The sequence below is a fragment of the Aphelocoma coerulescens genome, chromosome 3 (assembly GCF_041296385.1).
Source record: "Aphelocoma coerulescens isolate FSJ_1873_10779 chromosome 3, UR_Acoe_1.0, whole genome shotgun sequence".
NCBI lineage: Eukaryota > Metazoa > Chordata > Aves > Passeriformes > Corvidae > Aphelocoma > Aphelocoma coerulescens.
This window is the reverse complement of record NC_091016.1, coordinates 59,921,753-59,993,157: the sequence shown is the minus strand read 5'-3', so window position 1 is coordinate 59,993,157 and position 71,405 is coordinate 59,921,753. Positions and strand designations below refer to the sequence as shown.

Below are 71,405 nucleotides of genomic sequence, written 5' to 3'. Positions count from 1 at the left end.
GTCAAGGATAAATATCCACGTCCTCCAGTGCCTGTCTAGAATATTTGCCACTGACAACTCTTTAGCATGAGACGGTCTTTCCCTCCGAACTTCACAGCGATGGAATTGCCGTATTTATCCCTTTCCTTCTTTTGGGGGGGGGGCTTGGCGTCCCCTGGCGGTGGCGGCGCGCCCGGCTTTTCTGCGAGGCAGACGTGAAGGGAAAAAATAGAAATAAACGTGATTCCTTCTCCCCCGCCCCAGTTTCCCAGTTGTGTGCTGTCGTGTAATTTTTAACACTTCACTTTAAAAGTTCTTAAATACAGCATCAGACATCTCTGCTGTGCATTCTCCAGGTGAAATAAAATACAGTCTCCCTGTCCTGGTTTCAGCTGGAATAGAGGTAATTTTTTTTTCCTGTGCTGGCACAGTGTTGTGTTTTGGATTTAGGATGAGACTGCTGATAACACACTGTTGTTGCTGAGCAGTGCTTACTCTAAGTCAAGGACTGCTCGGTTTCCCATGGTCTGCCACTAAGGAAGGGAACAAGAAGTTGGGGGTGAGCATGGCCGGGACAGCTGATGGAAACTGGCCAGAGGGACATTCCATACCAAGGAACATCACGGCCAGCATAAAAACTGTGGGAAAATGGCTGGGAGGGACCAACTGCTGCTCGGGGACGGGCAAGTCATTGGCTGGTGGGTGGTGAGCAACTGTATTGTGTTTCTTGGGATTTATAGCTCTTTGTCGTCTTCTTCTTATTACTGTTATTATCATTATCATCATCATTATTAAAATGCTTTACTTTGTTTCAATTATTAAACTGTCTTAACCTAGGATTTTTACTTTTTTCCCCCCTGATTTTCCTGCCCATCCCACTGAGGGGCAGGGGGAGTGAGTGAGCAGCTGTGTGGGACTTAGTTAGTGGGACCAGTGTACTGGGGTTAAACCACATCACTCCTGTTGGCAGATATTTTAATTGCATGAGTGTGTCTAGGTTCAAAATAGCCTTAGAGAGGGTATTTTTCTCTTTATTCTTTTCACAGAGAGGATTCTGTGACAAATGTCCTCGCATCAGCAAGATTTTGGAAATGTGTAGGGAGAAATCTCAGGCCTTTCTAGGGTGTCAGCACCTTGTGCTGAGTGAAAAGATATGAAACTCCTACAGTCAGTATCCTGAGCCCTGAAATAACACCTTTTGAAAACAGGTATTCAAGGCAAGAAAGGCTCAGTCTTCTCTCGAGCAGGATCACTAGGTGGTAATGGTATCACCAGTATGTTTGAAAGGTTGGATCATTCATCCCAGAAGAGGGTCACAGAAATTAACCTCTTCCTCTGCCCAAGGAGGGATCCAAATCCATGTCAATTTGAATATCCCCCACACCAGGAGCTTTTGAGGCTGTATAGCAATTCAAGAAGGAAGACATTCCACCTCTCTTGAAGAACATGAGAGGAAGCAATTGTGTCTTTTCTTGTTAGCAATGGGAAGCCATTTTTTCTTGTCTCTGCTCTCAGTCCTGGTTATCTAATTTATTCACAAACGCAAATGCTACCTACAGTGGAGAAAATGACACCTCCTCTTGATGTCCTGTAGGAGAACATTGCTTCCAGCATAAAATTTGTGGAGAGATCAGACTTGTTGGTGTATATGAGACATTCTCAGCATAGACAAATTGATAAAGCCCTTAGGGGGATTTAGGGGGAAAAAAATAGTTTCTGGGTCTTAGTCAGACTGAGACATAATTGAGGTATATCTCCTGCCAAGACTCAGATGTTGCCAAATCTGAATTTATCTTTTTCATCATTTAAATAACCCAGTTCCACACACCCCATACCTCCAGATATTGAAGAACTCTTTTCACCAAAGTGTTATTTTTTCTTTTAAGAAAGGACTAGGAAGCATAGAAGACAAAGATGTTCCACAATAAAAGTTGTACAACAATGTTAAAAACCCCTCCATACTATTACAGTCTGAGAGAGTAGAAGCACTTAAAAAAACCAAGCATAAACTCAGGGCTAATCCAAGGATGGTAGCAAACCTTTGCTTCAGCTGTTACCAGTGAAGATGATGTAGAACAGGATGAGCAGGTGGACATAATGTCTCAGGAACATGGATATGCTAAACGGTAAACGGCTATTCCATGATTTGGGAACAGAGAATTTAATTACTGAAAAAGAGAAAAAAAAAAACCCCAACAACTAGAAATGAGAATAAAGTTTCTCATAATTGGAGAGTTGAAGCTCTGAAAGTCTCTTCAATACCAGCAAAGGCCCAAACCTGGCCATTTATAGGAGCTTAATAAATTAGTGAAGGGGATTAAGGACTGGACTGAAATAACCCAAGATATTCTTAGTAGTTCCAGGTTCATCTTTTTAAACCAGGGAACAGAGAGTCAACAAAGTCCCTCAGGGGCTAATCACAATGACCTTTCTGTGGAACCAAAAATACTGCTAGAATAGAAAAAATTTTCAGCCAGATCAAATGATAAGGCAGACAAAGCCAAATTTTGCTTCCAGTTCTTCAGATTTCACATTACATATGGGTGAAGTTCCCAGTCTTGGCTGTAGTCTATAATTAATATGTTTCAAGCAAATTTTGGACCATCTCCTTATTTCCTGCATGGTCACATAGAGGCACAAGTCCTCAAAATGAGTGGGAACATTTTGTTACATCTGACTCAGAAATGGATGCTGACAGCAATCCTCCATGCCCCGTCCTGCCACTCTTACAGTGAGAAGCCCGTAGTGCCAGACTGTGAGGCTGCAAAGCCAGGGAAGCAGTAAAGTCTCACCTGCAGTGATGAGAATGATGCCTCTTCTGCAATGAGTGCTTCTCCTTTCTGCCAAAGCAATGCCACAAAAATGCATTTGAAACAGAAGTTTCCTTGCACTAGCACTTGGGCACGTAGCCAAAATGCAGTTCTCTTAGTTTCTGTCCTGGTGCATCAGGAAAAGTGAATTATGGTGCTTGCATCTTTTTTTTCTCCATAGAGCTGCTGGAAAATATGGGCTCTGTTGCTGGAAGGGCAAGTGTTCTGAAAGATAAAGCTGGTACTGCTCAAGCTCCCTGGAACACTTTCAGGTCACTGTAACAACCTGATCTTACTTTGAATTGTTTGCTCAAGATTAGTAACATTTCAGCAGGTAGGAACACCATAGGTAGAATGACCATGTGAACCTGGTAGCAGTCCTGCAGGGATAATGATACCAGAAATTTGTATTTTGCTTTGAGGTTGTTTTCTTTTAAAAAATTATTTCAATAAAAGAAAACCCTTTTACAGGGAAACCAAAATAATCAAGAGATCTGTCAAGGCTTCTTGATTTTCTCTCTTTGAAGATAAATAATCTGCTTTTATGGTCATATACAGTCTTCTCCTAGGTAACTTCCACCTATTGGAGACACTGACAGTCTCTGAAAACAGCCAAAGGGACAGGAGGCCAGCTTTAATCATTTGCAAGTAATACATTGTACAACATAGAGAGAGTGGGGAGAATAATTCTACATGAGAAGGAAAAAGTACTGTATTCCTTACAATTACCCATCTTCAAAGGAAATAAAGGCTTTGGTGGTATAAAAAAAATGAGTGGTGCTGTAGTTATGCCATATTTGCTGTATCCTGTGTGAATTAATTTCATTCAAGTATGAACTGTGCTTGTCGGTTTCTAATTTACGTTATGTCTCTGAACTATTTTCTGTAACGCCTTTTGAGAAGATCTTGGGGTTTTAGACAAATTGAATATTGTTTTCTCTTTCATAGAGATCATCCGGAGCCAGTCAATGATGCAGTTTTTTATAGCCCTTTTAAAATTTCATTTTATTTTTAGAGTGTAGAACTTTTTTTTTGATTAGTTGGAGCCTCTTCTTTTGCAGAGACGCATTGTTTGAGAAATTACAAGTGGTTTCACATAAACACTCAGGAAGGATCAGAGACTGGGAAAACTGTAGAGGCTGTAGGAAAATCTGAGGCTGGAGCATAGCACTGTAATGCAATGCAATAGATCACAGCACATATCAGATTAAGTGGAAGAGCTACTTGCTGTTCAATATATCACACGCCTTTGCCATGCTTGCGGCTTTGGGAAGGGAAGGGGAGAGCTGGGAGCTGCATTTGCAGCAGAACACAGCAGCAACAGCAAGCAACAAATTTGCTGTGCTCAGCCATGACAGAGCAATGCTGCTGCTTCCCTGGGCAGAGGACAACTGTCTGCTGCCTTTCACAAAATGCAAGCCCTCCCATGTGGGCTCCAACACCAAGCTTCAAATTGCCAAACTCTCTAACTCTAAGGACCGGGAAATAGAAGCCTGAAGCCTGCCACCACTGAGGGTTTTTCCCTCTCTCATGGACATCCTCAGACTGAGGACCACAGAGAGAGTCTCTGCAGAAGACAAACTTCATTTGTTTGTTGCAACTTTCTGATGGTCACTATCCACCACTCTCCATCTACAGCGTATGGTTCTCGCATCCGTTTTCTCTCTCTTCTGGAGGCTACATTGTTCCCTGCTGTAGAAAAAGTTGTCTGTGACAAGGACAGCAAGTATGCTGTCATAGGTGCCTGACTAGTTACTTCTATAGGTCTCATAGTGTGCTCTCTGGTATCAGGAATAGTAGATAGCCTGGTTCAAAAAAAAAAATTATGGAGGCACAGAAAGCTGCCTCGCTGGGGCTTTTGAGGCCAGGTGTGTGAGTTGGGCAGCTCAGGAGCAGTGCAGCTCTGTTCACATGGTGCTATATGCATGTAAATCAATCCAAGTAATCCAGTGCCATCACACAGATCTACCTTAGATGTCTCTTCACCTAAGGCAAGCTGTACCTTTGATAATCTTCCCAAAACCAATAAGGAGCTATTGAGAGTAACTCATACAGTAATCCGCAAAGCAGACCAACCCAGGGGTGTCACAACCCAGTTTGTGGAGGAGGAACAAGAACTTCAAAGTCCTGCAGAAGGCTTTGGGCAAGGCAGTACCTGGTTTCAAGGCTCCCTGTTGCCTGGTGGAACCCTCTGCCCTGAGGAGGGATGCAGGCATGCTGGTGGCTCAGGAGAGCAATGGATGCCAAAGTGCAGGAGTTGGAGACTCCGGCTGCCATCAGGACCTGCTAACACAGTAAATGCTAATCAAGGCAGTGTATCTGAAGATGCTGTTAGCAAAGTATTTCAGTTCTTTTGTTCATTTGGTGCCCGTAGTAATTTGTCTAAAGCTTGAAGTTTGCCATATAGTAATTTTTGCATAGCTAACGAGAACTAACCCAAGTCCTCTATGTCCTGTAGCTCTCTTTCTGTGGTTAGTTACCCCAGAAACACTATCTTCCAAATGTAGTTACTAGACAGCCTCCAAAACACAGGAGATTCACAGTACACAAGTACAGCATAGACTAATACTTACTAGTGGAATGAGTTAAAACATTTTTATCACAGTATGGAATTCACCAGATTTCTTCAAATAACCACTCATTGTTGGTCTGTTTGGTCCCATTGGAGTAATCTGTGAAACTCCCATTACCTAAAAAAGGAGCACATAAAAAAAGCTGTTTACCACTCGCACTCCACTTACCTTCTGAAGGAAGTGATGCTCATACATGCTCAAGTCTATGTGATCAGTATCTCCACAAGCAGGAGTCTTTTCTCTGAAGCAAGTGTGTTAAAAAACCCCCACACTTTACTCACTCTTACTTGGTTTACAGTCAGAGGCAGATTTGCAGATCTTTTTTCTTCTATCAAAGAGTAAAAAGAGCTGTCAGAAGTAGCAGCACCATTTTCCATCTGCAATATATATGCTCACTTCATTGCTGCAGAACCCCAGATAGTAGCAACCTAAGCCATAGCTCAGCTGAGCCTTTCACTGCAAACAATACACCGTGGGCTGGGGGGACTTTTCTGCACAGAGGAAAAGAGGATCTGGTGGCTGCTTTACAGGAGGACCACTGCACCTTCTTTATCACACTTCTACACCTGTGACCTCTCTTCATTACTTCATCTTCCTCTCTTCAGATACAAGTTATTATGAATTGTTAAGGAATATTGCGTAATGTCTTCTACTAATAAGAATTTACCCACAGATGGAACCCGGTATTAGATGAGGCAATGCTATCTATCTGCTCTGACGGGTTTGTTAACTGTGAGCGATTTCATTATGCACTTGATGCAGTTTTATCTTCTAGTAGCACATACAGTTGCAGAGGATCGCTCAACATCATATTTTGATTGCAAAATCTTTGGGCTGAGACCATCTCTTTTATAAGCAGAGCCTAATGCACTAGGGAGCTCTTTTAGTCTGTGTCCTCCAGATACTTTTGGAGGATGGAAATTCTAAATCCACAAGGCTGAATTTTTCCTGAGACCTTCCACTCCATAAAGTTGGTATAATCCACTTGGTGTTGTGCCAATTGCTTTACAAAGTTAAATCTTTGTACTTTTACTACAAAAGCTGAAGGAAAAATTAAAGCTACATGTCCAAGGAGAAACACAAACAAACAGACACATATCCAGGCGTTTACAGAAATACTGAGCTGAGAAAACTCAGCTGCTGCCTGTCTCTGAAGTCCACAGTCATGGAATCTTCTGTTGTCAGACCACCAACCACCTACAGCACTCCAGTCCTACTACCAGTTTCCGTCAGTGCATCCAACCATTGCCAGCTGGGTGCAGACCAGGTTCCCCCATCGCCTCACTCTTAGGTGATCTCTGCAGTGGCAGGCACAGAGAGATGAAGAGATGAACCAGTGAGGTCCTCGGCTCCAGGAAAGGAACCAGAATGAAGAATCACAGTAGGAAGAGGTACTTCAGCTGCTGAAACAACATAATATCCTGCACCAAAGGAGCATGGCTTGTTCTCATGTGGGCTCTTACTGCAGTGGTCTCCTTACTGCAGCAGTTAGAAATTTTCCATGTCTCAGTTCTCTTCAAGGCACAGGAGACAAGTGTTGAGCTCTGAGCTGGCTGCGTAGCCAGAGGGGGCAGGATTCAGCTCCTGAGACCAAGCCACAGATGTAACACATCACTGCTCCCATCCTACTTTTCACAGCCCTGTTGGCTACACAGCTCATGAAAATCTGCACCTCAACTACTCAGAACAGATACTCCTTTGGCTCCCGGGAGGGGTTGGTCACCTTAATGTAGGGGTGGAGAGCTCCACAACTGGAGGAACAACTAAAATCAGGTTTTGCCATCTGTGGCTACATGTCTTTGTACCACTGTTTGTTTTATGCCTTTGGAGAGTTCAGCCCCACCTCTGTTCAGCTGTTAGTGCTTTAACGGATCTTCCAGCCCTGTGAATCAGATTGTCATTGAATCTAGTAATTTCAAATCAGATCAAGCATGAGTCTTGAAATTAAAATATATACAATCAATAGAAGTATTTTACTATTGTGCTCTTGGGATTATTTCAGAGATGCAGTTACTGATTTCCATCAGCTGAGGCTGACTGGATTTACTAAAGAATTTTGTTGCTTTAAAACTGTTGCCACACATAAGATCCAGCTAAACAATCCTCCAGATCATAATTTTTATCAACTTGGGAGTATTTTTTGTGCCACACCCTGAAGCACATCTACCATTCTGCAATGCAAAGGGCTGGTGCTGGTGCCATGATGATTTTTTTTGCCTTTTCTTTTTATATACCTTTTATGTATTCTCAGGACCCTTAGCATGCATACTTGTAATTCTTTAAGTGTGATATCTTAGCATAGTCCTGGTATTCCACTAGGCCAGAAGGCCAAACATCCTAAAGGCCTCACAGCTGGGGGCCAGAAAGCCGTCCGCTATCTTGAGAAAGCAAGGCTCCTCTAGAACAGATCCTGTAAACTAAGATTAGTTTCCCATTGGGGGGGAGTACTTTGGGATGGGGAGATGTTACACTATTCATTCAAGCCTCTCATTGGGACATCTCTGTTAGATATGCTAATTGGCGATCCACCAGGGGTGTGCCTTTCGGCGTATTCCGCCTTGACCAATTGTTGCACCATGAGGATCCTTATTAAATACCTAGGTAAAAACCCTTTATCCCTTAAGCGTGTCTGGCTCTTGATTCTAGGACCAGGGAGAAGGCATCAGTGCTTACAAAGGTTGTGGAAGCAGTAAGCAACTGGTGGATACAACAAAGGGGAAGCATATGAGACCTCCTATAGCTGCAAGCATCTCTTAAGAGTGTTGCACAGCAAAACACCAGCCCAATTCCATTCAAGTTTTGTAGACCTGATGGATAACAGTAGTCAAATGGGGGTTTTGGTGACTATCTATTGACACAGCTTTGTGTTGGGCTTGTAAACTGGGGATTGTCTAGTAGCTCCTTGAGAGAGCTGGAGCAGGTATATGATTCACTTACAGGGAACACTTGCTCACTCTTAGGGACATGGTGTAAGTGGGCAGTGCCTGTAACAATGACAGATGTGATATGTCCCTTTGTGATTACTGTGGTGTTTTATAGCTGAGGAGGTGAGGGAATCTGGCAGGGCGTACACTCAAAAGCAGTCTGTACTGGTGAACTTTTTCAGCAGAACTCTAAGGCCTTTGCAAGGACCTTTCTTTGTTTCTAACCACACTGAGTCACTATTTTGGTAGAGGAGAGGAAAAAACCAAGCCAGAGAGCGCAACAAAGAAATTGACAGCAGGTAAGCACAGTTTTTAAAACAATGATTGGTGGCAGAGTAAGAAAGAGTAAGTAAATTGCTGAAGGACAGGATTTATAAGACCTTTGAAGATGGAGTGTATCTTGAAGAAACCTAATTCTTCCTAGTGAATGCACTAAAGAAAACATACAAATGGCCATACTGGCTCAAACCAAAGGTCTGACTTGCCTGGTATCCCATTCTCAGCAGCACCATGAACAGGTTCTCAGGATGAGAGCAGGAGGCTGTGCATGGTACATCCTCTGAATACTCTCCCAGACTCAACTTATTTCAATCTCAAAGAACATCCTGATTTATATGAAATTTTCTATATTTATTAACCCTCAGGTACATGGAGTACATGGAGTACATGGAGTACATGGAGTACATGGGTGTATGGATTTCTCTTCCATGACCCTGTGACATAAAGGAAAGTTTCAGCTTCCTTCAGCAGCAAGTGACACAAGTCTAATGCTTCCTGTGTCAAGGACATTTCTATTTGCTTTGAACCCAGAGCTACATCACAATCCTCCCATTACATCAGATAATTCTACTTGGGGAAAAAAAAAGTGTAATGAAAATGACAGTTATACCTGAGACCCAAAGAAAATTCAGGGCAAACATGGAAGATGCCAGTCTGCCCTAGAAGCACTGAGTAGTCATGGTAATTCTGCACCACTTGCAGTGTAAATATGGCTGGAAGGGCCAGCAGTACAAGACCAGCCAAAGATCTGACAGTGTGAAATGCAGCGGAAGGGTGAAGAATAAAAAAATATAGCTTTTAGCTAAAATAAAGATTAATCATTTTAGATCCTGCTACAAGGAAGCTGGTGACTGAGATGAGGAGCCTGGCAATGAGCAGTCAGAAGGAGAAGGGCAGTTATTTCCTCAAGTGGATCTACCGCTGACTGAGGAAGTTTTTATCCCTCACTGAGTTCATCCATTCTCCATTTCCTGCAATGGACATTCTGGCCCCTGACTTTTGCCGAGTAGCAGACTCACAACTTGCAGACTGCATCTGAACTCAAGAGGCAAGGATCTCCCACCATGGTGTTTGTGGTTGGACAAAGGGAGTGGGGTGAAAACCTTAACTAATGACAAAATGACAGCAAACTGTGTAGTACCAAGACAAAAAACAGTCAGAAAAAGCTCTCCATTTTTGACACCCCTAAATGCAGGTAGATAATTCCCACAAGGAACTGTTCCACAACATTGGGAATTGTAACAAGTAAGGCAAAAATCCTGAGCTGCACCTCAGCAGACCCTGTGACAGGTATATAAAATCACACTCCCCTTACAGGAGCTTTTTTATGCTTCTCTCTGCTGCCACAGCAGAGAACTTTGCAGTTTTATGTCCATCATTTCCTGATCGGGAGAGATGCTTATAGCTCATGAGGGACCTATTTGTCCTGAAACAGCTTTTTGCCAATCAATTTCATTGGCATTTGGGACCATGTCAGTGTAGTGGAAGCTAGCCAGCTCTCTGCTTGTTTTGAAGCACATTGATCTCACCAAACCGACAGAATTAACCCACAGTCCAAAATCAATGGATGAAACCCCCAAATACTCATTGTCCTCTTACAAAAGTGAGTGGCAGCAGAATTTCAGAGGGAATGCAATTCTGTTTACAGTTGAAAAGATCCCAGCAACGAAAGACCTGGCTATAGTCCAAGTCTAATGGACTTTATTTAAACATAGACACTAGCCCTGGGACACAGCATCTCCTGTCACAACTGGTGTAACAAAAATGTCAATTTTGGTGGATAGTCTAATCTTTCTCATGTATCAGATAGGCCAAAAGCGAATAGAGTAGTTCATCTAAACCTTCACTTTCAAGAAAGCAAGTTAGCAGGAAAAAAAAAAAAAGATTACTAAATTAATCTGGAGGGTGTGGTGTATATATATAATTCCACACCTCTGGCTTTCTTTTTTCCTTTTCTGGAAATACTGTAATATAAATGCCAGTTGAGACATTTTCACGAAAAATATATGGGTGGGGAGAGATTTGTCCCTGAAGGAAAACAGGAAGCAAATGAAAAGGTTGTGAAGTTTTAAATTTCATCTGGGTATACAACGGCAAAACAAGGCAGCAGATGTATTTACTTCCAGCTTCCCAGATTCCAGCATGCTGTGGATCAGGACTTCTCCAGCCTTGAAAGTACTGTGGTGTACTGGGATGCCCATGGCTCAGATCCTGGTGGCTTCTGCTGAAGAACCTTATGGGCTCCCTGCGCCTGCATTTGGGTCAGATAGTGGCACTGGATTTAAAAACATCCAAATTATCTATGTCCTTCTTGTTAATACTCAAATGTTTATTCATTATTCTGACTGAAAAATGAAGAGCAACAGCACTGTAAGTCTTTGGAAATGTCTGTGGGACTCTAGTTTTTTTGCTTCCTTTGGCTTTCCTTCTTCACTGATAGCTTATAATACTTTTATATCACTACTCAAGCTTAGTATTCTAGTTAAAATGAGAGCAGTTTTTTGCATGAATCTGTGAAATTGATCCCGTGTATCTCTCCTGGCAGCCACTCACAATCAACCTTATGCACCTTAATGCTGGAAATGCACTTACCTAATTAGATATCCCATTGCAGCAGAGCTCACCGATAGCGGGGCAGATCTGCCCTGCCTGCAGCCTGGGAATAAGCTGGCTACTCCTTATCTTGCAGGAGACTGAATCTGTGACATTTTTATTCTAAGGCTCAACTTTAAGATGCCAGAATTGTTTATCAAGTCAGCTTCAAGAATAATGGCAAATCCCTGACATTCTCAAATGGGTTTGAAGGTTCGCTGTAGCAAAGCTGCTTTACAGAGCTCGTTCTTTATTACAGTCCTTACCTTTACATCTTAGTTTTCCCAGCCACTTCGAAGGCAATGAAAATAAGGCAGCCACCAACCTAATCCATTCCATACACTGAATGATTCTGCAAGCTCAGCAGGTGTTGTATTGCCTGCAGGAACTCTCTTCTGAAATAAATCTTTTCTTCTAAAGAAACTATCAGTGCATTTGCAAATTTCCTTTCAGAAACATAGAGGGAGCTATGCCTGGTAGAAAAAAAAGTAATAAAGGAAGAATTTTGCTGCAGTAATAGCCTATCTGGACAGCACAGGTTAAATTTGTGCTGTTCCTTTCCCTTGCCATGATGCCACTTTGCACCTGAGCTGACCTGTTTTACCCAGCATGGAGAGGGACTGAGTTGTGATGAGCCAGATCCCTCTAAGGAGCTCTTGAAAAGGGTCAAACCCCTGACCCCACAGGAGAACACCCACCCCCACAGCTTTAGTGTCCAGAGTTACTCTCTAACAGCCTCTGCAGCCACAGCTCTGCTTGTTCGGAGGTGCCGGCGTGGCCTGGCAGCTGGTGGCCCTTCACTGGTGTCATGGGGCTACACAGTGCCATGGAACACACCAAATCGACAGAAACTCCTTTCTCCTGCATCAGCTGTATTGCCACAGCAATGTCACTAAATAGATTTGGGTCAGAGGGGCTGTTTCTTTGGCTTCGCATTGCTGGAATTCTGAGTGTCAGCTTAGATCTCTGCTTAGTGGGATAGAAAATAATCCTGAAACCCACTGCTAACACTCTCCTTGGCTTGGGGAAGTGGAACACCAGACACTACTGAGCCCATAATGTAGAAAAATGCTTCCATTTAGGCCCGTGTCTAACTAAATGAAGCGTTGATCAAGGCACAAAACGCGTAAATGTCTTAGTGCAACGAATTAGAGCATTCCTGATGGCAGCTGGGGAGGGCTGTGGTGACTGCTCTATCCTGCCACCTAGGAATCTGTGCTCACTTGGCAGCCTGAGTCTTCAAAGTTTGCCAGTTTCTGTGCCCACACGTTGGATCCATACAAAACACAAAGGGGAGCCCCACTAAGAAATAATCTCTGTTTTCACACCATGCTTTAAATGCAGAGATGCAGCGAAGCCTTTTTGGCTCTGAAGGTCTCACTCACTGTGCTTTTCATGATGAGTATGAATCTGCATAAATCTGTAATGAAGCTCAAGTGCAGAGCAGTGTGTCCTTATTTTTGATCCTGAGAGTGGCAGCTGATGTTTTTTGTCTGCTGGTTGTTGGTGTGGGCCAGGTGCAAGACTCTGGGTGTTGTGCCCTACCTGAGCAGCGACAGGGAGACAGGCAGAGGTGAAGTTTTCAGAAAGAAAATTATAAAAAAATGGTTCCAAATCAACACCAAAGCTCAGTCAAGACCAAAATTTTCAGATTTTGAGGAAAGGCACTGAAGTAGGTAAAGATGGGGAAAGCCTAAAACTTGGGTAGTGAATAGCCCAAACTTCTGGAAAATCTTCTATTGAAAAGGCAGCTCTGGCTGTCATTTTAATCCTCTACATCAGCCAGTTGTTGCTTAGCATCTTTCCTGAACTGTAGCATTGAATATTTGGAGCAGCTATAAAAGACCTTTATGAGTATACAAGCATACTTAATCACTGTTAAGTCGATTTTCCAGACAGAAAAATAAATTGTGCTGCTTGTGTTGGATGACAGAGCTGGATGCAGCATGAAGGGTACTGGTTTGATCAAGCCACTGCAACATCCAAATGGTCAAGAAGAGTTCAGCATTCAGAAGGTACCCCAGGACATGACCAGATATTACAGATGATTCTGCTCATTCATACCTTCAATTAATAAAAAATAAAATAACAAAACAACAACAACCAAAAAAACCAATAAAACCAACAACAACAAAAAAACCACTAAAAACAACAACAAAAAACCCAACCAAACAAAAAAAAAAAAAAAAACCAAACAAAAACCCCCGCAAAAAAACAAAAAAAAAACACAAAAAAACAACCCCCCCCAAAACCAAACAAACAAACCAACCTCAAAATGAAACAAAAAAAACCCACAAAAAAGTGATGAGCAATTTTGAAAGTCCAGCTCTGTCTCAGAGCTGTATCCTTGTAATGTGCTGCTGGCTTGATAATGATCCTTCTTTGAAGAGAAGCTCCTCACAGAGACCTGCACCCCAGCTTTAAGAAGTTTAGCAATTTCTTCCATGGTGCAAGGTAAATGCACCCCAGTCTCTCTTTTTTTTAGAAAATATTGTAAATCCCAGGGCCAAAACTGTGTGGCTGTGCACTCAGTTGTGGTGTGTTTTGTGTGCCTCGGCCTTTTGATGTTCATTGAAGATTCAGACTCAGTAGCCTCTCAGCCACTATGCTTAAGGAAAAGTAATTTTTTTTCCTGTAAAATTGTGGTAAGGAAATATTTAGTTGGTTTCCTTATGTTTGCAATAACATATGTTGTTGGACGTTTTATCTGTGCTCCTGAATGTTCACTCACTCAAGAAGATGCATTGACAAAGGGAACCTCTCTACCCTTCAGATCCCAGGTTAGTTAGTGGTTTGATGAACAGAAGGGAAAATCCACCTTTTAACCAGGTGTACATGGTTTGGAACTAGACTAACCATAAGGACAAATTTGCAGAGAGACTCTGAAGACAAACATGCAGTTAATAGAATTAAGACAATTCAAGACATGAGGAGTTAATGGTGATATACACAGCAGCCTTTAGCTGTTTTTATCTACTGATGATACTCATTATTTACAGCAGCTGGTAAACTGGACTGGTTTACTATCATGGCCAGTTCCAACCCATTATTCTCTCTCATTTGACCCCCATGTCAGGTTAGAAGTTGTCTGTGACCTTAGAATTTATTGCTCTTTATCAGAGAAATCCTGAATTCTGTTAAATAATTGTTGGAATCTTCTTGTTTCGTCAGGAACAAAATCAATAGCACCTAATAAAAACATGTGCTGTAATTTTGAGAACAGAACTGACATTGCTTTTACTTGATAAAAGACAAACTTATTAACAAGATTAATGTGCCCAGAGCAGAATTTCTTACAACTGTCCAGTAAAAAGATCATAGAACCACAACTAATAGATCCAGCCATCTTTCCCCCAGCCAGCTCGTTCACTCTGCCTCTCTCCTTCATGTGCACTGCTCTTGCAGAGCCCCAATTCAAGTGCATTCACTATAGATTTACCACACTGTTTGACCATTGGTTTCCAGTGCTGTTACTTTTTATTTTTCCATGCAAGAGCATTTTTCTTTTCTGCAAACTATCGCATATTCCCCATCAATCCTAATTTGTAACTCACGTATTTTGCCCACATATCTTTATCCCATGCCATGTACCTCTTTGAGCACTGTTTTCATGGTCTATACCCGGGTTTTTATCTCAGGCTGCCTCTCTTCTATTCAAATACAATGTCTGGCACTGAAGTGTGAGTGGCTTTCTTAGTGTCCACCTGTAAAAAATTGAGCCTGACTCAACAGCAGGTTTATAGATTTATTACTTAAGATGCTGTCACTATGAAAAAATCTCCTGGTTCTGTGTGTATAATAAATCTCCACAGGGCAGGCACAGCCAGATTTCAGTGCTGGCTGTCTGGCAGAGTGAGGGCCCTCACTCCGGCGCCTGTCCCGTGCACAGCCCATCTCCGCAGGACACTGGTACGCAGCCCGGGCACAGCTCCACGAGAAGCTGGGACACAGCCAGGGCTGAGCTATATAGGGATCTGGGATGCAGGGAGCTGGTGGGCAGAAACATGCACAAAGGTAGAAAGAAGCAATCTGGACATACAAGATCCTGCTGGTCCATCCCTTCCCTGCCCTTCTAGAGAAAAAAAAATGAAGTAGCAGAAGCCTCTGTGGCAAGTCCTCCAACACTTGCAGAGATTTTCAGGATGGACACTGGAAAAAAGATTTAGGAGATACAGCAGGAACAAAGAATGAGAAAAGAGGGCATGTGCATGTTCATCAATTCCCAACAGGAACGAGGTTGAAGTGAAAAGCTTCCTGATGACCTTCAACAAGCAACTGAAGCATGAATATAGCAGCTAATTGAGAGCAGAGTTGATTGTCTGCACTGCACTTAGAGATTCCAGGTTAGAAAAACACAGAAGAAACCTCAAAGCAATATGTGAAACTACACAGAACACAGAGAGAGAGGGTTAAGGTGTTAACCCTTCACCATGATAAGCAGCAAAATGCTCAAATGTTAATTTAGAGACTGGAGCTGAAGGGCTTGCACCTTTTTGCCTATTAAAGCCTTTGCAGCAAACAGGCATTTTTGCAGCAAACAGAATTACAGGAGGCTGTTAAACACTGGCAATAAACTATCCCTGGACATATGCAGAGGTCTGGAGTGTTGGTTAGTAAACTGTAAAATTTCTTTCCCTCTCCGATGGTGCTTTGTAGGTTGCTGCATATTTTCCCTGTGGAATTGAGTGCAAATACAAGATTAGTTTGTCAGTGATGTATGCAAATTTTTAATTTATCCTTAGAAATTGTAACTGCACCTGCCTCCAAATAAACTGTCCTCTCTTTAGTTTCTTAGAGAGAAGAATATATTTCAAAAAAGATAGCCAGTCTGGCTTTTGTTGTCCTGTTGCATGTGTATTTGCGTGCGTGCGTGTACGTGCATGTCTAGGAGTGCTAAAGCAGGTGTTACTCAAGGATGTGTTGACACTGAAATTCTTGTTTATTCTCAAAGCAGTCCTTGTGCATCAGGTTAATTTATTATCTGACAACAAGGATGGTTTCCTTCTCTAAAGCAACCTGCAGGCATATTTGTGTGGAGCTCTAAGATGAGTTCGGCAATAACCACGACCACAGGCTGGTCTGGCACAACCCAGTTTCAGCCATGGGTGCATTACGTACCTTTCATCCAAAGAAAACAGGTGAAAAATTAATGCTTAAGTCATCTCCTAGTGCTGCCATGTGACATAGATGGTAATACAAATACTTGACATTGTAAAATGAAATTAATATTACGTCCTTTAATAATGCAATGATTTTGTAATAGAACTGTTAATAATGAGCATCATCTTACTTTTATTTATTCTAGAGTTATAACAGTTACACCAGTGACATTAAATCATCTTAAACATGTAACCAAAAAATCACCGCTGAGAACCACAGAAATTTTGAGCTGTACTGAGGTCCCAGCACTTCAGAATCCTATGTTCCTTTGTCTGTCCTTAGTCCCTCTGCCCATGACAGTATTTATAGTGTGTGGTCACATGCTGAGGAAATTTGGATGGTATAAAGGCACAAGAATAACTATAAATGAAGCAAAAATGGGCACCCCGGAGTAGCAACAATAAGAAAACCAGAAGCCTTTTGGAAAGCAGTGCATTTTATTCCCACATCTCATTCTGCAGTCTTCCGCTGATGCTATTAAAATACCTCAGCACGAGGCAGTATTTTTATTTTATTGTGCGACAGTGTCTGTTACTGAAAAAGTGGATTGCATTTGCCAAATTCCCATTTTAATTTAGGGAATTTACAGGTAAAAACAGAATACAATATTATCACATTTCGACTATACATGCAAATGTACAACATTGTAACAGCAGCTTTTTTTAATAGTCAAACCTGTTTGAATTTCCACAGATTTCTACTAATAATTCAACAACAGTAACTGGCAAAACATTTAACACTCCCCAGGAAAAAGTCCTGAAACAAGAGTCCAGGGGGAGAGCTTCCTACAGCACATGTCAAGCACGGTCTGTGCACTATGGGATCTAAGACTGGCATCCAGGTGGTAAGAAGACCCACGTTTTTTGTGGACAGAAAACACTGAGCACAGTGAGGAGAGATCAGAAATGTGGGTTTCTCTCCAGCCATCTGTATGATTACAATGCAGTTCAATATTGCAACGAGTTCAGTAATACAGCAACTATAAGTCATAGGCACAAACTTCTTTAGTCTAGGATGCATTTGAAAAACTAACAAAAGCCCTATTATATTAGCCTAGAAACAATAAATAGTACTTTTATTGAGAAGATCCCATATGGAGCTTGAACAGAAGGTAACCGTATTCTGGCATACAGCCAGTATCTCAAACACGAGCTATACATAACATGTGATGTACAGAGCTCTGTGCCCTGTCCCCCAGCTCAGCAGCTACAGGCTTTTAGCATAAATGTCCTTACAGCCATCTCTTCAAAATTCATGGGTGATGCCAGGTCAGCCAACTTCTGCAATCATTCAGAAAACACACCGCCACAGCACCTGATGTTTCTGCCTGCATTTATTGACAAGAACCTCAAGCTCCCCCAGAGAGCAGTTTTGCAAATATTCCCTGCTGGGCAAATTGCTCACTTCAGACTGAACGCACTGTGAGGCTAATGCTGCCTGCTCGGCTGGAGAGAGCACTAGGCTAGGCACTGGTTAATTAGGGCTGTGGGAATAATTGATTTTCAGTTCAGTGGCTTAATAGATAATAATAAATAATTATCAATAACAACAATAACAATATTAAAAACAACAACTACAAACTTGGTTCATTTCTTCAGAAAATGGTAACAACTTGTTTCAGTCTGTGGTCAAGGTGGCCGCAATGGCCACAGCACCCTTTTGGGGTGAGAAATACTCAGAGTCAAATCTTTTCTCCGTCTAGTCTGAGCAAAGGTTCCACCCAAGTACCCCCACCTACCAAAAGGATATCCTCAGGTGAAGAAACACTCAAACATCTGTTTCCACAGTCCTTCCAGTTAAACAGGTGTGGGACAAAATATTAGCATATTAGCAGGGGCCTTGCTGGAGTGCCTGCTTCCCACTTCCCACACGAGTGCTCCAGTGGCTGAGGGGAGAGGCAGCTCTGCCCCTTGCAGCCCATGGGGACAGAGACAGTCTGGGCAGTGGGGAGCTGCTTCTACCAAAGACATGGACGTCCTCATGCCAAACACACTGAACATCACAGTCCCCAAGCACTTGGCCATGGGATCTGCAGGAGCACACGGCAGCTCCTGCTGCCTGCCTGTACTTTCTTCCACTGGATAGCACAGCACAGGGACAGCGAGGGTGGATGCACACGAGGCCATGTACCAACACATGGCCAGGATGTAGCAGAACTGGCCTGCAAAGGCACCCCTGGGAACTCCAGAGCTGGTGTCCCCAGCTCTGCTCTCAGCTTCTGCTTATGAGAAAATGGATGGACACCTGGGTTCCAGTCCAGGCTCTGATTCATCCGACTTTAGGGTACAAGGAGGGATAAGAAAAGGCACACACTTTCTCCCTATTTTTTTTATAGCCCTCCCAATTCTAATCAATACATACCAACATTTCCAAACTCTTTTATTTGAGTCAAGCTAATATTCCAAATGCTACATGTAGTTAAAGCTCAAAGATACACATCCTTCTTTTGCCATCAAAGCTTCTCAGAAGCTCAGATCTAGTTCTGCCTCCATGCACACCACCACAACACTGATGTATTTCTACTGAAGACACAAAGCACCCAACGTAAACCAGGTCCAAAGCTTGGCCTGAAGGGCCTCAGTTTGTCAGATAAGAGAGTGATTTGATACCAGTGTAACTGAAGTGGCACAACCTCTAGCTCTCTTGCAATTGTATTGACACAGAGGAGCACAAAAAAAGTACAGCTAATACGAGTTTATATTGTAGGAATTAGTTATGTAGAGTACCTATAATTGGATGGATACAGATACAGAAGCACATTGACAGAGCCTCCAAACATGTTAAAATCACAAGGCTCCAGACATAATCTAAGGTATAGGCCACTGCTGTGTCACTGGCACTGCCGAGTAACTCCATGGTACTGATGTCCCTCATAGCCCAAGCTGCTGGGCAAGCACCCCGTGACTTCCCATTACACAACTCTCTCTGTGTCTGCAGCAGAGTGTCAGCACCTTAGCTGAGGTGGGTCTAAAGTGACTTACTGAAAGCAGCTGAAAGCAAGCCCAAAGCATGAGCAAACAATGACCTTTTGCTTTTTGACAATGAGGTAAAATCATCCTGAATGATTTGGATGTGTACGCATTGATGTGGAAATGTATGCTCTGCCTTTCCCCCTGTACAGAAAACCAGGTGTCTGTCCTCAAGCAAGAGGTTTTCAAATCTGCTTTTTAAGGGTTTGGTAGCTCTTCGTTTTCTATCAAATAATCCTTCTTTATATAATTAGCACCCCTCACCAATCTCCATACTCCAAGATAGGCTTCTTTCAGTGAGCTTCTGTTCACTTCTTGTGTGTTGGTGGATTTTCCCTGAACCACAAGTGCCTTGGCTGATTTCTCAGTGACGTCCTTCTCTTCCTCTCCACTCTGTCTCTCCCCTGTGGATGATCCTTCCACTGCTGCTTCCTCAGCCCCCTTCCCCTGGGAAATTTTCTCCATGGCAAACAGAGCTTGGTCTCCAGCCTGCCTTTTCCCCTCCTCTTCTCTAGCTTCTTTCTCCAGGTCCTCATAGTTGCTCTGCCGCCTGGTCTCAACGTACTTGGCCACACAGTAAATGACAGACCCCAAGGTGTTGACCACAACACCAGCTATAAATAACTTTGTGGGCTCCACATCATTGAATGCCACCATGCCTACTGTGATGGTGGCTATGCTCTTCACCACCCCTACAAAGCTGGTGGTCACAGCCGAGTTAATGTAAGTGCAGTGAAGGGTGGTAAAGTTCATGGCACAGCTAATCAGGACACAAGCAATAAAGATGCATACCATGGCAGGGTCCTTCCACCCCGGGAAGGACCAGACGTTGATGGAATCCATGCTGGCAAAGGAGCAGATGATGAGAAAAGGGGTGGCCGAAACAGCGATCGCATACTGAGCTGTCAGGGGTCCATATTCACTATCTACACTGGTTTTCTGAATGAGCACCAGGTAGGCAGCATGTATTAGCACGGCCAGCACGCCTGTCACATAGCCCATAGCATCCCCAGTCAGGTCACCAGCTCCTGTCAGAAGAGTCACAGAGAAAAAAATAGAGGTGTTGCACATAGAACAGAAAGAGAGCACTTTTTCAGACTAGAGGGATATTTAGGAAATAGGCATCATTGCACTTTCCATAACTCCTAGGATTTGTAACGCTTCTCCCAAATGCTGCCTCCCAACAGATCTCTTACTCATTTTTTTAAGCTGCAAATATACTGAATATTTTTCATATCCCCTCTAAATCCCACAGCCAAAATCAGATTGCCTTCTCCCTTTTATGATGACACTGTGGAAGATTTGTAGCTGAAACCACATACATACACACACACACACACGCACACACAGAGCAACCCTGAGCATCCTCTTGCCAGCACAGACACATGCCAGCTCTGGCTGGCCGGGCTGCCTGCCCTCCAACCCACTGGCCATTCTGCACCCTCTAGCAATGGAGCTCTGTGGGATCCCTGAAGCATCAGCATCCCTCCCGAGCCGCCTGTCAGTCTCTTTGCAGATTAAATTACACACTTTATATGTGCTCTGTCGTCGGAGGCAGTCCCCAGCCCAGGAGTGCTGTCGGGCCACAGAGTACCAGCTTTGCCTCCCATGGCACCTACGCCTCGGCTGGAAAGCAACACGGGTCCTCCTGGCCGCAGAGGGCCCCTAAGCTTGCACCTGCCCTTACAAGATCACACTTGCCCCAGTAGGGCTGCAGCTGCCCCATGGGCTTGCAGCTGCTCCCAGAACATTACATCTACCCCTGTAGATGCACCCACCTCCCGTAAGACTACACTTCCCCCGTAAGATTGCACCTTCCCTAGTAGGGGTGCAATGAGGTTGCACCTACTCGCACAGGTTTACACCGACCCCCATAAGGATGCACCTATCTCCAAAAGGTTGTACCGAGCCCTGCAAGAACGTACCAATCACAGCGGGGCTGCATCCACCCCTGCAAGGCTGCACCTGCCCGCCCGTGAGGCTGCACCTGGCCGCAGCTGTCCCCCAGGGCTGCACTCCCCCCATATCCCCGCGTCTTTCTCCCCGGGCTGGCGCTGCACTCCCGGTCCCGCGCCCGAAGCCCAGACAGAGCGGCTACTGCTGCAGCCGCCCGTCCCGTCCCGTCCCGTCCCGTCCCGTCCCGTCCCGTCCCGTCCCGTCCCGTCCCGTTCCGCCGCATCCCGTCCCGTCCCGTTCCGCCGCATCCCGTCCCGTTCCGCCGCATCCCGTCCCGTCCCGCCGCATCCCGTCCCGTCCCGTTCCGTCCCGCCGGTACGGTCGCGGCCGCGGTCGCGCTCACCGGCCAGCGCGGCGCCGCAGGTGGTGATGAGGACGGCGATGAGGACGCCAGGCGAGGGCATGCCGTCGCGGAGCACCAGGGCGCCGGTGACCAGGGTGACGAGGGGCAGGCAGCGCTTGAAGACGACGTACATGGGTAGACTGAGGCCGCGCAGCGACCAGAGGGTGAGCGTGGACTGCAGGGTGGCCAGGGCGGCCACGGCGGCGAAGGGGCGCGCCAGGCGGGGCCCGAAGGGCGGCAGCGCCGCCAGCCCCCGCCGCCGCAGCGCCTCCAGCCCCAGCGCCGCCGCCGCGCTGCTGAGGCACTGCAGCAGCGTCAGGAAGGCGAAGTGGTAGCGGGCCAGCAGGAACTTCAGCAGGATGTTCAGCGAGCCCGAGCACAGCCCGTGCGCCACCGCCACTGCGACGCCCCGCGCCCGGCCCCGCCACCGGAGCATCCTGCCCGCGCACGGCCCCGCCGCCGGGGCCCGCGGCACTGCCGCCCGGCCGGCCACCCGCCGTGGCGGCGGCGGCGCGGGGGGACGGGGACGGGCGGAGGCAGGGGGCGGGCGGAGGCAGGACGCGCTCCCGGCAGGGCAGCCACCGCCCCCGACGTGTCCCCCCCGCGCCGCCCCCAGCGTGTCTCCCCTCCTCTCCGCGTCCCCTCCCCGCCCCCGGTGTGTCCCCACGCCATCCCCAGAGTGCCTGCGTCGCTGCTGTAGGTGTCCCACATCCCGCCGCCCCCGCCCCCCGTGTTTCCAAGTTCGCCCCTCGATGTCCTCCGGAGGACGCCCAGCTCAGCGGGAATGGGAAGCCCCCCCGCCGTCCGCAAGCCCTCTCGACCCCGGTCGGGTGCTGGAAAATGGGCAGCGGGAGCGGGCACCGAGGTGCTTTCCACGCGGGGGAGAGCCGCGGGGCGCCCGCGACGGAGTACCACCGGCCCGAAAATAACGTGGAAGAGCCTCGGGGAAACCCCGCATCTCCCGAAGCGGGGAGATCAGTGCAGGCCCGCGCGTTCTCAAGCAGGGAGTACCGCTTTTCCTACTCCCCAAAAGTATACGGCCTCCCGGGAAAAAGCATCTATCGAGCCTTCCGGCAGCATCCCTCCCACAGCCCCGCGGCTTCGTCGCGTCGGGAACCCGGCCGCCCCCGGCTCGTCCAAGGTAGCCCCTTCTCGGGCTACCAACGGCAGAGAGACGGGAACCGCTGTTAAGAAAAGCAGGGAGAACCGGGTTCTAGCAGAGGAACTTGCCTTGAGAAGTCACTAAAAACTGGTAGCCACACAGCTTTCAAAACTGATGTTTTAAAGCCTGGTAAAGTTTAAATCAGCTGATCGCTTCTCTCGGCTTTCCAGATGAAGGTTTTAACAGGAGAGGGCAATAGACCATATCAACTAAGTAAAAGGCAAAGCAAAAGCAGTTCTCTCGGGCAGCCAGTCCTCTCTACCAGTCTCCTGCAGTGTCAGACAAGACAAAGGAAGGAAAACTTTTATTCAGAGCTGCCTTATAGTCTTGAGTCTTCTTTTAACATCATACATGTTCAATTTCTCTCATCAGGACAGGCAGGGTAAAGGAGACAGGGCAAGGTTTTCAAAACGAAATGAGGTACACATTAAGTATGAGTGCCTGAAGATGAAAACTGGTAATGCAGGAAAGGAAACCATGGGTACTGGAGACCAAGTCTGGCTGCAGAACACACTGAAGAAATGTGCCAACACATTTACATCAGCCTCTATTTGGACTCACCCCAAGCCCACATGCAACACAATTTAAAGGAACGTGTGGATCACCTTGACAGTGTTTGCATATGGGAGAAAAAACCCAAACTCCTTCTGCCAAGTAAGTGCAGATGGAAAAAAAATCAAACTGTGCTTCCTGGAAATACTGTAGTAATTTGGCCTGTGCCCGAGTGTATCCTCTGGCAGAAACAATTTTGTCACCTCAGCAGTGAAATTATAACTAGAGAAGGGAATCTCTGACATTGCAGACTATCAGGCTGCAAAACTGCTTTGGAGGCTAAATATTTCCCTGACTGAAACAGAGAAACAAATGTATCAGAAACATAAAAATTTTAATAGACTCTTTCACTTGTAAGGAATGTAGAATGATCATCCTAGTCCAAGTGCCAGACCAATTCAGGGCTGACCAAAAATTAAATCATTTTGTTAAGGGCACTCTCCAAATGCCTCTTTAACACTGACAAGCTTGGGACATCGACCACCTCTCCAGGAAGCCTGTTCCAGCGTTTGAATGCCTGCTTGGTAAAGAAATGTTTCCTAATGTCCAGTCTAAACCTCCTCTGGTGCATCTTCGAACCATTCCCATGCATCTTATCACTGAATCCCAAGGCGAAGAGATCAGCACTTCCCTATCCACTTGCCCTCCTTGGGAAGCAGTAGAAAGTGATGATGTTGCCCCTCCGTCTGCTTTGTTCCAAACTAAACAAGCCCAAAGCCCTCAGCCTCTCCTCACAGGACATGCCTTCCAGCCCTTTCACCAGCTTTGAGGTATGCTTCCAGATGCATTCAAGGACCTTCACAGCCTTCTTACCTTGTGGAGCCCAGAACTGAATGGAGAACTCAAGGAGAGGCTGCACCAATTCCCAGTTTGGAAAGTCAAGTGCTCAAGTACCAAATCCTATCTTTTGGAACTCACCTGTGCTGTAAGGGCAGCTTCTCTTGCAACATCTCTCATGGTACTCCTAATTTTAGTCTTGTCTATAGACAGGAAAGGGAGGTGGAGGGGAAGCTGTTGTCCCTTGCCAAACCACCCTTTTCTCAACATGGACTGAGGCCAGGTTCAGTACTAGTCTCCCACTGCCTGTCCACCAGTCCACAGTCAGAAAAAGTGTTCTGCTCTTCCCTGGGGAGGAACTGAATAAAGCGACACGGAGACATCATCAGAGGTGACACTGCAGTGCAGGTACTTCCCCCACACTGGCTGTTCACGTGTCCAGAAGGAACAGTGCCTGCTCAGTTCATATGTTGACTCTATTGAATTGGCCTGGCAGGGGGGCACAAACCATAGCAATGAATAGCTCTGTGGTTCCTTACCCTTATGAGATGATTATGACACCTTAGCTCTCATCCTTTGATGGAAATTATGCTCAGTTCTGCATTTCACCTAGGTACAATGACACGGGTGAGAGGAAAAAAAAATCTGCAGCAAATTGGTGTCTTCCTAAGGGCATAGTTTTTTATAATGGCTTCTTGGATGAAAATGGTAAAGATCTCTATAAAAAGTGTAATGGAAAATATGCTTTAATTAGAGTCTAATGCAACAATGAGGTTTATCAGGGAAGAATTGTGCAGAATTGTATCCATTCCCCATCCCATGACCCTGAGCACAGCTGAGCAGTACTACTGAAAGGCACAGTACACTCTGCTTACACAGCAAAATTTGAGGCCAGCCCTGTACTTGGCTAGAAGAAAGAGATCACTTCATCACTGACACATACTCTGCACAAGCAGACACAAAGAATAATTTAAAATAGCTTTCCTTTATGAAAATGAAGATCTGGTGGGACACACAGCTAGGAAAAGTTGCATAAAGTATGGTCTTTACTGGTACAGGGGAAAAATGTGACCATCACCCAGTATTCATACATGAAATAAACCAAGATTATGATACTCTTCTTAGAAAATACTCACAGTATCTTTCACTGCATTTACTTTTTGAACAACATTTCTTAACTGGGAAAGTGAACACAAGAGTATAGCCAAAGATACCATGTGCAATTAATTTAATAGCATTATAGAACAACAAATCCACGCCTTTAGAACTTGATTAATCAGTATGTTTCTTGAACCAAAGAGAAACCCAGACTTCAATAAAACAAAATCTTTCACAGGAGCAAGTTTGAAAGTAGAACACATTACATCTTTTAGATTGTTGTTGTTAACCATTTCACTAAACGAAAAGATTGGAAGCTAGTATTTTGGTCATAAAATAAGATGTATTTCTTCAAAACAACTATAGCAAATATTCCCTGAGAATTAAGAATCAGCAACAACTATTGCCAAATTGTTTCTTCTGTTACAGTGCAGAAATGTTACAGCACATTCTCATAATTTAAAGATCACACAGGAAGATTAAAGGCCACAGTTTTTATTTACTATGTGCATCTTCTGGATGTGCTCATCTTTCAAGAGAATTAAATCCGGATACAGCAACCCTCAGCACTGAAGCTAACCAGGACATGAGGGGAGAGAAGGCAGCTGAGGGAAGATTTAACCCATGTGCTGAGTGTGCATGTTCAGAATTCCTAATTTTCCCCCCTGCGCTAGGTTTTCTAAACTTGCCCTTCCAACTGATAGGCTATGGCAGCATTCTGGAATATCCCACTCCCTGTGTCCCCCCAGAAATGTGCATATAAAATACACACCTGCCACCAAAATGTTCCACTTAGACAAGTAACTTGTAATTGAAGCAGAAGAGAGAGATAAAACAGGAGTGAAGGAACTACTGAAGTTGAAATAATCAATTTTAATGCCTAAAATTAGATTTTATGGCCCATGGTACTGCTGAAAGCTGCATGCAGCACAGCTTTATTCTACATTATTCCTCAGCACACAGAATTAAAGTGCAGTAAATATTTGGAATTTGGTATAGCACACTGTCATAAAAAAAGATAAAATCTATTTTTTGTTATTAATGCAGCTCAAAAAGACGTCAATCTGTGGGCAGTTTGCATTGACCACGAAAAATAGAAGATCCTATTGGGATCCAAATTACCATGCTGTAGAATAAAGTTTCTTCCTGTCCTGCTCTATACACCACATCAATATGCATATCTCCCTGTGGCCACATGTTAGTTCCCTGGCTCTTCTCCAAGACAAGAACAATCATTCTTTCCTTGCAGCTTGGAGGTCTTAGCTCAGCTGAATTCTTTCCTTCATTGCTTCAAAGCATCCAGCAGACCCAGCAGTGTCTGCTATTGGTTGATCTATGAGTGCTGCAACCCAGAAGGGTAGAGCATTTATTAACAGCAGACTATGAAAACCTGACCAGAGATCTGCAAAGACCCAACCTGCAAAGAGTCTTTTGATGGTAATGATAGTTGAGATAGGTTAACAGCAGTAGGGAGACAGCGGAGACAGCTTTAAGAAGGTAAAAAAAAAGGCTAGCAGGAAACCAGGAGAGAAGGCTAACATACACCAATGAGTGCTGCAGTACTATCACAGCTGGATCCTAAAACACTATTCAAAGGTGTCTGGAGAAACAAGTGAACACCTCTAGCTGCCCCAAAAAACTTAGATGGAAGTACCAGCATGTGGGCTGAGGGGTCAAACTGGGAATGCAAAGTATTCAACATACCTAGAACATGTTGTGCATATTCTAGTAACTGCAATAGTTTGGCCATGGTGGCTGGATCTGCTATGCTTACATCATGCCATTAATCTGCATGTATACATGTTCAACTGGTCTGGACACCAGTTCTCACTTTGGCCAAGCTGACAGAGGTCCAGAAACACTGGATATATGGCCACATTCCTCTTGTATTTCTTGGAAAAACTTTCTAAGTGAAAATAGAAGACAAGTCTAATAGAAGAGATGGTTGCCTTATCTCTAAATCTTGGGGATTGTGAACCAATTAGTTTTGTATATATTTCATTTTTCCATAACCATTTTCTCTATTATCAGAGTGTCTTTCTACATAACTTCATCAACTGTTTTACTCAAAGAGCTCTAAAGGAAAAATATACGAAAATAATCTTTAATATCTTTGTGAAGCAGCAATCAAAAAGATCAAACATATTAGCTGGCTATTAACTATGACATTTACTGTCAATCGAGAGTATTCATCATATTGCAAAAGAAATTAATGCAACGTGACTCACAGCAAAACATATAAATGCATCCTGGTGATACAAACTTCAGTTGACATTACAGTACTTTACAGTAAAAAGCCTTTATTTTCTCTTCCTTTCCTTTCTTTTCTTTTCCTTTCTTTTCTTTTCTACAGTGACATTATATCAAAACACACTGCCAGTTACTTTTAATCTTTATAAGGAACAAGAAGATCCAGGCCTCTGCTCTCATTATTAGCCAGACAGATCACAAACTCGTGTTGGTGATTCAGCTCTGAAGACAGCACTGATATCTGCTATGGCCACTCTTCAGCCATTGAGCAGCTGTGGAACATTTTGCTAGTTCAAGTACTACCTGTACAGTAAACCAGGCCCAAAAGGCTCCACATGTTCAAGTGCACAACACTCCATTCAAGCAGTTTTACTTATAAAGAGACACTGAGATTAGTGACACTGTTGACACTTTAGCACAAGTCTGGTTGTGGGGGAAGAGAGAAAGGTTCCTGGTGTGTCAGATCATCTTCTCTTCTAAACAGGAACTGCCAGACATGATGGAGTATAGATCTTGACTAGTTCATCCCAAGCACAGTCCACCACCTATAAAGCAAACAAAATCTATTTAGATCCATCACAAGTGTCATTTTTACAAAAGCCACAGGGAACTTAACACATATTGTGGATTTAATACCAGTTAGTACTCTGACAGTGCTTTAAAATTATAGAATAATGAAATTGGCTTTGGTTTGTTTTTTTTTTAAACTTTAACTTTACTGAGAAACATGAAAATTAATGACCTCCAATTTTTCATACTCCCCCATGAGGGAAGCAGGGAAACCTTTGGGTTTTGCCTATTCAAAATAGGCAAAAGAATATAACTGAAAATTAAATTAAGGAAGGGGACACAGAAGTCCAGACCTCATCATGTTCATTCTCTTTATGGAGTCTCAGGATCCTTTTACCGTAATACCTAAACACTTCATGACCAGATCTGAACAACTTTCTTATACTTGCAGGTACAGAAATTTGTTACAGACATTTTCCTAACATCTAGTGCTGAGGAATGGAAAACCACAAACGTTGAACAAAAGGTTTCCTGAAGAATTAAGCCAGGAGGTTTCCTGAAGAATTAAGCCAGAATTTCAGTCTCACCCTTGATAAGCTATGAGGTCAATGTCTACTGTTGAGAAGAGAGATGTGTATTTGCTGAACATTGAGATCTGGGGGCTGTAGTGTTGCTTCAAGGACTACCTAGACCCCACTAGTCTGATAAGAAGTGGTGCCACTTGTGGCAAAGGCATATTATAAACACAGGGACTGATTCGAGTGTAACTGAAACTTTTTTGAATTCCATGTCCCAAGCTCTATCCCAGATGAAGGCTTGAACTTAAAACCAGAAAACCAGAAGGTTAACCTAAGTCTATAGTGTTAAAAGATTTTAACAAATAACAAGAATACAAGGAAAAAGACTACAGAATGCTTTAGGTTTGAAAATTAATTGAAAATGCACTTTAGAGTCTGTAACAAAGTGAAAGGGTTAACCACACTGACAATTACTCAAGCAGATGACCTATCATATATATTCACAAAATATTGTGGGAGGCAAGAACTAAGGCAAACAGAAGAAGAAAGAGGAGAGCTAAAGAGAAAAGCTGATGAGGTCCACAAATAAATGCCAGTAAATCTGGCTGAATCCATATTGCATTATCTTTACAATGTCATTTCCAGTTGGGATCACAAAAGATACAGTATTGGATCCTCTGCACAACAAGCTTCCTTCTGCTGCAGACTACAATTCCTGTTCTCTTCTAGAGCCAGAATGAACAGCTGCACACTAAAAATTTGGAAATCCAATGACAGTATTTGATTTCAGACTATAATTAGCCCATTTTGTGTTTACTATACTGCACTATTATTCATTTTTATTGCTTCCTTAGCTGGTTCTGCTTAGTTATTTGAAGTGCTTTCCATATACATCTAAATGGGTCAAAAAAACTCTTGACAATATGTCTGTCTATTCATACGACATAATAGAGCTTTCTGTAGCATAATGTTCTGCTGCATTGCAGTCTCCCAAATCATACCAAAAAGAAAATTTGCGTTTTCCACTAAATGCTGTGTAGAAACTGGCAATCACATAAACTTCAGTTTTTTTACTATTCTCCACAGCTATAGATCAATGTTCTATAGGCAATACTTCCTACTTTCGTAAAGAAACAAGAAACAGAAATAACATTTGGAAAAAATCCCATGGGAATTCCCACCTGTTATCAATGTAATTAGCATCCCTGAAACCGCCTCTGAACAAATATAGTTATAGAACCATTTAATCTAGCAACACTAAAAATAAACAGGGGATATTAAAAGAGTTTGAATAGGATCACTTGCGATAAGATGCCCAACTCATTGATTTAATGATATCACATGAAAGGAGAAAACATAGCCAGCCAACAAGAGGAAAACAAAAGCTACAGTAAGTAACAGTGAATCAAGTTCTCCTGTGCAGCAGGAAGTCTATAATGGAATACTGATACCAGAAACCATGATGAAAAATACACATGCAAAGTACAGCAACGGGGTATCTATAGGAAACTGGGACACTGCAGCATGGAAGAACATTAAAAAATAAAATAGCATTTCCATTTCTCCATACTTTCTCCAAAATACAGCCAAGACTGCCAGAGAAAGGGGGCAACTGTAAGCTAAGAGTGCAGCAGCCAGCATTCACTGATGGAGAGTGCCACGTATCCCTTTGCTGTAGCTCAGAGATTGTCACGGCCTCAAATACAAACGACTAAGATGAATCCTAAGATAAAGAGAAGGACCTGTTCATGCAGCAACTGCATCAGTTTACAAAATGTCTTCTCCTTGCACTTTGCCTTTTATCTTGTGACCTGTCTTATACAGTGGTCTTATGACAGTTATGTGCCCTTCCCTCAGAAGAGGGGAATGTGGGATATTGAATATAAATGCTGTAAAAGTATTTAGAAATGTCAGTTCTCATGTGACATATGACCATCTATAATACATACTTTAAAGCTCTTTAGCCTTTTTTTTTTAAATAAACTAAATGCTACTTAATTTAAATATTAAAATAGAAGTAGAAATTTCGTTGGGATGAGGGCTCATCCAGCACACCACAGCAAATAAATACAGCATACAAAAAAGTGTAAGATCCTCAAGTTTGTATGTTGATTAATGAGATGATGTTACTGACAGGTGGAGAAAATCCTCCTGTGGTGGGATGAAGACAAAGGAAAACTGAAAACGGACTCATGCTTTATTTGCATACCTGATAAAAGTCCCTGCCATTAGGAACATGAAGGGATGGAAATTTGTCCTCCTGTAAAAATTGTCTGCTGTACTGGGGACAAATTTTACTCTGAGATTCAAACAAATCTCACTCATTTCAGTTTTTAGAGGGTGCATGATTTTTTTTTCTTTTTTTAACTGACATGCCAGTAGAGTAGAGGACAGTTTATTTCAGTTGCGAAGAACTGTATAAATTGCAATATCCTTGTAATATTGACTACTTTGCATGGCATATTTTGTATGTCATGCAACTTCTGTTATCATTTATGAATACTCTTGTAACTACATAATGCACTTTTACCATAGCAACTTTTAACTATTAACTATGCAGAGAAAAGGAGAATAACTAGAGCTTAACTGTAAAACAAGAATATTCTCTGTCGCACTGACTGGTAAACTACATCAAGAAATAACACACATAGAAGAAGCATTCTAAGCCTGGTAATTTTCATTGCAACTAAAGCTACATGGAACAAAGGCAGTCTAACAAAATGACATTTATTACTTGCCTTTAATGCTTTTATTTCAGTAGCAAAGTTGTGGTACTAGTATATACACTAAAGGTACTATACTGTTACTACTGCAGAATAAATATCATGCCAATTTATCTGCCAGCAAAGATACAAAAGCAAGCACAAAAAGTGGGGATCACCGTATTTCTCTTCAAGTAAAGCCAAAAAGCAAGCAAACAAACAAAAAACTGCAATAATCTAGAAACCTAATTGCTTGACTAGAAAATCATAGTTCAACTCAACTAAACAGCTATCCTGTATTTTATTGAAATGTTTATCCTTGTCCCAGAGTGTAACAATGTTTTCCACCAACTGATTTAATACTGACATCCATTCACTTATCAGAGCCATTTCCACTGACTCACTAACTGATTTACTCCCTTGACAGGCCCTCTGTTTCCCATTCATCACAATCATCTTGCCTTGCAATATACTTAGACCTTTTCCAGCACCCGAGGGCAATCCATTCAGTCTAGTGCAATTACCTGCAAGACATTCTGCTTCTTTACTGTTCAGAAGAAGCAAGAGAACAAGAAAAAACTCCCAAGTTAGCTACTAACTTTTTTATTCAGTACTTGAAGGCACAATAAATCTGCAAGCCCTAATCAAGATTAAATATATTCAAAAGAACAACTAAAAACTTAAGAGTTCAATTACCCTTTATGAAAGGGTTTAACCATAACAAAGTACAGCCCTCTCTAGATTAATATCTCCAGAACTATCTTGGTGCCATTGAGCTTCCAGAGTGCTCATAATGAATCACATAATAATATATAAATGTGCCTGAGAGAGACCCATTTCTCAGCTTCTCCCCATCCCATTTTCAAATGAGACCTGTCTTTTTTTTTCTGTAGAAGAGACAGCAGAAAAAATATTCAGTTCTTGACTCCCATTAGTTGTGTGTCCCTTCCTCTTTTAGTGTCTTATCTTCTGTGTCTCCTCAAAGAGAATTTAATGGTCTATTTATATCATCATTACGTATTTTTGAGGGATCCTGAACATCCTCTAAGCATGTGGGATGGAGATTAAGTGAAGATAAAGCAAGCTGTTAGGTATGCTACTCGTCAGATTATTTTCACAGGTGAACATTGAAACTAATTGGTCAAGTGCATAATGGATCATGCATGAGTTTAAATTCATTCAATACCTATTTTCTTCTAGAAAATGTAGACCACTTCTGTGGCCTGCTTGGTTAGCAGTTGCCAGAGTGAACTGCACGATGCAACCTTTACACAGTGGAAGTTTTATTTGCAAATAAAACTTTCTATTTTCAATTTGCAGTAACACCAATATTATTTTAAATCTACTTTAAAAAAAAAAAAACACCTTGATTTAATTATTATTTCCAGTAAAGACACTGGAAATAATGAAACAACCCCCAGAGCAGAACTTCTTATAAAGATCTAGGTTCAAAGAACTTCTTATAAAGATCTAGATGTTCCAAATATTGCTTAAAAATTCATTTCTTTCTTAAGAAAAAAAAAAGGTAAAAGACTTCAGGGGCATTATTTTTCATATTGCAAAGATATGTCACAAAGAACTGATCTAAGAAGCAGAGAGCTGTCTCAACATTTGTTCTGTTGGTCTGACATGGGCAATGGGAAGATGACTTGGAAGTCATGCCACACATTTCTAAAGGCAAGTCTTCCAAGTGTGCATTTCAGTAAAGTAAGTTGTAAGTTGTAAAGGAAACAGAGATGTGAGTTGCAGGTTAGAGAAAAGTCCTTGAAATCTCCACAGATTTTCTACCAATTCCTCTGTACTCTAAAAATTAGGAGAAAGACATCACCTCAGTCTTTCAAGAACTGGCTTAATTGCTAAGTCAATTTTAAGTTCTGTACAAGATACACTGGAACTGCAAAATGCCTTTCTGTGCTGATACTGACCTTGGTGACCCCAAATGCAGTCAATTTACATCAGTGAAAACTGTGTTTTCCAGTGACCCTATCCAATCTTCCATCCTTCAGCTCAGAGTGAAGTTCCTTCCTTTTGGGATATAATCACAAACAATCATAAGCCAAACAGTAACAGCTGCAAAATCCTGTTGTCTTACTAGGAGCTTCCCTAGGGCAATTCACTGGGACTTCTCAAACATTTACTGGTCATGCAGGAGAGAAACATATTCCACTACACTGACTAAAAGATAGGGCCCACAGAAGTAGCAAGTATTTCTAAGCCACAGCACCAAATACAATGCACAAGCAACACATTTACTGAGTAAGAAACTACTGTCTCCCACCCTTCCCAGTACTTCAGTATCAAAATTGATTTTCCTCTCCATACACTTGCAGCTTTTAGAGAATTGTGATGCCTGACAGAAACCTTTCCAAACCCCAAGAGACTTTTGCTGATAATGCAAAGAGTGACCATTACTCATGAGTGGCTAGCTTTGACTTACACAGTGAAAGTTTAGTTTTCACAGTTTGGGAAAGACATACCAGAAGCACCAATAAGAAATACCACCTTCTTTTAGCCCCTCCAACTCAATAAGGTGTTCAGATTGGTTTAGCACTTGCAGCTGGTAAAATCTGGTATTTTCTGGAAAAAATCCACTCTGGAATTAGGTAAGTAGGTTCTTTTTATCTCAAAGAATCAAAGAAACTGCATATCTTTAGTAGCATCCTAGAGAAGGAGCATAAGGAGACACTAAAGTGAAGTACAAATAGTGTTATAATTATAGCAGTGGGATAGCCACAACAGCTGGGTGGAAGCTATCAGGTCCTTGGTAATTAAGTGTAACAGATAAGAGCAAGCCATCAAAAGAAAAAAACAGAGAAAGTCTTTTTTTCTGTACATTTCCACAAGATGTAACTAACTCCACTTTTATATGGAACAATCAACATTCCTGGGCCTCTTGAGTGTCCACAATTAATTTAAATGAACAGCAAAATACATAGCCAAACAGCCTTACTAGAGACATCATCTGCATTTATATTTGGCTATACTGGTTAAGCCAATTTCTGCAGCCCCTCCTGTCCCTTCTGCTTCGTGTGTTGGCACAGCTAATGGAGCACACTGCAAAAGCTGCACAAAGAAAACAAGGAGCAAAACAAACCTGCACACCAAAACTTGACAATGAACAAAAATTACTCCATAAAGCTGGATGAATTTAGAACTAGATTTCAAGTTCCCTTCAGGGCATGAAGCTCAAGTGTACACAGTTTGGCTATGACCTCCCTCCTACTAGTAAGACATTACAGCCTTTAAAATTTTAGTGATGCAGGATACCATCGGTTTCATCTGATCAACAGACCGATGCAGGCATCCCCTCTCAGCTCAAAGTACCCCTGGCCAGGTGCAAGGAAGGAGACGACTGCGGTTCAGCACAACATGATGGTGACACACCACAGCTTTAGAAAGCAGAGAGTGGAGGTTCAGGAAGGCCGAATCACAAGGCCAAGTGTAACAGAGAGCACAAGAGCCACGGGTACCACACTGGTACCATCACTGTCTCCATTATATGGGGTGTTGTGTGTGTCATGGTTTAATCCCCACTAGCGACTGAGTACCACGCTGCTGTTCACTCACCCCAACCCCGTCAGGTGGGATGGGAAGGAGAATTGGGAAAAAAAGGAGGTGCAGCCAGAGGATTAGAGAAAAAAAAAAACCAAAAACAAACCCAAAACAAACAAACAAACAAACAACCCCCCCCACAAATTTGTTGACAGAAATAGCAATTTACACAGACAGCTGCCTATATGTAGTGTAATTATGATTCAAACACACACAATCACAACAGAAGCAAATCCTAAGTGATCACTATTTGTGCTGTACACAAGTTATTCTAAAACTTAGACTTCAGCATGCATTCAGATAACAAATTATTTTAAACTAGAGAACTGACACTTGGTTCATTCTCATTTGGAGCTGAACATTTCCAAAGGGAGCACCTCAGCACCATCTACTGTGGAGTCCTGTTCTGATCTGGCACGTCACAGGTGTCTAAATGTGCTTTTCACATACCAAGTGCTCTCAGCCACTACACCACTTGCCATCAGTCCCATTGAAAATCATGTATCCTTGCAGTTTAGGAATGCCATTGTTCATAGCACAGAAGTGTAAGAGAAATGGAAAGATTTCTATCTTGTTCCCAGTAGATACTTAATCCTGTTCTCAGCAGCACAACAGAAAGCCTGAATCAATGCAAAACAGTAATTTATACATTCCACTGGCTGCTTTACATAGTTCAGAAGAGATGTGAGATGTAGCTAAAAAAGATTTTCAGACGAAATTCAGAGCATCAGGTTTTTTTACATTTGTGGTAGGCAAAATAGTTTTAGAACTGCAACAGAAAGGGCTGGGTATCTTTTTGTCCACGATTTAAAGAAATTCATGATACATGTGTATCTTCTATTCTTTATATACTTATGGAAATAATTTCAGAATCAAGACAAGAAGGGAATGTTTGCAGGATCTGTACTTTTTATCTGTGTCATTAATGGATTGCCTAAAGATATTTAAAATTAATTCATTACTCCCATATGGCATTCAACCTACAACAGAAGAAAAAGGCTGTTTTTAAATAAAGCTGCAGAAGTAATATCAAAGGAAGTTACCTACAGCATGTAAACATGAATGTAAACACAGCAAAATCCCAGGAAGAGATGTCTTAAAGGAGTATTATATTTTTATTCATTAGAACATTCACAGTAAATATCAGGAGAGCAGTAAGAAATCCAGTGAGCTACAGAGCACAACTCCACTATGTGGTCTAGCATCACCAGCCCCAAGTGAGGAATACTTTATAGCTGATTACCAATTTTAATCCCTACATACAACCTATGCTTATCTAGTGTGTATACAAGGAAGCAAAGTTTAGTTGTTTTTCTTATCCCTAAACTTTGGAAAGAACTACCTGGTTTAAAAAACTGCATACTCTTAATTTGGCTGACAGGGTAAACAGATTTGTTCAGTTCTTAATATTATACATCATCACAAATTTAAAAGATTTTTGGTGCTTACAGTCTTGTCACTGTTCTCATGTGTGCCCAGGCTACTTTGGCTGAAAGCTGGAGTTGGTTGTATTTTCTCCTGGAAAACATGCCTGGCAAACTCTCACATCAGCACTTGCAGTTTAACAGAGTAATACCCTGAATATATTGATGATCATTTCTGTTAATGCTTTGCACTGAAAAATACACATTTTTCTATGCACCTGAAAGTTTGTTTGTTGTCTCAAACTTCTATGAACCTAGCACTAACATTATGGTGGGGAAAAAAAACTCAAAGCAAACATCTGATTTTTAAAATTCAAAGCTTTCAAAAAACACCTACTTTACATAGAGGCAGATAATCCAAAATAGATACTAGAATATTTAATTAAGTATGAAGGAGTTTTTTTTTCATCTAGCTAATACTAGTGGGTCTCTTCACATTCCTTATGATCAGATTTCTCTCCACATGTTGCCTCCCTTAATACAAGAACCAGCCTGTCTGCATGTACCTACTCTCTGCCTGCGGGTTCTGTGCAAAGCTCAGTCAGTTCCACAGGAATGTCTTGTAATTCCTAGATTACTAGCTACTTAATCACAGTATCTATTCTGAACACTTTCAGTAGTGCAGATAATTTTTTCCTTGACATGTAAAAAATACTTCAAAAATGCTTAAGTTCATTGTGCAAAGCCAAAGAAAACATAAGTCTGTCTAGACAACAAAAAATATCATTAAGAATGAAAGCAAAGGTTAATGACCAGAATGGTACTTAATTTGAGTATAAATGAATAGCTTGTCCATTATAAATAAAATACCCTGCATTCTCCCTGGATCCTTCTCTTTCTCCCTCGAGGAGAGAAGCAATTCAAATCTCATAACTCCTTATAAAGCACACAGTGAAAATCACAAATCATGCAAATACATGAAGAAAACAAATAATGGAGCTCATCATCAGATTGATAAAGAACAGACATAAAGGCAACCTACATGTTGGAAACAGCAGCATAAAATTTAAGCAAATAATCTGTGTTGGATAGATGCAGAAGCCAGGGAAAGACTCCAAGGGCTCATACTGGAAGCAACTATTCAGCAGGTGTTCGTAGAATCATAGAATGGTTTGGGCTGGAAGGGACCTTAAACATTATCTAGTTCTAACCCCCCTGACATGCACCCAGACACCTTTCACTAGATTAGGTTATCCAAAGTCCCTTTCAGCCTGGCCTTGAATGCTTCCATCCACAACTCTGGGTAAGCTGTTCCAGTGTCTCATCACCCTCACAGTAAAGAATTTTTTCCTTATACCTGCTTAACTCAATGATCTCTCAGTTTGAAGCCATTACCCCTTGTCCTTGTAAAAAGTTCCCCTTCAGCTCTCTTGGAGGATCCCTGGTAGGGGATCCTGGCAGGTACTGGAAGGCTGCTACAAGGTCTCCCTGGAGCCTTGTCTTCTCCAGGCTGAACAGCCCCAACTCTCTCAGCCTGTCTTTATATGAGAGATGCTTCAGCCCCCTGATCATCTTCATGGCCTTTCTCTGGACTCATTCCAACACATCCATGTCCTATTCAGAGCTGAACAAAGTACTCAAGGTGGTGTTTCATGGGTCTTCCTTTGAAAATGGGGGTTATGTTTACCTTGTGTTCACTCTTTAACTTAGTGAGAGTTTAATTTTATCACAGGTTTTTAAACTTCTTTTAAAAAAAACAACATTCACATTTTGCATTGCTGTGATATCCAACCCTCACAATACATTAAATCAACTCAATGGAAAAAACCAGAGGAATATCAAAGCTGTTGCAAATGCCAAACTTCTGGCTGGAACGCACATTGGCACACAGTAAATATGGATATGTACCCTAGATTTACAGATTCGTGCACTAAGTCCAACATCAGACTTGTAGAATTTCTGCATGGAAAAAAGATACCTGAATGCACAAATGTCCTAATGTTGATAGATATGCACACCATCATTTTCCTTTTTTTCAACATACAAGTGCATGTGCAGCAGTTTTCTTTCAATTCATTATCTACCATGAAGCAGTGGGCTTATACTCAAAGTAATCACATTCTCAATACAAAATGAACGAAAAAAATCTTCTCTCTTCATTCAGATCAAATGCAAAACCCTTATCAGCTTCATGGAAAGCTGAGCTGGGCTCAGCACATGCACTGCTGTAGGACTGAAGCCCTAAATGCTACGCTATGCTTGCTGCTCCCTCTGGACCCAGTGCAGACAAAATCACATCTGTGCAATCACTTGGGATGAAGTTTCCAACCCCAGCAACTGGCCTTTAAGTATTCTTGCCTTGCACTGATGAAAAACAATCTGAACCTTGAAAACTTTTTTTCAGCCTTACAAATTCCCCTATGTGGTTCACAGCACGACCTTGTGAGCAGTTATTGCAGCACCACTGAAGCAACAGAATTTAAGGAAAAATCAACCAGGTAGAAAACCCATCAATCTATCATTTGGCTGGAATGGTTCCACATGAAGTAAGTGAAGTATTTTGCCAAATTTACACCTTTCTCCTGTGTCCTTTTACCAGCAGAAATTGCAATGGTTTTAATTTGCTTTGTCCAAACAGAAGTGGAATGCAGATGTTACAATTTTTATCTGGGGTAAAAAATTCATTTTACTGTGAATTTGAGAAGAATCTAAATACAAATTATATCTCTGGCACATTAAATAGTGCATTAGGATCGGTTAATACAATTACAGTAATTTTTGTGTGAAAACTAAAGGCTTTCTCATGTTAAAGCAAATAATTAACTTCAGTTTTTCAGAGTTTCTTGTCTGAAAAAAACACTTCGTATTACAAAAAAATAAAAAAATCCTCTGTTTACAAAATAGAAACAACTGCAGCAATAGAAGGAGAGGGGAATCCTTACAGAACTAGTACATAAATAAGTGCCACTGATAAAACAGGTTCTACTTATTCACATGAATAGCTGAGGGGTTTAAATTTCTGCCACAGATTAAGCCTCCCCTAGTTCTCCAAACATATGCCAAACCAGGTCTAGGCATCATGTGTGACACTACCAATATTTAACTTGACAATTTAAGCAGATGGAAGAAAGCTCTGGATCTCAGCTTAGCATTCTAGACTCTACTACTCTTCCTTCCAAAACAAAATACATCATTTTCCCAGAGCTCACTGTGGCTTTCAGTTATCTGATTTTACAATCTTGTCTGTCCCGCCCTCCTCTCCTACCCAATGCAAGGAACTGCTTTACAAATAAAAATGGACCTGAAATGAGGTTTATTTAATTAGCATTCAGCCAGATTCACTTCTAGAAGCTTACTGCAACAGGGTGACTTATTCAGGGTCTGAGTCCTGCAGCCCAGCCATGACCACAGTAGCTGTAACAGGCAAGTGAAAAGTAAATTCATTCCAGCTCTTACCTGACCACGGTTGTGAAGACTTAAATCCAGACCACATGTAAATTCAGTATGATGCTCAACTGTTTCCAGCAAAGGATTAGGCTTGGAAAAGTCCCAGAATCTAGAGAGATAAAGGAGGGAGAGAAAGAGAAAAAAAAAATCAAACAAACCACAGTTAAAGTAATTGAAAGGCCATTTCAAAAATATAATGCAAGATATTGACAAATCTGTCACTGCCAGGGTATTTAAAAAAGCAAACTCATCCACTTAGAAAACATAACAAATCATACTCCTGCAAAGCCATCTGCTGATTTGCATAAATTAAACCCCACTGGGCAAAGCCATCTTTGCGTCCTGTTGCAGAAACTGAGATCAAAGTTGGCACCAAGGAGCAGTCGTTGGGACATTATTAAAAGAGAAGAAAAAATGTAGGCTAGAATACTCTTGCTATATTTCTTGATGGCTGGGGAATTTTATCCCTGAAAGATATTAGCACAATTTATGATTTTTCTCAGGTTTTGGTATCATTAACTATGGGGTCTTTATTTAAATAAAAGTTACACATTCATTTAGAGATCTCAGTCATGCACATTCTCAAATTTGAGACTGTGTTCCTGGAAAACAGAATTTAATATTATAATTTAGTAACAAATTTGTACTACACAGATCAGCTACATTACACAGTTAATTCCACTAGTCCATATTTTTAAAGCAATTTTTGTTTTGAGCCTTGATTGATAAAAAATACTTAGAAAATAACAATTCTGAAGTACTGTGTTTCTCCCAGCTACTGTCCCAATAGATGCAGTGTCCATCTATGCAATTAACAGAAAGTATGAGAGATGCAAGAGTGGTTTGGGTTAAAATATAGGTAAAAGACACCTCAGTCATGAAAAAAACAATTCAAACCCAGAACCTTCAGAGGGTAACACACTGACAAGACCCCATATGATGGCACAAAACAAAGGTTTGTTCCTCTTTCTTGTGTTGTATATACTGCTGAGAAAAGTCCACAGGCTGCACACCACAGCACATTTTGTGGGCTGTCAGCTGTAATCAAATTTTCTACAGCCCAGATTTTCACACGGGTCAATTATACACTTTACTACTTCTGTAACAATCACAGAGGTCTCTTTGCCTTGCTCTTATTGGGAAAAGTGACAATACCTAAAAACAACAGCTCATTATCCGACCAACTACACTGGAAGTACTGTAAGTTCAAACCAATTCAGGTAAAATAGCAAACACTGGAGTTAGCAGGGTCAGTTTGTTTAATATGTAGATGTTATTTCCTTCATAAACAAGGAGAGTGGTATCAGCACAATGGCTATGCCATAGCAACAATCCTCTTAATTTTTTCCTAGTACCTGAGATCTAAAATAAACAACCTGTTTTGCAGGACAGAGGAGCAAAAGACCATCTCAGCAATTTCATGCTCCCACATTTGTTTATAAGAAGGTAAGGAAACAAATTTTGTTGTTTTTAAGTAATAGTGTTAGCCTTCCTTACCACATTAGCTCTCTACTAGTTCTTGAAAGACAGAAGCTCATAACTGAAAACTAAAGAAGATAACTTTAGATCTACATGAATAAAAACTTTAAAAAGACTTTCTGATCAATTTTAAGAACAGTAGGACGATATGGTGGTTGTATGAAGTCATGCTGTAAAAAGTCAGAAGCAGTTTAGAGGTTAAGAGTACTGCAACTTAGAGTTCAACACACTGACTGGGAGCTTTGGTACTTTTTAAAATATATAAATAAATATGAGTGAAAGCTCAAAAAATGTTCCGTTTCAGGACTGAGAACCATTAATTAATTAATGATGATTAATTAATGATGTTAATTAATTAAAAATTAATGATGGTTCTCATAACAACTTTGCAATCCAAAGTGAGAAACACTCTCTATACCACAGCTTCCAAAACCACCATGGTGACAACAGTATTTTCTTCAGAGTCAACTTCCATCACATTCTGCAGACTGAGAAGGCACTGCAATTTTTCTAAGAAACTGTTTACCACAGTAGGATGGCTATACAGCAAAGTGAAGATGCATTCACAGCACAAATAGGCGTGCTTCCATTACTTTAGTTGTAAGTGTATCTACACAATTAGCAGCATGAACTTAAAAAATGGCCCAGACAACCACATAGGCTTTTACAGTCCCTTACAGGTTGGTACAGCCTGTACAATCACAGGTGTGTCACTTAGAACTGCTACTTTTACCCATATCTTGTATGAAGCCATAACTTCATCACATCTGCACTGATCACAGACACCCCAAAACCTATATGAGTGCATTTTCTTAAACTTTTTAACACTGGAATTGTTAAAAGTATAACTTTTCCCTCATTTCTCTACAGTTTGTTTTACATGTATCTGACATGCAATTCAGAAGCTGCACATGTATTGCAAGTGGACTGCTTATTCTAAATGAGACATCATGAAAAGAGAAAAAGCCTGTTATGCTATAGATTTTGTACTTTGTACCACCCATAGCAGTGTCACAAAGACCTGTGCTCCCCTACCAAAACACTTTAACCAACCCAAATATAGTTTGTCCTGCATATCTCCTACCTTGACCTCACCCCCACTGTACCCTCACCAAATGCTCCTGCACTTTCCCCACTGGCTGGGAAAAAAGAGGCAGCAAGTATCATTTCAGGTTCCAGTGTCTGTACAATGCATTGTGGCAGCCTGTTGCTGCATGATGAGGAGCTGGTAGATCAGTAAGAAGATTAGACAGGTGGTGAATTCATGCTGTGTCTCTTACCTTCCTTAAGGCAGTACTTGGGGTTTCCCTCTCTTGCATGCTCATGTGTTTCCCTTAAACTTGTAAAAGCTTAGTAAATTTAGACTACAAGTTTCCTGTCAAATCTAGTTAAGTTTTCAATAGGTTCAAAAGTTACTTCAGGAAATGATTCAATGAAAATGCACGTATGGAAACACAAAGAACAACTTCTCAAGTCTGTGTCCTTCTGGGTAAGAAAAATATATTTATGATAAATATTTATTCATGAAAACTTTACTACTGCTCTTAGGTTACACAATGCCTTCATACATCGGGTTTTTAGGTGGGCGTGAATCAGCTATTTAGAGGCTGCTTTCCATAAAAGCCCACTCAACAACGACTAATGCTAGCTTTCCCACACAACCACAGCTGGCAAAAGTCACAGTAGCATGTGGATGTAGAAAGGCAAGAACCTTTCAAGAGCAACACAGAACTCAGTGCTAGTTTACTGCATGTGTATCACACAATTCACCACCCTGCTCCTAGTCTCTAATTCCTGTGCTGACTTGTAAAAGCTCTTCCTGCAAACTAGAACCACCACTGTCAGAGTAGAGCTTAGTGTTGAGCTACAACAAGTAGTTGGATACAGGCCAATCAGGGCAACGATGTTACTTCAGGCATTAGCTGGGAACATCTGTTTCCACGCTAATATTCTGAAGAAATTATTTCATTGCAGTTCCAGTGAAGTATCAATGTTATGAAGCAACTCGGGTATAGAAGGGCATTTGTCATTTGGGGAAAATAAGGAAAAAAGAGAGTAAATGAGCAAACACCCACCTTTTCACTTTGAAGAAAAAAAAGAGAAAAAGAATACAAGGATAATAAGAATAACTAACTGAAGTGAAACCCAGTTTATTTCATGAACAGCCCTATTCTGTAAGATTTCTTTGTGATCTAAGTTACTGAACTTAGTGGTGGAGTGCTGGAGATAGTGGTTTACTTTACAGTGTGTTGCAGAGATGATGTCCAGGATAGTACAACTTTTAACAAAAATTGCCTTTTTTGCCTTAGGGACAAGCTTCTGTGAATATGATTCAAGATCTGGCCTGATACCAGCCTAATGAAGTCTACAATTTATCAGATCTTCTGTTTAGATTTTGGTGAGCACTGTCTGTGACTAATGCACCAAGATTTCTTTTTTATAGAGTCCAAAAATACAAAATGGCGATTCCAGTAAAGATGACACTGATGTTCTTCCAAACTGAATTTTAACAGAGATAACGTTTAAGAATATGCATGCAGACCTAAAGTAGTTCTGGAAATGTTACAGTACTTTGTGTATTTCCATTTTAATGATTCATTTGTGGTCAATCTGCTCTTTAATTAGCCTACATTTTTTCTGAGCTCTTCCAAAGAGTAAGGAAATGGTATAGAAAGAATTTGTCTAAACGAAGCATTTACCGGACAGGGATTAAATCAAAATCATTATACCCAGGTATGTAAAAACTCAAGTTCGAATCAACATCCTTTTTTTCTCAGCTCCCAGTATGAAGCTGGCATGTGAACTAGGTTTCTTTTCAGTAGCTTGACTACAGTGCTCACATTCAATCGTTATACTATTTGCAAAGGATGAAGCTAACTGTTGTTAACTTTGTTTTCAACCTACTAGTTTTTCTTTTAGATATCCAGTTGTGATTTTGTGCCAAACTAGCTGTACCACCTGAAACAAACAAAGCCCCTATCTCTTACATGGCAGTTTGGTAATCTGAGCTAAGATTTGCAGCTGTTTGGTTGAACTATAAACCAGTGAACCATAAAGCTTCTGTAACATTTAAGATTACGGAGTTCTGACAGTAAAGAATTGCTCCAAAACTATGCTCTATTCTGTTATCTACTATAAACTAATGCTTGCAGGTAATTCTGAGCTTCAAACAGACACACTGAAGAATATAAAGGAACGATATCATAACTAAACTGCTATTAAAATAACACTGCAATGAATCTGTTTTTAAAGGACTGCCATACCATGCTATTCTCTGAACCAAAAACCCCCTATCAAACGGGGCTAAAAAGTCACAGGCCTTGAGTAGATTCACCAAGATCCATAATTAATATCATGTGCTGGAATCCCAACTTCTCCTCCAGCTTTTATATATTTATCAAGGACTTTTATGTTTAAATTGAAATGTATGTGTATGTGTGTATATACTCATGTCCACACATCCACGTGTGTGTGGTGTACATGCATGTGCATACATGACAGGATGTTTGCATGTATGTGCATGTGGAGTGTATGGTGCATCCAGTAAAATGACAGTACAGGATATGTGGTAGAGGTACAACATACTCTTTAAGAGGTGTTCCCGAATTCTTATGATAACAATTTTCCTCCATTATACAGAATATTTTGCTTGTGACACCTTTTCCAAAGACTTCCACCTGGCCTTCTCTGTTGTTTGTTCACTCTTAACAAACCAAACAGTTTTAGAAAACTGTCAAAAATCTTTATTTCATCTCTTCAATTCTGCTAGTCCTAGTCATGACAAGTAAATCTTTGGACAGAAGAATAATGCCTAGAGTGAATTTTGTGAAGAAGTCCTCAAGCTCTGCATTTATAGACACAACACTTTGTAACCTAGTAGCTCTCTCCATCTTTACTGACAATTTCCACATACAAAAATGTCAGAGCTAAAACTGCACTAGATTTCAGTACTGCATGAAGCACATTAGTGCCAAACCTGAAGGATATATAGATAGTGCCAAAAAGGGGAAGAGCATGACAACACAATCAAGTCACTTCAATGCTTAATGGGTTAACTTCATAATGCAACTTTATATGATGTTATGGCAGAAGACTGGATAGATTTATGATTTAGCAACACATACAGGCACTGAGAATTAGCAAGATTTCCCTTTGGAAACAGAACCTCTCTAGGTCTGGTGTCAGACCAGTTAGGAAGTGGTATTTACTTGAGATGATTTGGACAAGTGGGATAACTTTGCAGTCATTTATAGAGGCAAGAGGGCTTCTCTCATTTCTTGATGTACTGCCTACTACATTCAGTCCACATAGAAAATTTAAATGTAGATGAAAAAATGTGATTGAAGTATTCAGGAATACTTCACAGTGTTTTGACTTATGACATTTTTTATCTTAGAGAAATCCCAGTATCAAATCAAACTTCTTTAGGATTTCCAATTAGCTTTAAAACAACTGTACTGTAAGACCCTCAGCAGTATCAGATATACTGAGCAGCCAGGGGAACTTGCAGAAATACTGTCTAAAGAGTTTCAGCATGCACACTGTGGAACACTACTGAAGCTTTCTCTGACACTGGTAGGACAAAAACTATGTTTATAAAACGTCTAAACAAAAATGTGTCACAGAAACATATGAGTTCACCTAACTGTATTAATTTAAGAGGGTATTACCTTCTTATCAGACATTATCACAGCTGGATACAACCATGTTCAGTAGAGTGATGTGAAAAGGATTGCAGAAAGCATCTGACAGAGCAGATATTGCTCAGCAGAGTGACTGAGCTGGTCTTTAAGTGAAGGACCCATGCATTTTCAACATAGCTTATGAAGCATCTGACAGCAGTATTAACTGCAATTCAGTATGTCCACTCTGGAACTGTTTTCTATTGCAAGCCATATTAAATAGATCATCTTTCTGTTTTTATCCAGTTAGAGAAAATACTGTACCTTACAGTAAAATCATAGGAGCAAGAGGCCAATATGGTTGCATGGAATGGTGAAAACTGCAAGAAAACAAAACAACTTTCAAAGTTAAAACTTTGTGAACATATATAGACTTACTGTAAGTAGCAAGTTATCAAAGTTTAACTATTTTAATGGTCTTTGTTGGTACCACATCATGCTGCAATAAAACAGACTATATCAATATATTTCTCCCCCATGCTTCTAATTACAAGGAAACATAGAATTAATAATCAGAAGGAATGTTCTATGGGATCCTGGTTTACTTAGATTTCATTACAGCAGTGCCAAATAACTCTGCTGTAAAGTTAAGAAGTTCTGGAACAGTCATATAAACAGTCATTCAATTCTGCTTTTGGCTAACAGGCTGAGTTTCATCTCATTATATAAATCAAGTTTCAAAACAGCTATGTGACCAGTTAATTATTTTCAGAGAGACAAAATCTGTGCCATACTGCAGAGAACATAAGATATATTGCCGTCATCAATTCTATATCCTACCATTTTGAAATTATTTATACAAATGGGAAAACTGGAGACAAGTGGAAAAACTGAAGGCAATATAACATCATTTCATGATTTCCCCCTCTCCTACAGGGCATTTTACAGGACACACTCTTCCATGGACTCTTGCAGACTGGTCTAAGAACTGCAGCAAGAAGGATGCAGTTACGCAAAAATTGTTCATCTCAGCTCTAGCTTTTTGGCAACATTCAGTTTCCAAATATTTTAAAATTTGTATTTCTCAGCAGGAAATACAACAAGCCACTGAAACAATCTGAGTTCGAAATGCAGGTACCCCACACCATGATTCATTTGTAAGTCTTCCTGCAAGACTTCTAATATCATTCACAGCAACTATGAAGTCAAAAGTTAAGTCTGGCCTATTGCCACAACTGCCCAAGTTGCCAAGAGAGCAGTGTATGTTGATGGCTGCTGAAATCTGCTGACAGAGTTCTCTTTACTATAGCAGAATTGAGGGATGTGCATGCTGGAACTTGAACCTCTTCAGATTTCCTGCAATTTTTTCTGAGGGAAAAAAAGCCCAAAACAAAATGGGTTCTGCAGCTCAGAAAAATTAATACTAGAGGGGGAGAAGTCTGACGGGCAACAAAAAACAATGGTACACTTTCCATAAGCCCCCTTTGCATGTCCACATAGTTTAAGATGAAGCAAAACCATCCTGTCAAATCTTTGTCATTAACCTTAAGTATCCTAGAAACTTATCCAAGAAAACTCTATCAAAATACTCAGCAGAGTGCTACACATGCAAGTTGAAAAAAAATCGCATAATGTCTTTCTTCTACAAAAGAAAATTCTGTTCCATTTAGCTGTAAGATACTACAGTTTTATCACCTGAACAGCTGTATACAGGCAGAAGATACCACCATATCATCCATCCTGACCTCCAACAGATCATTTATTCAAATACCTTTACAGGTAAACTAAAAAACCATAACTATGTTTCAGTGTAAGATATTGAAGCCAGCTAAGAATGTGAGGATCAAATGCACCAACATGAAAATCTCCTGTAAAGTACTCCAGATGACCTCATGTGCTGATAATGCTCTGCACTGCAGTGAAAGACCATAAGAAATCTGCAGGAATCCTGACAGTATCGTATTGGGTAGAATTCCTTGCTAGTCTCAGATCTGACAGTCAAACACAAGCCCTGAACGAGTGAGTGGAATACAAAAGACAGGCAACCCAAGAGTGTGATTTCATGGTTGGTTTAAGCTAATTTCAGAGTGCACTGCTGCCAAAATTTGTGGCTTCCAGTTTCTTTTCCACTTCAAACTGCATGCTCCTGCCCCCCTCCTTTGTGTCAAGGCTTGCAATTGTGTGGTTGAGCAACAAACTGGAACAGCTTAGTGATCCAGACAGAAACTAGTCACTTTCAGGGACAGGGTTTTCAGTCAGAGCCATCAGCTGCAGCTTTATAATCATTGTGTCGGCATGCAGGGGAAGGAATATCAGTAGGGGCAGCTGCCTCTACTGAGGCAGCATCCAGGTCTCTCTCTCAATTCAGTGTGACTGGTGAGTGATACCACCCAAGTGTAGATATGCTGCATCACCCCAAAGTGCTGGTCCACACTGTCATATCTTATGTTCTCAGGGACCACGTCTGTCTTGAAACACAAGCAGTGAAAGCCGAGTAAGATGGAATAGAAGTCATGTACTCTCAGATATATCTCCTTTGCACATGGATGCATCTTCAGCTATGAAAAATATTTCACAGAACCGAATTAGAGAATGGTCATGCAGGAGTTAAATTAGAAAAAAAAAGACTCAGCATCAACCACCAGGGGGGAGAGCACGAAGAGGTAGCTGGGATAAGGAGGAGCAGGAGCTTCTCTGGTTGTCTGACCACGAACAGGATTTGTGATACAGAACTACTACTTGAGTCACACCCTTTTATGAAAACTTACAAACTAAGCATAGTAACCTCTAAATATGTTAGAAACACATCAAGGCCATGTGAAGCAAAATACCAACCCAGGATAACTTTTTTCTGCCAGTTGTCTTCCCAGAAAATATTAATAAACATACCTGTTCCTGAAAGGCTTTAAAAGGATTAGATATTATCTCCTTTTTCAGGAGATTTTGATAATGGTGCTTTTGACTCTCACATTCTTTGCTGGTTTCAGTATCTTACACTGAAACGTAGTTATAGTTTTTGAGTTTACCTAAAAAGATTTTTGGATACATATTTTCATGTAACATGAAAAAAATGTCATTGTGCATCTAGAACAAATTCTTATTGGTGGGTGCTCTAGTTGTACACAGATCCAGTACAGTCACCTGTAGCCTTTCATGCGTAAAGTTTCAAAATCTCTTTGAACACATGAATATTTTCTTTGTATACAAAATAGTATGTATTCACAATGAGTTCTATACCTTGTCTTCTGTGAATATTGACCCCTTGTGTGGAAAGACAAAGGAACAGCATCATTTAAAAATGAGTAAGGGGAAGTGTTTTCTCCATCTCAAATTTCCCATGTAACTTAGCTGAACACTAACACTCTCTCAAGCCGTCTAACACTCTTCGTGTAAATACACTGACTTTGAAAATGTCATTTACTGTAAAATCCCAGTAATCTACTAAACATCAAGATGTTTTACAGTGCTAAATTGAAAGTTTTCAAGAACAGCCACTGTAACGTCTAAAATCCTGTTGTGTTTTTTCCTAGTAATTAGATAATAAAAAGTATTACTGGTATCCAGAAAATTTGTGTAACAATTCAGTGATGGGCAATGGGAAATAAAGTACAACTTACCTTTACTCTTCTGATAGCATAGGTATGACCAAGCAAGACGAACACTGGTTGCCGGATGTTCCTCAAATCCCAGCCTTTCAAGCTACAGTCAACTGCACCAGTTACCAGCAAGTTCTGATGATTTGATGAAACCCAGACATATCATGACAATTTAATTGTTGGATAAAAAAGTTAGATAAATAAAAAAATACAGATGAATAAATCATAAATGAAGTGATGTCCTCAGTGTGCAAATTAAAGAGCACACAGAAACACAAACTGGTTTTCCCCTATTAACTACTCTGCCCGTACACAAAAGAGTAAGCAAAATCTCTGATCTGCTTGAGTTGACCATATGTTAGAACAAAGCTCTTCTGGAAATGTAATAGGGAACGAGAGCAACAAAGCAACTATACATATTTTCATAAAGAGAAGATGCAATAATGTTGCAGTAAAACCACTTGCTATTTAATGAGAGTGGTTCAATTACACAATGAGAGTGGTTCAATTACATCCCACAAAACAGTGGGATGAATGGTTTTATACCTCATCATATTTGCACCAGTCACAGCTCAAGACCTCAGCCTGGTGGGCTGGTATCACAAGCTTGACTCCTGGGGTTTTCACATCCCAAATTCTTAAAGTCTGGTCACCTGAAACAAAGAAAAATTGATTCAATGTTGTTGCATCAGTTTTGGGATTCAGTTAATCCATTAGTACTCAGAGGACAAGTGTTTCTTAGCTGTATGAAATACAAATGGTTGCATGCCAAATAAAGCAAGCAGATTATAGACACATTATAAAGTTGGATTGATGCAAGAAAATGTATCTGAACTTACTACTGCTCTTTCATTAGAGAAAAAACCCCACAACTTCATTTTATTACTAACACTTCCACTATTTTTTAAACTCAGATTTGAGTACAAGGAAATAGGGTAAGATTTAAATAACATTTAATTAAACTAGGAGCTTAAGGTCCATTTAAAAATGAACTTAGAAGATCAGAATAACGAGAAAGCTTTCTTTTCAAGCCATCTGAGAGGTACCACCTAGTCAAATGCTTTTGGCACAAAGAAAAGTGAAGTACTTGATATACAAGTTGTTTCAAAATTCCTTCAATGAAAGGAAAATTTAAGATGTATCACCTATATTCATTGTGTACAGTCTGCAATTACTCTCATTTATTGAAATATTGGAAGATGGAGTCATTCTACTATAACTCTTACAGATATGAAAGGCAACATGTGCTTTAACCTTGGAGCACACACACACACACAAAGAGTGATGAAGGGAGTCCAGCTTAACTTAAGAGCTGCTAATCACCTGTGCCTCTCTCTCTACCTCCAGCCATAAATTTTCTTCTACCTCTAAAGATCTTTAGCATTTGTATACATCCTTCTTACAAATTCAGTTCCTAATGGCTGGTAAAGACATAGAAAGCTGCATCAGCTAAAAGGACAACTATGTTTTTCAATTTTTAAAATCGGGATTTTCTCATTAGCCCTGAATATTTAGCTTTGTGTCAGCAAAATGAATTCTCTAGCTCTCTATCTTACAGAGAGAAAAAACTAATTAGAATTATGATTATGCCTATGTTCATTCAAGAGACAAAATTAATCACTAAAAGGTGATTAAAACACTCATGATTACTATAGGAAGCATGTATCAATACTACCTAAATTAAAAAACCACTGTTTTACCTTGCTACTGAAGAAATTATTGATATTACCTTATAAATATTATTTTCATGCCATTTATATACAAGAATTTTGATGGTTTTAGTGCCCTGTTGGTCACTGGCTGTAAAATATACAGCTGGGCACAAAAAAAATCATAGCTCTTTTCAAGAAACTGGCTACACATCAAATAAAACCATCCTTAGTACAACAGCAATATTCCTAATTGCATGAAGTACCACACCCTGTAGTTTTCACAAAAAAAACCCCATAAAACATTGGAAAAGTTTGAATAAAAAAATAAGGCAGAGAGAGCTTGCTTCACTACATGTTGCGAGTCCAGCCTTCTGCCTGCAGAGCTGCACAGACCTTGGGGGGCTTTGCTCTGGTCTTGGCTGCCTTGCCCTCAGCCCTCCCACCTGTGAGAGATGCTGTACTCCTGGTGGATAAATTCCCCCTCTCTAAGGTGGGAACAACACCCAGTTTCTCACTGTTTTCACTCCCCTCTCCTACTGTCAAGAGGAAGACTGCTGCTCAGTACACGAATAGCACTCCTGACAATGGCACCCTGCAGCCAGCTGAAGCCTCAAACATCACTACAGTGCTTATAAAAACAGGGCAACATATGGAGGGGAAGAAACACGAGCAGCGGGGTTTTGGCAAAAACACAGGTAGTACACCCATCCACTCTCCATTAGCCTTGCTAATCTGCTTGCCTGCAGAGGACAGTTCAGTTCGAGTTTTAAGTGTTTCTGAGATATTATAATGGACTTCTTAAAAAGCTTTTATTTTAATTTTATCAGATAACAGAGATTTGAAGGGGAAACACGTATTTCACTACAGATAGGATCATTTTCCCCAAGCAAATAAATATATAAACCCAGGTGAACTAGAATGAACTGCTACAGAGATGCTACAGTAGCATTGTGAGGGCCAAAAACATTTGGAAAAATAAGTTACTCGGCCAATATCAATTTTGACACTAAATATACAATTGCCCCAATTATTTCTTTTTTAATAGAAAACGCTGATGCATGAGAAAAGGAAAAAAACCTGTTATTTTCCTTTTTTTTTTAAATTTCTTTGAAAATGCTAGACTTAGCAGTTATTAATTCTGGCTGGCACTACCAGTGAAATGTTTTTAATGGAGTAACACAACATGCAAGTGAACCTTTCTGTGAATAGAAAAGACTGATTTAAAGCCAAAGGCAAATCAAATTTTTCCATTTAAGTGGAAAAATCAGACTAAAAAAAAGCCCTGATAAAGAGTGCAATCCTGACACAGTGCAATCCTGACTCAGTGCACATTTTAACAAACCTTTTTTTACCTCAAACTTATTTCCACTACATATATATATTACATTTAATTTCAACAAAACCTGCAGTTAAAAATTTTGCAATTTCCACACTTCCATGAGTACTACAAATACCGAAGATGCACTTCTTCCACAAGCATAAAGCAAAAGTAGGATAATAATAGAAAGTCCAAGGAAAGCACACCTAGTACAATCATATTCATTAACAGACACTTCCAGTTGACATCCCAAAGTAAGCAACCACAAAAGTACCCAACATTTCCCCCATAAAATATTTCTATTTTTGTAAGAAGCAATTTCTCTATGGCAACAGATTTTTACTGGTCCATTAGATAATTATGATTTCAGAATTGTTTATACATTGTACTTGCTTTCTTTCTTTCTAATGAATATTTGTGAAATCTTGGACGAATCAATAAAACTACACAATATACACTCATCTATTCAAAACTTTTCAATTGATGCTAATCTACAAGTACATCATCCTTATACACAGGATAAAGACTGCCAATGTGAATGACAATGTCTGATAGTGAAAAGATAAAGTTTATTTAAGATTTAAATAAAAAACAGTGCAGAGGTATAACAGTAACTACAAAAAATAGTTAGGTATTTGGGAGGTTAATAAAACTCCATGAAACCTTAAAGACTATCTGAAGGGGAAAAGGATTCTAACTAGGACAGGTACAGTGTTTTTCAGGAACCAACTTCCACCAGACCAGGTTGCTCAGAGCCCCATCCAACCTGTCTTGAACTCTTTCACAGATGGGGCATCCACAGCTTCTCTGGGCAACTCGTTCTGGGGCCTTGTCACCCTCACAGTACAGAATTTCTTCATAATATCTAATATAAACCTACCCTCTTTCAGTTTAACACATTACTCCTTGTTCTATCACTACACATATCTGTAAAAAGCCAAAACCATCGCAATTAAAGTATGTCTGCAGTGCCACTGAACAATTACAAGTTAACATTACTTGCTTACTTATATGTATTTTTAAATACTAAACCAGATTAAATTATTTAGCCTGAATCAAACAGAAAATCTGTGGGAGAATTAAAAGCAGAACTCAAATCTCATGACTCTCAAAACCAATTTTTTTATGCATGTTAAAATGATTGTGCTGATTGTTTCTATCACAGATAATTGTCCTGATTTTGGCTGAAATAGAGATATTTTTCTTCCAAGTGCTGTGCTTTGGATTTAAGATGAGAATAACGTTGACACCACACTGAGGTTTTGGTTGCCACTGAGCAGTGCTTACACAAAGTCAAGGACTTTCCAGCTTGTCAATGGTGCCCTGCCAGTGGCGGGGCTGCACAAGAAGTTGAAAGGGGACACAACCAGAACAGCTGACCACAGCTGACCAAAGGGATACCCTGTAACACATGGTGTCATGCTTAACATACAGAGCTGGGGGAAGAAGAAGGAAGAAAGAGATGTTTGGAATGATGGTATTTGTCTTCCCAAGTAACCATCATGCATGACGGAACTGTAAATTCCAAGAAATGCCTGAACACTTGACTGCCCATGGAAAGTGGTGAATGAATTCCTTGTTTTGCTCTTGCATTCACAGGTTTTGTTTTACCTATTAACTGTCTTTACCACAATGCATGAGTTTTCCAGCTTTGACCCTTCTGAGTCTCTCTTCCATCCCATGGGGCAGTGACTGAGTGGCTGCGTGGGGCTGTCCATGGGGGGTTAAACCAGTACAATAGTACAAGAAAACTCAGAACAGGAATAATAAAGCTCATGGGATTCCACACAGAGACAGAAATAGAGTGACACAAATAACAGCTTTAGTTAAATCATCCAAGAGTGCTACCAAATAGACACAATGCTCTATGGAGCACAACTTACTTAGCAAGTACACATAATTACCAGTGGAAACATACTTTCCAACTGGTCAATTTTAATCTGATACAAAATGCTGTCAAGCTAAAAATCAGAAGAGTTTTAAGTTATTTTAGGGAAGAGCCCAACCAACTCTTTTTCTGAAAAGAATAAAAAAAATAAATTAAATTTTAAAACAAACAAACAAACAAAAAGTTAGTGAAATCTTTATTTCAGTATTTCCCAAGAGGATTATACATAAATCTTGGGAAAATTTTTTATTTCAAAATTGACCACAGTTATGACTCATTATTAAGCCATTCTCAATATTGGTTAGATACCTACCTGTAACCCAAGTGACACAACCCAAATTAATTTACTGTAAAAAGCTGTCACTGCTTATTTCTTCTGAACACTAAACTGTTTTATAATAATGAGATTCTAATACAAAATACTATAACCTGAAAGTGCTTTATATTACAGCATGTACTATATACAGTACTTTACCATGGTTAGCACGTCGTATAAATTGAAGGATAAACTCATTTCCTGAGAAACACTTCAGCTTGTACATTAGAGGATGATTTAGTAAAGCTTATTTGATGTGCTGGTTTTGGCTTGCATATGGTTAATTTTCTTTACAGTGGCTGGTCGGGGCTCTGTTTTGGATTTGTGCTGAGCACAGGGTTGATAATATCGAGATATTTCTGTTATTGCTGAGCAGGGCTTACACAGAGCCAAGGCCTTTTCTGCTTTTCATAGTGCCCCGCTGGTGAGGGGACTGGGGGTGCATGGGAGGTTGGGAGGAGACACAGCCAGGACAGGTGACCCCAACTGATCAAGGGGATATTCCAGACCTATGACATCATGCTCAGTATATAAAGTAGGGGAACAAAGGAGGAAGTGGGAGGACGTTTGGAGAGATGGGTTTTGTCTTCACAAGTCACCGACACACATGATGGGCCTTGCTCTCCTGGGGATGGCTGAACACCCGCCTGCCCATGGGAAGCAGTGAATTAATTCTTGTTTTACTTTGCTTTTGTGCACAGCTTTTGCTTTCCATTTTAAACCGTCTTTATTTCAATCCACAAGTTTTCTCACTTTTACCCTACCTATTCTCTCTCTGATCCTACTGGTGGGAGAGTGACCATGTGGCTCCATGGGGCCTGGTGGCTGGCTGGGGTTAAACCCTACCACTATAGCACGAGACTTGGATGAATTCAATACTGTGCTGGTATGTCCTGAAGTAACAGATTGCAAATGAAAACACTCACCTCACATCATTACATATATTTGGCATAACAAACTAAGCAAGTAAATTGTATTTCAAAAGCTTCTAGTATAAACAGCAGTTCAGCTGAACTGCAACAAGCCACAGTAACTCCACAGTCAGCTTGCCCTCTAGATGCTCCATTTGTACAACAATGTACCATGCAGTAAATTGAAGCATCTTATTCTTTTATCCCTTTAGGGTTTGGGTGCCAAAAATGACCACTTTCTTGCAAAGCCTTGAACCTTGTTCACTATGGCATTTCTTCTAACACATTAAACAAGAAAATAACCAGGAGTCATAAGAAGCAAAAAGTGGACCCACGCCACACACAAATGGATGGAATATAAACCTCTAGAAAAAAGTGCTTTGGAACTCATGAGAAACTGCTGTCATAGCTGAAAACAGCAGATTATTTCTTCCATTTTTAAGGAACCTGAACAAACATATCTCTGGAATTACTTGTCCGCAAGCCCTACTCTCCAACAGCTCCATCTTTTGCCCAGTGCTACTTCTGAGGCAGGAATGTGAGCTGAAACTTTAGAAAACTGATGTCAAAGACCTGACAACCCCAAACTTTGGTCCAGAAACATGAAAAACACCTCTACTGAGAAGCTGCACTAAAGGCTATTCTTTCCAACTAATTCAGTAAATGTTCTCTTAGTAGATGTACACCTTCCCCAGCTCATTATTTCATGCAAAGTAATTTGTTCAACCATAGGTTTTCTTACAATTTGAATACCAAGCACAGAAAGGTGCACCAAGACTACATACCAGCCTGATTTATGAAACTACAGCTTGACAATCCCTTTAGTACACACATTTATCACCAAGAGACCAGTTAGCAAGAAGAGACTTTTTAAAAGGCAGCTCACCAACTCAGGGCTGGCAGTAAAACAGAACATGAGATAAACAATGGTTTTTAGTTTTAACATTAAAGTCTAGCACTCAGTGCAAGGGCTTACAAGAGTGGGACCTGGATTTACAAGTTCATTTGTAAAGCAGCAAAGTTACAGTCATCCAACACTTGTGTCAACATAATAAAAATTTATCAGAAATTTTTGTGTGGTACACAAAATTTGTTGTGGTACAAGAAAATTTTTTGCCCTGGGCTTTCAGTTTGAAAAATAAGCCTTTGAGCAAAGAATACAATTAATTGATCTAAATACTGACAAATACAGACATTGTCAGGCAGATTTCAAAAAAATTTATTTCCTTTTTCATAAGTTGTTATTAAAATTATGTACCTGACCTGATCAGTAAACTTAAAGAGTGATTTAAAAAGAAATGCAGCATTAAAACTAAGGCCCCAGTATTTAAGAAAATAGCAATCAATCATTCTAAATCTGGGCTTTGTTGAATCCAAAACATTCATATTTTCACTTGTCAATGTTGTATCTGTATCAAAGAACACTACAGTTATGCAGATAAAGGTAAAATGGTATTCATTAAGTACATTCTACTGTTAAAGGACAATAAATCTAGTCAGTACTAAAAAGGATGCTTTCTTTATAAACAACAGTTCTGAGCAAGGTCTATTGCTCTGCAGTCATGGAGAATCCCTTAGTACAACTGATTAACATTTGACTAAATATTACTGTTGCATGCATTTCTAACATTCTTTATGAGCTTCTCACCAATTTGCTCTCTGGGTTAAAAAATATAAAAATTAAAAAAAAAAATCTACTAGGCAAACGACATAATGACTCATTAAACCCCTTTAGCCATGAGGCTGCTGTTAAACATTCATGTCGCTCCTTTAATGACATTTTCCACATCAGTGTGTTTACAGCATAGGGCAGACATTTACCAGCGCTCTGGTTTGGTGCGGCACGTACACCTGAACATCCTGCTTATCTTATCTGCTCAGAAATTGTTCCTGACATCAAAACAGCACGTATTTACATATACAGAATTAACAGTATTCTCTGTTACTATTAACTACCAATTTTAAAAAATTTACTTTCTTTTTCAGAGTACAAATGATCGTACATGAAGATAACAGCATTGTAAAGTACCTCACACATGCCTGTAAATGTTAAATGGAAGTTTATTAGATGCTGAATAAAATCTAATTTAACTAAAGCATCAGACATATATATCTTTTGCAATTCAATTGCATTTTATTGTCCACTGCAGACAAGCTCAGTTCTTCTTGTATGTATTCAGAATGGAGACTTAATGAAGCAAAAAAGCTGTACCTAGTATCAAATTCTTTTTCAATTGCTTTATATTGCCATCTTAAATTTCTCATTTTCTTCACTTGTATTCTTTTCCTAGTCTCATAATAGCTTGAGAGAAAGCCATATTTCAAAACCAAATATTAGCTTCAAGTATAAGCTGATCCTTTTGAGCAGCTATTCTACTGTGGTTTGCGATTCTGTTTGGTTTTCTGTTTTCAGTGTTCACAAACTAATTAGTTACATGGAAATTAAACTTCTGCTGGATTCTATGGGGATTCAGACAAAGGCAGAAAAATGGCAGGGGTGTGGCATGCAAAATGTTTTTAAACCTTCTTTCCCCTTGCTTACTTCCTTTAAAAGAAAAAAAAAAAAAGAGTGCATCGGTTTACTTACATTTAGTTTAACCGGAAGTATTTAAAGACCAACATTTTTTTCCAATCTGTAGTTTACAACATACCTAACTTATTTTAGTAGTACATGCAGAATTGAAGATACTGCAACATGAAACAGTTGATTTCTCAAGCATTACAACTATACTACTAAGACAGCAGTAAGTACACGGTTGTGTGTACGTATGTGTGAGGTGGGACGAGAGAAAGGGGTCAGGTGGGGCAAAAGAGAGAAAAAAAAGACACAGACACACAGACATCCTACAATCCCAAATCAGTACAGACTCCTTCAAGAAAGGAATGTTTCAATAATTTTTAATAACAACATCCAAAAAAGCTATTGTTTAAAAAAGTGAGAAAACCCAAGTGAGATGAAAGAAAGTACAAAAAGTTTCCCTCCAGACACATTTCAGTTACTAACTTTCAAGACAACAAAAAGTTGCAAAATAAGAGACCACAAAACTGCAGGTCAACCTTTCCAGCAAGTGCATCCCAAAGAAGGGAACAGCTCTAAATTTGACACAGTACTATCACATTGAGATTCAAGTTTCTCTCCAGCTCCAACTTTAGCTCAATAGAAGATGAATCATCAGTGAAATTTAGCTTTCTGTCCCATGATTTTCTGTCATCCTTACAGAGTATGCAGATCATAGCAAGTTTTAAATGAGGACAACCAGCCTCCTTGAACAGTTCCACTTTACTTTCATCACATGCTTTGACTGACAGAGTAGAATGTCATTAAGCACTAAATAATAAACTCTTTGAACATTAACTGTGTGATATACTTTTACAATAAGGAAATGGCATTTATACACAGAGCTAGAGGGTCATGAGTACTTCTACTAGCCACAATCCTGCTGACCAAAGAAATGACTGCCAATATGTATTTTCTGTAGTGAAGCAATCCAATCAAACCACAGGAAAATTTCAATGTAAACAATGTAAACACTGAAACCTTTTCCACATCAGCATGTCATGATTTCTATGTTACTTCATCTAGAAGCACACCAGACATTTTATTTTGGAAACTGGAAGAAAGTTCACCATCATTTTGAAGACTTATTCTTCTTTTACCTAATGATTTTATACCCAGAATTACACTATCAGTGTACTGATTTTTATTTCACATCCGAGCAGTACTTGGAGAAGAAAAATATTGTGTCTTTTGTGCATGTTGTTTTTCCATCAGTGAGTGAAAACCAACTGCAATTAGCTTTAGGCTCCAGTAGCATATTAGTCCCTTTCAAGCGTCAAAGGAAAAATTCACAAAAGAATAGGAACTCTGGAGTGTTTTAGTCAAAACTTCTAACAGCTGCACCCACTGAGTCACTCAAAGAACAGATCAATTGTTGCACCCAATTTAGGTACCATGACATACAGCATTTAACAATCAATGCTTCCCAAAATTGTTCAAGTGACAATGTATTAGAAGATAAGTTTGGCTTCATATCCTAGAGGCTCAAATTCGAAATAATTAGCTGTATTAGCAAAGCCTTTTTGTTCACCTAGAATGACAGAGATTTTGTATGAGTAAGGCTACCATGGACAGGAGGGTTCTAAGCAGGACTTTAAAGAGAACATTCCTTAAAATTTGCAAAAGCCACTACGTACTTAACCTTGAACAAATGGTACTTAGCTAGTATTTTGTAGTATATGGATAGCTGTATTTCAGTAGAACTGTTCATACAGTGTACAGGGCTCAAACCAGTAAGTTTCTGCACATCCTGTTAGACAGGTATCCCACACATAAGGTGGAAACATCTGTGCTCCATCATCTGGTTTTCAAGAACTACTATGTTAGAACAAATAAATGTTACTTGGTCATCATTCTAGCTAAACTCTGCAGGCAGAATCAGATGGATACAGCCAGACTGAAATTTTATGAAAGCCACACGTATTTTTTCATCTAAATTCCCAGAGAATAGGGAAGACCAGTGTCTCTTGTGTGTACACACTCTCTAACTTCAGTAACAGGAAAGAATAGTTATACCCGCTTACCCTCTTGATATAAAAGCCAAACAACTTCTATTTAAATCAGTATAGAAGTACAACAGATTTGAAATCTGAGAAATTTAGGCCACCAGAGTTAATCAATCAATATTTGTATTAAGACAGCCCTTCTATTTCCCAGGCAAACTCTGTGGCTCACAGCACCTCCACCCAGTTAATCATCACCTGGGCTCCAGGTATCACTCCAGAGCTCTCCCTGTGCCTCTGAAGCAGGAGCAGTTTGGAAAGCACTACCACCTCACCTTTGCCTCTGGGTACACCCAACTCAACTATGACTGTATTTACCAGCAAGACCCATAGCACTGGCCAAAGCAGAAAAGTAAAATTGCTATTACCTTTACCAGAGAAAAAGGCACAGAGATTTACAGAAGTACTTAAAAAAGCTCAGTGGGAAATGACTACATTTCTCACAGAGTTAATAGTCTACTGACACTTGAGACAATTTGAACAAAAACATTGGCCAACACACAAAATAAAGCATGTAACATGATTTAGTGGTCAGTAACAAGAGTGAGATGAATGGAAGAGAGCTATATAAAATAACAGAAAAAAATGCCACAAGAAAACTGCTGATCCTCATTTAAATGGCCAAGAGGATGAACTACTGATTGTAACAGAACCTACAAATCCAGCTGCAGCAATACATTTACCCTTCCTTGTTCCATTTTTCCAGACCAAGTGTATATGACACACACTACCATCTGCTGGACAAAGTGCTGAACTAATCCACTAACACAGAAGGTGGCCTTTGGGTTTTTGTTTTGAGAACCTCTTTACCATCATGCTTACCTGAGGCAGATGCAAAACAACCTGGGATGTGTGGAGACCATATAGTGCTGTAAATGACCCCTTCGTGGCCTTTAAAAGTGCATAATGACTTCCCCACAGCTGGATCCCACTGAATAAAGGAAAAAAGGAAACTGTTGAGATACACATTCAGTAAGAAAGGAAAGGGTTTCATACATTGAAAAAAAAACTTCATATATCCAGAAAGGACTAAATGAACTTCTTTTAAAAAAGCATTTGTACACTTAAATTGGTGCCAACTGAGAGTTCAAGCAACATCTCAGTTAAAGCAGAATTTCAGCCGCAGGGTAAAAATAAACAGGAAAAGAGAATCCATGTTGTTTCTTAACACAAAGAACTATCAGATCCAAAAGAAATCCCACTTTTCAGCTTCAGCAGAAAACCAACATACCAGCTTGGCTGTTTGATCCCATGAACCAGACACCACTAGCTGCTCTCCTCTAGTTTGGCTCCAGTCAACACTATATGCCTATAAATGACATAAGAGCACAGTTAGAAAGAGCATTAGAATACAAGTTTTAGGCTGTAGTTAGCCACAGTTTCACAAAATAGACTTGGATCTGCAGATTGTATCCTAGCCAGCTGAAAAAAAATGCTGCTAAAGCACAACAAAACTGCCAACAATGCCATTTACCTGAACAAAAATTGTATTTAGCATCTCAGTCAGACATTAAAGCCACATACAGGCTAAGACAAGCCTCCAAAAAAGCAAAGATGGGCCAAAAAGGAGGAAAAAGAAAAATTGTACCAAAATCCACATACAACTACCATCACTAGAAGTCTACCATTTTAAAAGCCATAATTTTGACTTGTTTTCATATCGCTGATCCAATTTTATTCAAAGATCTACGGTTTCCAATTGCTAGCCATCTCTCATTGTAAATGCCAACTCAAAGAGCTGACTTTGAGATCTTAACTGACTAACAATAAATGCTTTTTTATTATATCTAATTCTCCTAAAAAATATATGTCATAAAGTACTCCTGGTTTTCATCTTTTCCAGGTTCTATGGCACTCTTTTTTGACCATCCAAATCCTCAAACAAGTAAAATAAAATAAATAAAAAACTCAATTTCCCTCATAACTACTCATTTCAGCTATTAAGGAATTACTTTTCACTGTGTAGTTGAAATAAGCTCCCTCTTCCCTGACAGCATGTTCTAATGCTGGTCCCTGCTTTGACAGAGGATACCTTAACTCCATCACTCCTTCACTGCTGATTTTTCAGCTCTGCTGCCTCACAAAAACAAATGAACTAAGGCAGTTCTTCAAATTATTTAAAATCCTCAAGTGTCAAGCACATGCACAACTTCCATCTTCAAATACACATCTTTACCTGCTTGATGGAAGGTGCATTCTGTTTTGTCCGGTTTTACCTCACACCAAAGTGATTCAATGAGCTGCAGCAGGACATGAACCATTTCAGTGTAAGGTGGATAAATAATAGATAAAACAGTTCATCCACTTCACCTCCTGACCCAATCATAGCTCCCAGGACAATTCTCAGAAATGTGGTCACTACCTACAAGTAGTAGGTGGCACTGCTGTGAACAGCTGGGCCACTAACCACCGAGGATTTGTACTCCACCTGGGATAATCTAGTTCTAGCATTGCACTGGATATGGTCTGCAAGTCAACATACTAGATGTTGTGTTTGTCTTGGATAGATGGAACTGTGCATTTAATAACAGCAACCCTGTTCTGAAAGTGGATATGCTTGGACCTGTGTCACCAGATTAAAAAAGCAGAGAAGTTGAAAGGGAAAGAAATCCAGAAATTGTCAAAGTCTTCTATGGAAAGCATCCTGTGTGAGAAAGGAAATTGAGGTAATATTTAGCTATTTCTGAGCATTTTCCTTCCTAAGAAATATTTCAGTCTATACTAGATCCAGCTTAAATGAACTGGTTTTCATCTATTTGGTTATTTTCCATAAATGGAAGGCAACCACTGCCCAGAGGAAAACAAGGTGCTTTATCTGCAACTCTTCTTTGTTATTTTACAAAGTCCTGCTTCCCATATACTGAAAGCCATGCTGCTCTAGAACCATTTTTTACTAACCCCCTTCCTTGAGGAGCTTATAGTCCAAATGTACTGGGACAGTACTTCACAAAAGCCATATAACCACCTGAGAGGTAATTCTTTTGGGTTTTTTGCCAAACCACACCTTTACCTCTTGACTTTTCTACTTTTGTTAGCTAATTGTACTACAGCTCATTAAAACATGCTCCCTTCCAAACTAACTCTTCCTACTAAAATAGTAACAAAGGAGACACACCAGTACCTCTCAATATATTCTAAGTATGGAAGACATTATAGTCCTCCAAAGTGGCTTCCAAGCTCCTCACGAATATTAGCCTCTCTCTTTACCCCTGAATCTGTGTGATGGCCCAAGTTCAACTCCTAGGCTACTGCTGTTTGGAAATGCCCCTAATTGTTTCACTACATAGCATGCCTCTTTCACACAACAGCTCAGTGTTTGGCTCTCATATTCATAGTCAAGATTTTCCAAAGAGAAACAGCTCTTTGGGAAACATGCACCTGTGTCACACAATTCACGTAGCCCATGCTCAACACATTGTACTTGGGATGTATCAGATCTACTGCACAGGTAAGGCAAAGCACACACAGGACTCCTGGCTCGCTCCCAAGCTATCAGCACGTAGATCTGCGTAGCACGTGCTGTGACACAGACCTGGGCACATATGGCACACAGGGCTGGGACTGCTCAGCGCTCTGCAGCTGCACCAGAGGCAGCAGGACCTGGGCAAACTCTCCTTCGGGCAAGAATTACAAACAAAACAGACAACAGGCTCGGGAAAAACAAGAGATACTGTCCATTTGGCATGTGACAGGTCTAGGCAATGGGAAGAGGATGAAAAGAACACAGTGCGAAGAACCAAGTAAGGTTCACATTTATTCTTTCCTCTTCATGCTATCCTCCAACATAAATTTACAGAAACTTCAATGGAAGCTGTGTTGAGCAACTGGGCAAGACTAATAACACAACAAAAACCTTAGCTGTTAATCTCTTAGTGCTTTATCTTCAATCCTAAAATAAATGAACGCTAGCTTATGGCTAAACAGCAGCAAGAAATGCCTCAGGCAAGTTGAAAAGATGTGGGAAAAATATGTAAAACCATAAAAAATAGCTTAAAATAAATGTTCAGGCTCACTTTACAAGACAAATTTAATTCAAGCATTCTATTCTATTATCTCACAATCCAGTGAGATTTTGACAAAACCAAAGTAAATTAGACTAATTTATTAATGAGATTCAGCAGTTGGTTAGTGCTGGAATAAAACTCCTTGTCCTTTGATAATACAAATTCACTTTTAAATTAAAAATGCACATTCTTTTTGAGAAGGGACAATGATCTCATTTAGAAAAAGAGAAACAGATCCGTGTCAATCATGCATTAGCAATAATAAAAAATGCAGTGACAAAATTGTCATTAAAAATGTCAGACAGGGATTAAGGATTAGGAAGGTAGTGAGAACACTGTCTGCCAGTGTTTACCACAAACTACTGGGTGAATTCCTTCTGAGATCTATCCTCTTAATATAAGTTTATAAAGAATCAACACAAACCTCTCGTACCTCACAATAAACACTCAGCCCATGTTTCCTAATACTGTCTAAGCATGGTTGAATACATCCAGCTTCCCATGCTCAACTAGGACATGGAACAGAAATGTTTATTTCACAAACAACAGAAGGTGTAGCAGAACTAAAATAAACTTACTGACAGAATTTCAATGAGAAAATGACAGGAACAAACTATGAAAAAAAATTGCTACTGTGCTTCACCTACGTCTTTGTGTAACTACTATGAGCCTTTGAACACCATCACAAAATCCTGACCACAACTACAAACTCCTCTATCAAAATTCTCAGCTTACACAGTATACGTATTAAATCTAAGTAGAAAAACTACAAAAAAATAACGCACAGAAGATGGACTCTTGTGTAACTGCAGTCACTCAGCTTTTAGCTTTGTGCTTCATATCTGAAAAAATCTTGAGGATTTTGGGAACAAAACTGATTTCCTCCATCTGTTTTTTGACTACATATCTACTAGATTATTTTATTGAGATTGATGTCATTTAGATAAAGCAACAGCAATCCAGGCTAAAACTGACTGTATCTTAAGTTCAAAGACTTGATAGAAGTGAATGAAGGGTTAGAAGGAAAGCTTAAAAAAAAAGGGAAGAAAAATCACTTCAGGGAAGATATATGTACTACAGTGTAAATATCCTTAAAACTATGCAAATATATTTATGAACCTGAATATAACATTCTTCTCTACCCATACAGCACTGCATAAAGAAACTGAGATTTTAAGAAAATCAAATGCAACAGTATCAAACCAAGGCTAAAATAACATACACTGTCCCAACATTTGACCACTGTTATTTGAGGAGGATCTCACAGATGCTAGGAGGGAAAGGAAAAGCAGATCCGAGAGCAACTCAAGTGCTAAGGATCTGCATAATGTGTATCACTCCATAACCTCAAGAATAAGACTGATCTATCAGCTGTCTGATTTAGACCTATCTAATAAGGCTCTCTAAAAATCACAGTGTGACTGCAGTAATTTCATGATTACTTTGCCTGTAAGGAATACAGATGCTATTTCTGAATTTATTAGATTTGTGTAATCAAGCAGTACCTACTACAGCATATGAACATGCACAAGAATATGTGCATTCACTTTATATTCAATTTATTAATTCAAACCACAGACCCAAAAAAGTTAAAAAGCAGAAAACAAAAAGCTGCTTTTGATTATAAGACCACAAATAAATCTTTTAATTATTCAAACATAAGATCATCCATTAAATTTTTTAAGTTTGCCGGATTTACCTCCAGAGTGTGCTCTTTATACACTTGCAGTGGACCTTTGGTTTTAGCCATATCCCAGATTTGCAGAGATCCATCTCCACTACAAGTGATCAAGACGTTTTCGTTATTCTCACTCCAGGTCACATCAAACAGGCCATCATTCCAATCGAAACTAAATTGGAAAAATGAAGATATTAGTCTGTGAGAAAGCACAACATAAAAGTCTTTTCTGCAAAGAAAGTATTTCTTTAAATCACCATTTTTACCATTCTAAACAGCATTTTTATATATTTGAGCTTCAAATGAATCTTCTCACAATTAACTTACTTGTTTGAACGTCAATTTCTACAACTGTATGACAAAATAGATTAAGTTAAAGCATAAATGAGCCAAGGACCTTCCACACACAGAGAAGGAACTCTGATTTCAGTCTAAAACTTGCCAGGCAAACAGAGGTACAACACGCTTCAGTCTGACCTATGGTTTCTCCAGGATGTAAGAACACTTTGTTTCTAACAACTGTGGTAAATAAAGAAATAAAACTGTGTTGGGAGAGCCCTATCCAATTCACAACACCATTACAAATCTGAGTCACAATGAAAACCCAACAGAAACACAGCCATGAATTTACTGAAGATCTCTACACTCCCTTGAAGAGGCTCTCAACACACCAACAGTTTATCATATGGGATCTGATGCCATATATTAGTTACTCTGCCACAGCTATCAATGACTGTAGTATTATCGGATAGCAAATACGAATTTATTTACCCCCTTTTCACTGAAGGTTCAGCTAAGCTTAGGTCAAATTTCATGGCACTCTGCAGTAATGGTAAGGGAAAGCCATGCACAGAACACTTTGACAGAGAAAACAACTGTCTGTAGGTCAGGAACTTAAGAGGACTTTCTACCACAAAATAAGTGGAGTCACTGGAAACAGAAACGAACAGTACTAAACTAGAGTACTTAGCAAAAGTAACAGAACATCTTCAAAGAGTCTTGTTTTACAACAATGAATGAAAAACAGTTTCTCTGAATATGATTAATTATTTTTTAACCATTTCTATGTCAGCCGCCTTAATTTAAACAATCGCTGTTTCAAGACTTTCCTTAAAACATTTTAGGTTAATAACAGTCAAGTATTAATCCTCCACCTTTCTAACCTTTCTCCTCCTTCCATCCACAACAAAATCAAACTCCATTCAAGCCCTTAGAAAACTATCTCCTAGGAAGGACCGCCACAGCTTGATGTAGCTTCCTGCACTATTTTCAGTATAAGTCAATCATAAGGGCATAAATCTAGGTGTCACTGTTCCTAAAAAGCTAGAACTTAGAATTTCAAGCTAGGGCAGAGAAGCTGCTCTTAATTCACACTGTCAGCTTTCTATAAAATGGTTTACACTATGGAAATGTTGCAAGCCAGATGACTTCCCATAACAAAATCAATGCAATGCAAACACATCTTTTGTATTGTATGCAAATACAAATACACTAATTTATATGTAAATACAAAGACCTGTAGCAGTAGCTACTTCAGCATAGAAAAAATACTTTATATCCCTAACAATAATCCAAAATATTACAGTTGTGCCTTGTACTCACAAGTACACAGTAAATTTTTCTCTTACAAAAATAAATACAAACCTATATTACCTCCTGAGCAGAACAATCCCGGCTTCATTTTGTTCCAGCATCGCCAGAGTTCCACAACCTAAACCAGCAAAATGAAACAAAACATCACAACTAGTTCCCCGATGCCAAAGGAATCTGGGGTGGTTCTCTAGTAGCTTCAGGGTGCAAACACAAAGGGCACCTGAACTTTAAGAGGCCAAACAATTACTTGCATAATTAAACATCTTGTGGTCTCATATTCCCTAAAACAGTAATTCATTTACATCAGATTGTTCTGGTTTGATTTGGTTGGGATTTTTTGTTTTGTTTTTTTTTTTTTTTTTCTCTAGTATATCTGTAGGTGAGGTTGAAAAAGACTTGCTTGTAAAGCATAAAAGTGCATTTTCCCCATGGCCTCACATGACAGACATACCAACACGGGATTCCCTTTTGTCTTTTTGATAACACAGCAGACAGAATACTTCCTCCCCCCCCCCCCCTTCCTGAATATAGTAATACAAACACAGCTCACCAGAAATTAACAAATAATTCAGTTCTGATAAAACACACATGGGTTCTGCTTTCTCATCTGACTGAGATATTGTTGAAGTAATTCTACACTTAGACTTTTTTTTTTTTTCTTTAATTGTTCTGGAGAGCAATACTCCCACTGGAAATGAAAAAGGTGCCAGTACTCAGAAACACTCAGCTTGGCTCTTTCAAGAGACCACAGGGTCACCAGGGCCTGCCTGGACACTCAGGGACTGAGACAAGAACAGCTGAAGCCACAGAATCACAGAATCCGCTGAGCTGGGAAGGATCCATCAGGATCGAGTCCAACGCCCGGGCCTGCACAGCCCCATCCCCAAGAGTCACACCCCGTTCCGAGATCATCGTCCAAACACTTCCTGAGTTATGCCAGGTTTGGTGCTGTGGCCACTTCCCTGGGGAGCCTGTTCCAGTGCCCAACCACCCTCTGGGGGAAGAACCCTTCCCTAATATCCAACCTAAACCTCCCCTGACACAACTTCAGGCCATTCCCTCGGGTCCTGTCACCGGAGAAAGTTATTTTCAGACATTTTATTCACTCTGTGCATGTCTTTACTACCATATTTATTCTCGACCCTATCAAACGAGGGCGACGTGAGAAGCGCCACGGCAGCAGCGGGTTGGTACTTGGCGAGAGGCAGATCCCGGCGGGCTGTGCAGGGCTGGGGCAGCTCCCGCGCCACCCCCGGCCCGGCCGCGGGGCACAGGCGCTGTCCCACAGCAAAACAATCGCAGCGGAAAGTCGTCCCCAAATGCTTTGGCAGACACCGTCTGTCCTTCCGCACACCCACGTTTCCAGCCTCCTCCTTCTCCTCCCGTGAGGAGCCACGTTCCCGGTCACCCCCGCCGCGCCGCCCCCCGCACCTGCCATGCCGTAGTACTGCGCGGCGGCGCAGGCCACGCGCCCCGGGCAGTATGGCGAGAACTCCACGGCGTACCCATGCAGCCCGGGCAGCCGCAGGGCCCCCGCGCCCGCCGTCGTACCCATGGCCCCCGCCCGGGCCTCCGCCGAAACGCGGAGGAGCCGCGGAGGAGCCGCCGCGCCCCCGGCCCCGGCGGAAGCGCCCGCCCGCCGGGCGGTGCCGGAGCCGCGGCGCCACCACCGCCATCTTTGGCGATGGCAGGGGGCGGCCCAGGGCGCTGGGAGAGCGGCGGCTCGGGATACGCGAGCCCGCAAAATCGCCTCCCTGCGCAGAAGGAATCACTTCCAAATTTCGGAGACAATCTGCTCTTTTATACGCCACGTAGGACATAGGTCAGCTCGGTGTGTGTGCATCAGCTTGAATACATGAGATGTTTCAATCATAAGTCTGTATGTTACCTCATTTTTCCTTTAAAAAAGACCTTCTAAGCTTTTCATTCTCCTAATTTCTTGATTAGATCAGCATATTTTATCATTCTTCTCATTATGCAGTTGTGCTTTATGGAAGTCCTTTTATGAATAAACTTCTTACACCTGTGAGAACTTCTGTTTAAGTCAGTGGGAATTTTGCGTTTGAAAGGAGGAGGTGGGGAGGGGGTGCTCAGTCTTAGAAAATTAATAGCAGAGCACCAGCTGCAGCTTTTGCCATATTGTATCCTACATCTGTCTATGTCCCTTAAAATACAGACACTGAGATTATTCCAGTTGGACACAGACCACCCTAATTAGTCACAATGACCCATCTATGTGTTAAAAGATAAAAATGCAAAAGTATCATTTTACACTTTCAGAAATTACAGCAAAGGCAAATTAGATTATTTAATTCCAGTTACCTCATGGAACTTGGACCATGGTTACGTATTCCTGCTACCTGGCCGTATATTTAAAACTAAACCTTGACTGCAAAATCCATTGTAAAGCCACAAAAATGTCCGTTTGCTTAACCTGGCACTCAGAGGCAGAATTAGGCAGTTCTACTCATTCTTCGATCTTGTAATAAAAATGAAAACAAATGTGTTTGTCAGATAGCCTCCAGGATTTTAGAATAACATCAGTTCAAATTCAATGCAAGTGAATCTCAGTTTAATGTATTCTCTGGATTATCACAGCAGTTCCTAAAGCCTCAGAACTGGAAATTTATGGGCTTCATTTATTGACATTAAACAAGATCAGATTTTTTAACCCCAGGGCAAAGGAATACCTCACAGAATTGGCTGCTCCAGGCCAAATTCAACCACTTTTAGCTTCTGTGGATTCTTTTAACATCAATTTATCTCTTCAAAATGCAAGTTACAAGACAGTTTTCTGAGCAAGTGTTTTTAAAGTAACTGCCCTTTGTGACTGGGATGTCAGTAACAATGCTTGAAAGTCCACCACAGTAGTACAGTAAGTAAGTTTGGACACTGCCATTTGAGAGGTGTTAGGGAGTCAGGTGCTTGATGGTGTAAAGTCCAGTTACTCTATGGACAATTTGTCACTGAATTGGAAAGGTTTCATCAAGTGCATTTTTTTCCAAGCTGGTTGATCTTTCTTAACGAGTGAAATTCTGCAAAGAGGTTATGCAAACAGGAACCAGTTCTTATCAGTTGCCCAGCTGTTTTGTAAAGACACGATTAAAAGAATTTTCATAGACATAAAGATCATGAATTGGATAAAAGGTTACAAGGAAGTCCTGAGAGAACGACTAGTTCCCAAATATTTTTTTCACAGACAAACTTGAGAATTCAGGTTTTAAAGATCCATGGAAGTAGAAAGCAAAATAATACAGGCAGTGAAAGTATTTGAGTAGGATGGTTTTGAGGTAGAATAACAACAAAAGAAACAAAAGCTATTTTACAGGCAAAGAGAGAAGGGCCCAACAAATGAAGTTGCTAAACATGACTCTATTTCCTTCTCGGCTTCTGGGCAGCTGAGTAAATTCAAGAAACATGAAGGACCACCAACCATATCAGCATTTTATATGCAGCTATTGAAACCAAATGGTCTACCAGCCAGCTCCTTCCAGCTAACACCAAATCACAGAATCACAGATTTGATTAAGTTGGAAAAGACCTCTGAGATCACCGAGTCCAACCTCTGACTGAACACCACCATGTCAACTAGACCATGGCACTCAGTGCCACGTCCAGTCTTTCCTTAACCTCCAGGGACAGTGATGCCACCACCTCCTCGGGCAGTCCATTCCAATGTCTAATCACCCTTTCTGTAAAGAAATTCCTCCTAATGTCCAACCTAAACCTCCCCTGGCTCAGTTTGAGGCCATTTCCTCTCATTCTGTCAATAGCTGCCTGGGAGAAGAGGCCGACCCCCATCTGCCTGTGGATACAAAAATGCTGCTAGCAAGGATTTTCTTGCTATTTTCTAAGCCCGGGAGAGACTTTTCTCTCTCACAGAAGAAGTAGCAGAGTTATGTAAACAATGAAACACCTGCGGCCTTGAAAAGTCTTGTTTATAGTATAGTAGAAAAATATTTTGACAATGGATGTTTTAGGATTTTAGCCAATCACTCCCAAGGGCTGGCTGATCCTTTGTCCAATTAGACTATGAAGAAAAAAGTCTATGAAAGAGTTTGTAAAATAATTAAATAAATAAATCTTGCTGCACACTTCCTGCCTGCTGGATCTTCTCTCCTCCTCCCTACGGCTGCGGGACACGGTAATATACCCTAGGGCAATTATTTTTTTTAATACCTGCCTACACCCTCCTTCCAAGGCGTTGTAGAGATCGATAAGGTCTCCCCCTGAGTCTCCTCATCTCCAGGCTGAACACGCCCAGCTCCTTC

General features: G+C 40.6%; 2 protein-coding genes across 2 annotated transcripts; both read right to left on the bottom strand.

Moving 5' to 3' along the window:
• Positions 1-16,546: 16,546 nt before the first annotated feature.
• Positions 16,547-22,021, bottom strand: SLC35D3 (solute carrier family 35 member D3). Its single transcript, XM_069008527.1, has 2 exons — positions 21,586-22,021; positions 16,547-20,314 (listed from the first exon to the last, which is right to left on the bottom strand). The coding sequence occupies exons 1-2, from the start codon at positions 22,019-22,021 to the stop codon at positions 19,485-19,487; spliced, it is 1,266 nt and encodes a 421-aa protein (XP_068864628.1). The 3' UTR covers positions 16,547-19,484.
• Positions 22,022-25,287: 3,266 nt separating this feature from the next.
• PEX7 (peroxisomal biogenesis factor 7) lies at positions 25,288-68,767 on the bottom strand. Its single transcript, XM_069010484.1, has 10 exons — positions 68,566-68,767; positions 67,195-67,252; positions 65,563-65,713; positions 61,091-61,168; positions 60,682-60,790; positions 49,761-49,867; positions 49,236-49,349; positions 45,943-45,998; positions 39,527-39,626; positions 25,288-27,969 (listed from the first exon to the last, which is right to left on the bottom strand). Exons 1-10 carry the CDS (start codon positions 68,687-68,689, stop codon positions 27,901-27,903), a joined length of 966 nt encoding a protein of 321 aa, XP_068866585.1. The 5' UTR covers positions 68,690-68,767; the 3' UTR covers positions 25,288-27,900.
• Positions 68,768-71,405: the final 2,638 nt, after the last annotated feature.

Coding starts and splice junctions, on each gene's coding strand:
- SLC35D3 (XM_069008527.1), bottom strand. CDS start 22,021: ATGCTCCGGTGGCGGGGCCGGGCGCGGGGCGTCGCAGTGGCGGTGGCG. Junction 20,315..21,585: donor CTGCGGCGCCGCGCTGGCCG/GTGAGCGCGACC, acceptor CTCTTCTGACAG/GAGCTGGTGACCTGACTGGG.
- PEX7 (XM_069010484.1), bottom strand. CDS start 68,689: ATGGGTACGACGGCGGGCGCGGGGGCCCTGCGGCTGCCCGGGCTGCAT. Junction 65,714..67,194: donor GGGATTGTTCTGCTCAGGAG/GTAATATAGGTT, acceptor TTTCCAATTTAG/TTTCGATTGGAATGATGGCC. Junction 45,999..49,235: donor ATGCTATCAGAAGAGTAAAG/GTAAGTTGTACT, acceptor GTTTTCTTGCAG/TTTTCACCATTCCATGCAAC.